Below are 72,089 nucleotides of genomic sequence, written 5' to 3'. Positions count from 1 at the left end.
CACTCTCTACTACTCACTCTACTACTTTCTACTACTCTCTACCACTCACTCTCTACTACTCTACTACTCACTCTCTACTACTCTCTACTACTCACTCGCTACTACTCCCTACTACTCACTCTCTACTACACTCTCTACTACTCTCTCTCTCTCTACTACTCTATACTACTACTCTCTACTATTCACTCTCTACTACTCACTCTCTACTACTCTCCACTACTCACTCTACTACTCTCTGCTGCTCTCTGGCACTCACTCTCTACTACTCTACTACTCTCTCTCTACTACTCACTCTCTTCTACTCTCTACTACTCACTCTCTACTACTCACTCTACTACTCTCTACTACTCACTCTCTACTACTCTCTCCCTACGACTCACTCTCTACTATTCACTCTCTACTACTCACTCTCTACTACTCGCTCTCTACTACTCACTCTCCACTACTCACTCTCTACTACTCACTCTCTACTAGTCACTCTACTACTCTCTACTACTCACTCTCTACTATTCTCTCTCTACTACTCACTCTCTACTATTCACTCTTTACTACTCACTCTCTACTACTACTCTCTACTACTCTCTCTCTACTACTCACTCTCTACTACTCACTCTCTACTACTCTCTACTACTCACTCTCTACTACTCTTTACTACTCACTCTCTACTACTCTCTCTACCACTCTCTACTACTCACTCTCTACTACTCTCTACTACTCACTCTGCTACTCACTCTCTACTACTCTCTACTACTCACTCTCTACTACTCTCTACTACTCACTCTCTACTACCCTCTACTACTTTCTACTACTCACTCTACTACTCACTCTCTACTACTCTCTACTACTCACTCTCTAATACTCACTCTCTACTACTCACTCTCTACTACTCACTCTACTACTCTCTACTACTCACTCTCTGATACTTTCTCTACTACTCTCTACTACAGAGCTGCTTTAGAGGGAGAGAACCAGGTCAGCAGAGCTGCTTTAGAGCCAGAGAACCAGGTCAGCAGAGCTGCTTTAGAGCCAGAGAACCAGGTTAGCAGAGCTGCTTTAGAGCCAGAGAACCAGGTCAGCAGAGCTACTCTAGAGCCAGAGAACCAAATCAGCAGAGCTGCTTTAGAGCCATAGAACCAGGTCAGCAGAGCTGCTTTAGAGCCAGAGAACCAGGTCAGTAGAGCTGTTCTAGAGCCTAAGAACCAGGTCAACAGAGCTGCTCTAGAGCCAGAGAACCAGGTCAGCAGAGCTGCTGCAGAGCGAGAGAAACCAGGTCAGTAGAACTGCTTTAGAGGGAGAGGACCAGGTCAGCAGAGCTTCTATAGAGCCAGAGAACCATGTCAGCAGAACTGCTTCAGAGCCATAGAACTGCGTCAACGGAGCAGCTTTAGAGCCAGAGAACCAGGTCTGCAGAGCTGTTGTAGAGCCAGAGAACTAGATCAGCAGAGCTGCTCTGTAGCATAAGAACTAGGTCAGCAGAGCTGCTCTAGAGCCAGAGAAACCAGGGCAGCAGAGCTGCTTTAGAGAGAGAGAAACAGGTCAGCAGAGCTGCTTTAGAGCCAGAGAACCAGGTCAGCAGAGCTGCTCTAGCTGACACTGACTGACTGACACTGACTGACTGACACTGACTGACTGACACTGACTGACACTGATTGACACTGACTGACACTGATTGACTGACACTGACTGACTGACACTGATTGACTGACACTGACTGACACTGACTGACACTGATTGACTGACACTGACAGACTGACTGACACTGACTGACTGACATTGACTGACACTGACTGACACTCACTGACTACTCTCTACTACTCTACTACTGACTCTCTACTACTCTCTACTACTCTCTCTCTACTACTCACTCTCTACTACTCACTCTCTACTACTCACTCTCTACTACTCTCTACTACTCACTCTCTACTACTCTACTACTCTCTACTACTCACTCTCTACTACTCACTCTCTACTACTCACTCTCAACTACTCACTCTCTACTACTCACTCGCTACTACTCTCTACTACTCACTCTCTACTACTCACGCTCTACTACTCTCTACTACTCACTCTCTACTACTCTCTACTATTCACTCTCTACTACTCACTCTCTACTACTCACTCTACTACTTTCTACTACTCTCTACCACTCACTCTCTACTACTCTACTACTCACTCTCTACTACTCTCTACTACCCACTTGCTACTACTCTCTACTACTCACTCTCTACTACACTCTCTACTACTCTCTCTCTCTCTACTACTCTCTACTACTACTCTCTACTATTCACTCTCTACTACTCACTGCTGCGCTCTAGCACTCACTCTCTACTACTCTACTACTCTCTCTCTACTACTCACTCTCTACTACTCTCTCTCTACTACCCTCTACTACTCACTCTCTACTACTCACTCTACTACTCTCTACTACTCACTCTCTACTACTCTCTCTCTACTACTCACTCTCTACTATTCACTCTCTACTACTCACTCTCTACTACTCGCTCTCTACTACTCACTCTCCACTACTCACTCTCTTCTACTCGCTCTCTACTACTCTCTACTACTCTCTCTGCTACTCACTCTCTACTACTCACTCTCTACTACTCTACTACTCTCTACTACTCGCTCTACTACTCACTCTCTACTATTCTCTACTACTCACTCTACTACTCTCTCCTACTCTCTACCACTCACTCTCTGCTACTCTACTACTCACTCTCTACTACTCTCTCTCTACTACTCACTCTCTACTACTCACTCTACTTCTCTCTACTACTCACTGTGTACTACTCTCTACTACTCACTCTGTACTACTCACTCTCTACTACTTACTCTCTACTACTCTCTACTGCTCACTCTCCACTACTGATTCTCTACAACTCGCTCTCAACTACTCTCTACTACTCACTCTACTACTCACTCTCTACTACTCTACTACTCTCTCTACTTCTCACTCTCTACTACTCTCTCTACTACTCACTCTCTACTAATAACTCTCTACTACACACTCACTACTACTTGCTCTCTGCTACTCGCTCTCTACTACTCTCTAGTATTCACTCTAATACTCACTCTCTACTACGCTCTACTACTCACTCTCTACTACTCTCTACTACTCACTCTCTACTACTCTCTCTACCACTCTCTACTACTCTCTACTACTCACTCTCTACTACTCTCTCTCTACTGCTCTCTACTACTCACTCTGCTACTCACTCTCTACTACTCTCTACTACTCACTCTCTACTACTCACTCTCCACTACTCTCTACTTCTCACTCTCTACTACCCTCTACTACTTTCTACTACTCACTCTACTACTCACTCTCTACTACTCTCTATTACTCACTCTCTAATACTCACTCTCTACTACTCACTCTCTACTACTCACTCTAGTAATCTCTACTACTCACTCTCTGATACTTTCTCTACTACTCTCTACTACTCACTCTCTACTCTCTATTACTCGCTCTCTACTCTCTACCTCTCTCTCTACTACTCTCTACCTCTCTACCTCTACCTCTCTACCTCTACACCTCTACCTATAGACCTCTACCTCTCTACCTCTCTGTACATGCACACATATGCAAATGTATATATGCATATATATGCATATGCATTTATATATATGTATGTGTATATATATATACATATATAAACATATAAATATAATCTGCATATCTATATAAATATAAATTCATGCAAACATATACATATACATATATGCATACATATGCATGGTATGTATATGAAAGTTTAAAAAACTCTAATACAAGCAAAGCTAAAAAGCCACCTAATTACAAACAGAATTGCTTTAACTTAAACGAGGGCGAGACCTATTGCATTTTCAATGCTTGTTTACTTTGATTCCATCAAGAAGGCATTCAGATGTGTCACACATTTTCCATAAATTCTGAATGGTAGCACTCTAGTTGCTCATTAGATCACTGTAGTAAAGTTGCTGCTCACCAGGGAAGTCTGCTGCTGGTATTGAAAGTGCATGTTTCAGTCTGCGTGTCAGAATTTTTTGATGAAATAGAAGAGGATTTGAGAAGTCACTCAAAATGTGCCATAATTTTTCTTTTTTCCTCACTAATCATAATTTCTATGGCAAAATGAACCTCCTCATTGTGTTCCTTTTAAATTAAAGTACTCACTCTCTACTACTCACTCGCTACTACTTTCTACTACTCACTCTCTACTACTCACTTTCTACTACTCTCTACTACTCTACTACTCTCTACTACTACTCTCTACTACTCACTCTCTACTACTCACTCTCTACTACTCTCTACTACTCTCTACCACTCACTCTCTACTACCCTACTACTCACTCTCTACTACTCTCTACTACTCTCTCTCTACTACTCTCTCTCTACTACTCCCTCTCTACTACTCACTCTACTACTCTCTACTACTCACTCTCTACTACTCACTCTCTACTACTCTACTACTCTCTACTACTCACTCTCAACTACTCACTCTACTACTCTCTACTACTCACTCTCAACTACTCTCTACTACTCACTCTACTACTCTCTACTACTCTCTCTGCTACTCACTCTCTACTACTCTCTACTACTCACTCTCTACTACTCACTCTCTACTACTCTACTACTCTCTACTACTCTCTCTACTACTCACTCTCTACTACTTACTCTCTACTACTCTCTCTCTACTACACACTCTCTACTACTTGCTCTCTACTACTCACTCTACTACTCACTCTACTACTCACTCTCTACTACTCCCTACTACTCACTTTACTACTCACTCTCTACTACTCTCTACTACTCACTCTCTACTACTCCACTACTCTCTACTAATCACTCTCTACTACTTACTCTGTACTACTCTCTACTACTCACACTCTACTACTCTCTACTACTCACTCTCTACTACTCACTCTCTACTACTCACTCTCTACTACTCTCTCTCTACTACTCTCTACTACTCACTCTCTACTACTCTCTACTACTCACTCTCTACTACTCTCTCTACTACTCTCTACTACTCACTCTACTACTTATTCTCTACTACTCATTCTCTACTACTCTCTCTCTGCAACTCAGTCTCCACTACTCACTCTCTACTACTCTACTACTCTACTACTCTCTACTACTCTCTCTCTACTATTCACTCTCTAATACTCACTCTCTACTACTCTCTACTACTCACTCTCTACTACTCTCTACTACTCCCTCTACTACTCCCTCTCTACTTCTCACTCTCTACTACTCTCTACTACTCACTCTCTACTACTCACTCTACTACTCTCTCCTACTCACTCTGTGCTACTCTCTCTACTACTCTCTACTACTCTCTCTCTACTACTCACTCTCTAATACTCACTCTCTACTACTCTCTACTACTCACTCTCTACTAATCTCGACTACTCTCTACTTCTCACTCTCTACTACTCTCTACTACTCACTCTCTACTACCCACTCTACTACTCTCTCCTACTCACTCTCTGCTGCTCTCTCTACTACTCTCTACTACTCACACATTTGCCATAAATTCAGAATGTTAGCACTCTATTTGCTCATTAGATCACTGTAGTAAAGCTACTGCTCACCAGGGAAGTCTGCTGCTGGTATTGAAAGTGCATGTTTCAGTCTGCATGTCAGAATTCTTTAATGAAATAGTAGAGGATTTGAGAAGTCACTCAAAGTGTGCCCTAATTTTTCTTTCTTCAGCACTAATCATACATTCTATGGCAAAATGAACCCTCTCATTTTGTTCCTTTTTAAATTAAATGTTTTAAATGTTACCACTTTATTCCAATCAAGATGGCTTCAGGAGTGCCATACCTTTATCATAAGTAAGACTGTTAGCGCTCTAGTTGTTCTTTTGAACACTCTGGGAAGCTGCAGTAGAACACAAAGGAATCAACTGACAGTCTCTGCCCTTGTTGGATAAGCATGTTTTACTGAGAATGTCAGACTTCATTCTCACATGACTGAGAAAGATAATGTGAATTTACAGAAAATATGCTCTCAGTTTAGCTTATAGATCACCTTCCAAACCTCTGTGGGAAAAGCATGTGAAAATAGTTTTCTCTCAAACATGATTCATGATATCCCAGCAGAAGGCTTTTTCACATGGTAAAATCACCTTAGAACATACCACAATTCCTAAAATGAGTATGGTACCATCATCAAATGATTTATAATGTAACTAAAGTCTTAAAACCTTCTATTAACTGCAATGCTTTTTAATGAGGTGCTATCATGTATATTGGTCCCAAGATGGCTGCCAACACTTCTTGGATGAAGTGCTGACAGCCAATCAGATCTCACAATGAGATGTGTGGTTAGGCTCCGCCCAGATATATATGTGATTTTACTTTTGATTTTCTCAGGAACTACTGAACGGATTTACACCATATATGCAAAAGGCACATGCCTGACCTGAGGACTACCTCTTTGCCAAATTTCAAGTAATTCTGTTCAGCCGTTCGGGCTGTACCTTCGACTAAAGGTCCTATGGGAAAATGCATGGGGAAAACGCGTTTTGTGACCCCCTTTTTTCTCAGCCCCCGCTTGACGAATCACCTCGAGACTTTCAGGGTAGGAGCTGAGCGGAGCGCCCCATTAGTTTTGAAAATTTCACGAAGATAAGTCAACCGGCGTCAAAGTTATTCTAAATAGAATTTTCAGATTTCCTATGGGAACTCGGTCCTAACAATAACTATCTACTGACGACCGCCAGTAGATAATATATGATATATTATCTACTGGCGGTCGCCAGTAGATAGTTATAGTTAGGACCGTGTTTCCATAGGAAGTCCGCAACATTCTATTTGGAATAACTTTGGCGCCGGTTGACGAATCCTCGCGAAATTTTCAAAATAGGTGGGGCGCTCCGCTCCGCTCCTACCCTGAAAGTCTCGGGGGGATTCGTCAAGCGGGGGCTGAGAAAAAAGGGGGGTCACAAAACGGGTTTTCCCCATGCAATTTTCCATATGACCTTTAGTCCAAGGTACAGCCCGAACGGCTGAACAGAATTACTTGAAATTTGGCAGAGAGGTAGTCCTCGGCTCAGGGATGTGCCTTTTGCATATATGGAGTCAATCTGTTCAGTAGTTCCTGAGAAAATTGCAGTTAAAAGCACATACATATCTATAGCCGCGCACCGTGCGTGCACCGTGCGCGCACCGTGCGAGCACCCTAACGTGCGCGAGCGTAATTCTGATTGGTTGTTACATGTCAGTCAACGTTCGAATCGGTCGAAATCAGGAAGTGTCGGCCGCCATTTTGTTTGTTTTCAGTGCGAGAGTGAAAAAGGAAGGTGGCGAACGTGAAAAGGGGGCAGGGTAGAGAGTTCCTGACCCCCTAGCCTTTGTCAGGGGGTCCCTGAAGGACCCCGAAGGCAGAAAAAAACATTTTAATTTTTTTTTTTTAAATCGCGGGGGTGCGTGCACCGTGCGCGCACCGTGAAAACCCCAAAAACAAAAACAAAAACTACAATTTTTTTTTTAATACGTAGTTTATTGGAAAATAAATATATAAAAAAAATAATAATACATACATAACTTAGCATTTAAAAAAACGTACAAATTCACTGAAAAAACCATAGGTTTCACACACGTTATAGTTAGGAATTAGCATTTAAAAAACCTTGCAAATTCACTTAAAAAACCATAGGTTTCACACATGTTATAGTTAGGTGGATATTTCACTCGCAAAAAACCAATGAACTTCCCCCGTTATAGTTAGTTCAGATAACTATAACTCGGGCGGCCGCCACTCTATCACAAGTATGATGTCATCAGTGATGTCATAAGTGATGCCACTGACCATGTCATGAGTGATGTAATATGTGACGTCATCAGCAGTGGATTGCGGTCGCGCGAGTTATAGTTATCTGAACTAACTATAAGGGGGGAATTTCATTGGTTTTTTGCGAGTGAAATATCCACCTAACTATAACATGTGTGAAACCTATGGTTTTTTAAGTGTATATATATATATATATAAATAAACCAAAAACATCTAAACAATTTACAAAATTCACAAACAATGTAATAATTAATTTTCAATGTAAAAGTAATTATTTAATAATACTTAAATACCTTGTCACCCTTCACCCCTAGAAACCTAGCAACCTAGAAATAAAATGTAATTAAAATAAATAAGTATAACACAATTTATATAATTAATCATCAATTACATAATTAATGAACAATTAATAATTCATTTTTAATGAATTATTACTTAAGTAACTTCCCACCCTATAACCCTACAAACCCAGCAGCCCACAACTAAAATACAACTGAAATATATAATTATTACACAATTTACATAATTATTAATCAATTAAATACATAATTATACATTAATAATTATTTAATATTTACTTAATAAACATTCCATCATATACTCTTACACACCTAGGGGCCGATTCACAGAACTAACTTAAGACAAAATCCTAAACGTACTACTTTTGGTATTCACATAAGGCATTTAGTAGTAGTAAAGTTAGGATCTTGTCTTAAGTTTGTCTGAAATCAAACTTAAGACAAAATCCTAACTTTACTACTACTAAATGCCTTCTGTGAATACCAAAAGTAGTACGTTTAGGATTTTGTTAGTTCTGTGAATCGGGCCCCTAGCAACTGCAACTTACATATAATGAAAATAAATAAGTATTGCATATTGTACATAATCAATTCAATAATTTATAATGCATTAATAATTAATTGTTAGTTAATTATTACTTAAATAACTTCCCACCCTGTACCTCTACAAATCCAGCAGCCCACACCTAAAATATAACTAAAATATCTGATTATTGCACAACTGACATAATTAATAATTAATAAAATAATTATTAATCAATTAAATAATTAATAATCAATTAAAAATAATTGTTAATGAATTATTACCTAATTAACTTCCCCCGCTATACCAATACAAACTTAGCAACCCGTACCTAAATTATAAATAAAATAAATCAGTAATACATAATGTACATAATTAATAACAATCTCATACATACTTAAAAACTATTAATTAATTACTTAATTAATTAGTTAATTAACTTCCCACCCTACCCACTGAAAAATCCAGCAAACCACTATGAAACTATAAGTTACTATTAGCAATTAAATTAAAATTCCTAAATCACTTACAATTACAAACTATATTTAAAAGAATTATTATCAATTATTCAAACAATAGTAACATAAAATTGAACAAAAACAAATTAAAATAATTTGAAACCAACATTTTTCATTATATTTTTGAAAATTATATTAACAACAACAATATTATTTACATGAAAAAAACAATATTCTAGACAACGATATTTCTGTATCACAATATTTTTGTATCACTCCTCTATTTTGCAACTCAGAAAACTGAAGATCCACTAAGTTGCAAAGCAACACAAAGTGATGTTCAAAGCAATTCAAAGTAGAACATGCTGCTTAGTATCCAGAGTAAAAGGGTTTTTTGCACTGTGAAGATGGCCTTTTCTCAGCATCCAACACCCTTTGTGCTGATTTGCGTTGCATTGGATCAAGGGGCATTACAGTGGCGAATCAGTGCAATCATCTCTAGGTTTTGACGCCCTATCTACTGAGATAGCCAGACCAGGCTTTGTGTCAGAAACTCAACCTTCTTGAAGCAGGTGTGAACAAGTGAAAATGTGTTACTTTCTCAAGAAGCGATGCCTTGCATGAGCAGGGCAGTTCACAGAACACATCCAAAGCATGAGATCCTTCTGGGTTTGTCTACGCATAGGAATTGGTGGTGGAAGGTTATGCTTTCACTAGAAACCCTATGCTAGACAGTGCACAGATGCCTCTGCATCATGATGCAAGGCTGTTCAGCACGGTGAGCAGCCTTGTTTGAGCATCAGCACAGGGCTCACAGCAGCAGCATGTCAATCTTAGTAAAATGTACAGACACAACTCTGTGCTGCGTTTTCAACCTCCCGCTGGGTAATCAATTGGGAAGTCTAGGCAGAAATCTTGCTCCAGAAGATCCCTCTCTCTTACCTTTTTCTTGGAGGGACCAGTGATCCTGCCACTCAGTGCCAAAGCAGACAACAGGCACCTTAGGGAAATGCAGTCACTAAGAACGGGTTTTACTAGCTACAATCTATTGGTATTCTATCTCACAGTAGGTATCCGGGGAGGCTCATACTTGGAGCTGTAGGAACTGGTTCCCCAGAGGGCCATTTCTCAGTGCCCCGCTATAGAAACTCTCAACAGCACTTCAGCTGCAGTCTCTTGCTCCCGCTCCTGTCACCAGTGATTGCATAAAATCTGCAGAAAGCATGTGCCTGTACATTCTCGATTGAGCCATTTTACAAGCAGCGTGTGCACGCGCCCAACATGAAGAACCTGCTCCCTGCTGAAGATGTCTAGTTTGAGTCAGGGAAGCAAGTGGGACCCTGGGCAGGCTGTGGGTCCTGGCGGCGGCTGTGGCTACAGAGAGACCAGTGGGTGTTTCCATGGCTCATCCAGATGTAGACACAGGCTCCTGAGTGCAGCCCGCTTGGACCATGTCAGTGCTCGTTTGACCAGTCGGCTGACATGATGACTCCCACACTTCTGTACCAGATGTAGTGAGCCACCGACCCTTCCTATACTTTGTAACACATTCACCGTCCTGGGCCGGGCGCGAACCAGGGGGTATAAATGAAGGGAGATATCAGTGCTTGTGGCTGACGGCACGGACCGAGCATAAGTGTAGTCATCCCGTTATCCCCTGTGCCCTCACTGGGCCTCTGTACCCCCACACACCCACCCACTACACTGGCAACGAGGGTGGGATGACTGCCACCGTGTGTGCAGCAGGGTGTACCATGTATCTGGTGCGTAGCATCCCGCTGCGTACTGCTGGTGACATCCGGACTGGCGGGTGGCCAGGTGCGCACCACGACGAGTGCTGAAGGTATGGAGTTCAGCGGGAGTGTGTTGGAGCGAGGTACAGCCTGGGAGCGCCGCAGACTGTGTGGTGGGAGTGGTGTGGCCAGCCTCTGCGCTCAGTTTGGAGGAGGGAGGCAATTAGAAAACAAAAGTGCGAAGAAAAGAGAAAGCAGACCCCAAGATCTAAGGCAGGAAAATGGACTGCAGGCCACGTGAGGGGGCAGAAGCAAAGTCAGGCCACAAGAGAGAGCAGGGACCCCAGGGACCTGGATGAGGTCTGCAGGGGAGCTGGAGACAGGCACAAACGGAGGCACCGCGGGAAGAGAGACATACCACAAGGAAAGAAAAGGGAAAATACCATAAAAGACAAAAGAGGAGAAATAACTAACATGAACAACACACTACAAGGGGGACTGCTGGCAACACCCACACCCAACAAATCAAGGTACAGGAAGAGGCAGGGGCAACACTGCGAGAAGCACAACTGCACCAGGCAAGATGTCACTGCAAGCAGAGGGAGGTGGTCAAGCGTCTGCAGAAAAAAGCCTGCGCACCACATTGAATGCGCTACCGCCATCCAGCCAGCTGGCGGATCCAGCTACAGCGGCGCCGAGATGGCGCAAGTGGATTGGTCTATTAGAAAACTATTTCATAGCAGTGAGAGAAATGAATAGTGCCATTAAGAGGTCCACCATGCTACACATGGGTGGGGATGAATTATATGAACTGTTTCTAGACCTGCCAGACACTGGCAATAGGAATGGTTGCGACAAACCGGTGAGAGCATTGGACAGTGACTTCAACCCGCAAGTCAATCCCGATTGGGAGCACTTTAAATTGCGCAAAGCAAAGAAAAGAGAAGTCTGTTGATATGTTCTTTGTGCGGCTGCGCAAGCTGGCCAGTTCATGCACAGGCATCGACAAGCAGCTAGGGATCAGGGCTCAGCTTATTCAGGGCTGCAAGTCGTCGGATCTGCAGAAACTGATTCTGCAACAGCCTGGAATATCCCTGGATGACATATTAGTCCTAGGAAGATCTCATGAACTGGCGGATGCATGTGCAGGAGAAATGGAGTCGGCACAGGTGAGAAGATTGACAGTTGGAGCGCAGGAACATGCGGCAGTGGTCAAGGAAGAAAGGGTGGACGTAATTCGGAAAGGGCCCGGCAGAGGAAGAGGAGGCGCGACGGGACGCACAGGAAGTCGAGGATGTGGAAACTGCAGTCTGGAGAGCCACCTGCTGCGAGGGTGTCCCATGCAAGGAAAAGCGTGTCTGAAGTGTGGAAAGTTTGGACATTTTGCTAAAGTGTGCATGAGTGCGACGAGAACGCTGGCCCAGGGCAACAAAGCAAAGAAATTTGGAGCTCCCAAGCATGTGGTCCATGCGGCGGATGTCATGGAGGAAGCGGAAAGCCAGTTCCAAAACATGAGAATAACAGAGGATGACGAAGAGGACGAAGTATTTGTCATATCTTACACAGGCAGGACAACCTCCCAGAAAAGACCGCTATCAATGTGCCAGATCAGAATAGTGGACAATAGAGTCATGGCGTTGATAGGCACTGGGGCCTCGGTGAACATTCTCGACGCCGAACAGTAAGAACTGCTCATGGCAAAACCACTGATTCAAAGCACAAGAGCTAAGATCTTCACCTATGGGGGAGACACCCCCATTCTGCTGCAGGGAATGATCGAAGTGGCCGTCACTCACGGAGACAGAAAGGCTACGACCCGGTTCCATGTGACTAAGGACAGCTCTGAGACCTTAATAGGTTGCCACTCCGCGGAGGACTTGGTGCTAGTAATGTTTGCATGACAAATACTTCAGTCTCATGCGGATAAGATCATGGCGGAGTTTCCCAGTCTCCTCGAAGGATTGGGGTGTCTAAAAGGGGTCACAGTAAAGCTGCACTTAGACAAAACTATCAAGCCCGTGGCACTGAGACACTGGAGAGCGCAATTTCACTTGCAGCCATTGGTGGAAGCGGAGTTGGAAAGGCTAGAAAAGGTAGGAGTGATTGAGAAGGTGTCGGACCCACCACGTGGGTTTCACCGCCCGGGATTGCTCCGAAACCATAACAACCGGGTGCCATAAGGTTGTGTGTGGACATGCGCCTGCCGAACACCGCCATCAAAAGAGAACGGCACATTACCCCTACAATAGACGACATAATGGCATATATAAACAGAGCACAGTGATTCTCCAATGTCGACCTTAACTCCGGATATCACTAGTTGCTGCTTGATGAGTCCAGCCGCTACATCACTACATTTTCCACCCATGTAGGATTGTGGAGGTTTAAGTGGCTCAGCTTCGTAGTGTCATCTGCGGCAGAGGTCTTTCAGGATGCGATTCGAGGAGCCCTGTCAGGTCTGATGGGGGTGATAAATGTGAGTGATGATGTGCTGATCTTCTCCAAGTTCCTCGAAGAGCACCATGAATGCTTGCGAGCTACACTCAAACATGGCTGGTTGATCAATTTCTAATGCTGCACAAAGAAAAGTGCAAGTTCTATGCCAAGGAAGTGGAGTTCTTTGGCTACCGGTTCTCGAAGAACGGATTTCAGTTGGACCCGGCAAAAGCGGAAGCGATCAGAGCGGCGACAACTCCCCAGAATCAATCTGAGATGAGAAACTTCCACGGGATGGTGAATTATTGTGGCCGTTTTATTCCCCACTTGGCCACAATTTCGGAGCCGCTGAGGGCGCTCACCAAGAAGGAAGTGAAGTGGCAATGGACGGGAGAAGCAGCAAAAGCGTTTCAGGACGTCAAAGGAGCACTGCTGCAGGGAGCGACAGTGGCTTACTTCAAACCAGGTCACCCCACTGAACTGGTGGTAGATGCTAGCCTGGTTGGCCTGGGTGCGGTACTCCTTCAGCAAGATGGCAGGGAAGAGTGGATGCCCATTGCATACGCCAGCGTGTCAGCACTTCAACATATATCTGTGTGGGCACAAATTCAAAGTCGTGACAGACCACAAACCATTGGTCTCACTATTCACCGGGACGGTTAGAAGTGGGCCCCCGTGGATCGAGAGGTGGGCGGTACAGATCCAACATTACAGTTTTGAAGTGATATATCGCCCTGGAGCTAACAATCCGGCTGACTATCTGTCGTGACACCCCCTGGCTGTCAACCCGAGCCAGCCAAACGAGGTGGACGAGGGGGCAGAGTCATTCGTTAGGCACATCACGGGGACGTCCTGTCCCCGAGCCCTGTCCCTAGAAGAAATCCGGGCAGTCACCAATGAAGATGAATGTTTAGTGGCGGTAAAGGAAACGTTGCGAAGTCACGCATTGGGTAATTTTTGGGATGGAGTGAGCAGGTGGACGGAAGAGGAAAGAGAAGCATGGATGGGAGTATGCAGGTGCCGAGATGTACTCAGTGAGAACAGCGAGGGAATGATACTCTGAGGAACGAAAATTGTAATGCCGGCAAAACTGTGGAGGAGGCCAATTGACCTGGCTCACCAAGGGCAGCAAGGGATCGGAAAAACCAAAGCCCGTCTGCGTACCAAAGTGTGGTTCCCGGGGATGGATCGTATGGTTGAGGAGAAAGTGCGAAGCTGTCCCAAATGTCAGATTACTGGAAGTGACGCACCAGCTCCCCAATAATCATGGAGCACCCGTCGACGAAACCCTGGGCCTCCATCAGTATAGACTGTTAGCCTTGATCATGCTGGACAGTTATTCTAAATTTCCTGTTGTGGAGGTAGTACGGTCGACTGCTTTAGAAAACGTCAAGCCGACCTTGGAGAAAACATTTGCACTGCTGGGGATGCCGGAAGAAAAACGAATGGACAATGGGCCACCCTTCCACGGGCAAGAGTATAAGGAGTACCTAGAGCACCACAATATCCATCACCGGAAAATAACTCCACAATGGCCCCAAGCTAACGTTGAGGTGGAGCAACTCATGAGGACGATTAACAAGGCCCTCAGAGTTGGAGTGGATCAACGAGAAGATCTCGAGCCATGTCTGTATCACTTTCTGAGAGCATACCGGCAAACACCCCATAGCATCACCGGCTGTGCCCCTAGTGATCTAATCATGAGGGGAGCATTAAGAGATGGTGTACCGGTGAGCGAAGAGTGGGAGCCAGGGACAATGAATGGAGCGGCAGCCCAAGCCAAGACAACACCCACCAACAATCAGGCCAGTAGAAAGAGAAGAGCTTGGACCGTCGAACTCCAGAGGGGAGACCAGGTGATTGTAAAGGACACAATTATAATCAACAAGGGGAGAGAAAGAAGGATCCGTCATCCACTCAGCTTCTTTACTTGAATTCTAAATATCAATGGGGGGAATGGATCACTTGACCTGAGTAACCAGGGTTTATGATATTCATATAGTGTACCGATAAAAAACCCTCATTCACGTACACAGGTTAAGAAAGCGGTTCAACCTCCTGGTGGAAGAAGCATGAAACTAACCCTATGATGATGCTGTCACGTAATCAATAGTAGAGCGGAGAATCAAGATATACCACTTTCTTAACCTGCGTACGTGAATGAGGGTTTTTTATCGGTACACTATATGAATATCATAAACCCTGGCTACTCAGGTCAAGTGATCCATTCCCCCCATTGATATTTAAGATTATAAAGGACAGAACCCAGGATGGAAATTCAGAACTCCCTTTGAATCGGAGCCCTGGGAAGTTGTAGAGTTGCAAGGAACAATGGTGACAGCGAAAAGAGGAGAGAGACGGCTAGCAAGAACTGTGTTGTGGTTTAAAAAGCTGGTGCTCCCCACCCAGGGCAGTCATGAGGACCGGAAGCAGGAACGACAAGAGAGCGGGCAGAGCGAATTAGCCGAGGGTGAACACACCTTCATGAGAACCCCTGCAGGAGAGAGTGAAACAGAAGTAGATGTAACCAGACAGGGGGAAGAGAACACCTTGCGGTCAGTGGCAAGTGCCTCCCAAAGAGGGGGCCCCTATCAGCTGAGAAACAACCCATGACCAAGCCAAAAGCTGAGAGACGTTCTGTGTTGAAGGATCCTGGACACTCCAAAGAAGAGAGACACTATCGGCTGTCCATGTTCATTATTTTGAATTTACTTTGTTGGTTTGTTGTTTTAGTTTGTTGTTTGAACCAAGATGGATATGGAGGGATATAGGGACCCACCTGGCCCTTCCTATACTTTGTAACACATTCACCTTTACTGGGCCGGGCGCGGACCTGGAGGTATTGCTGCAGATCAGCGCATATAAATTCTCCTTACTTCCACGGACAGAGTAAATCTACAGTCGTACGCACATACACTCATCATACGCTAGGGCCCATCACACTAACATTCATAACTATTACTCTATCCTCACTGTATATATGAGTGAAACCTATACCAATCTGCATCCAGTGCGAGGTCAATGTGACCATAGATATATGTCCTGAGTCATGATTTTAAACAAAGAAGATACACTCAGAACTCAATAAATGACAAAGAAATGACCACCCGACACTGATATTCAAACAAAGGTTATCTTTTATCTAAAATTAGTTCGAATGAAAGTCAATCATTAGCAAGATCATTATTCTCATAGTTACCTATTCTAGCTAAATGGGTCAGGACAGGTCTCTCAGTAAAGTCTCCCGAGCCGCCGTCCTCTCGATCAGCATCGATCCTCATGAGCATAGGTTCAGGAAGAAGTGGCCTTAGACCCTCTCTAGTCTAACATTATTTATAGCAAAACTAACGAAATAAAAGTAACAAATAAACTCTAAACGTCCGTTGAGCCGCTGAGCAGAGCGAGCAGGAAAGGATGTATACTCGCAACATTTAGAAAACCTCCGCTCACAAAAATCACAAAAATAAAAACACGGAAGAAGGAAACTCAAGTTAGGAAACGATACATTCATGAATGCTTTTCCTCGGAACCATAGCGAAGCCACCGCAAGTTATCAAAGTTCATTGTGGCTTTATTCTTCTCCAAGGGCAATTGGCAGCAAGCCTGGAGCTGCTGTCCTCACGGAAACTTTTAATTCAGCCAGAAGCCATGGTCAGGTGACTTTCAACCATATTCAGCAAGGCCTCTCGTCACATTTCAATCACTCGAGTGCAGGCTGTAAATAGCGGCCATCTTGGTTTAGGCCAAAACGGACCATCTTAATTAGAAGAAACACAAAACAACGTTACCACATCATAATGATTATACAGTGTTAATCCCCACTAATACCCTTATGTGTATATAATTACCTAGCCATCTGCGACACAAAGAAGCATTTAAACACGTTATTTTTAAAGCGTAAACACGAAACAAATAGCATTTTAGCAACACTTATTTAATTAAATTGCACACCAACTTAGTTCACATATTAATTAAGCAATATAAAAGCATTCCCACGTGTAATTCTTTCATTAGTAATGTTGATTAGTCATGACTTTTAACAAAATTAGTAATTAATGATTATAAATCAGTAATTTTAATCATAACATATAAACAAAACTGGAGCTTAAATCTCAATAAATTTTCAATAGAAAACTCTGCTCCAGCAATCCCCCCTTTGGTGATATATTATCACCACAAAAACCAACCCAAAAAAAAAATTTAGTCCCAATTTTTAGGAGAAATTGAAATGTCTTTTCCCAACTCTACACACCAGACTCTCTCTCATCATCCCTTTTTGACTCTAAGTAAACACTCTCCCTCAATTCTTCTAATTCTATTTCTTGTGGGTCTCTTTTTGACCTCTTTTGTTTCTTTTCAGTATTTCCTCTAATTATTCTCTTTTTTCCTCCCCTGTTTTTACAACACAAACACCCCAATCTTAGTATCAATAAAGCAACAATTACACATGTCAATAAAACTCTTAACAGCAACTATCTTATTAGCTATTTTAGTCCAGATACTTTCAGCTTCCAGTGCTACCAATTCTTCATGCGAATCAGTAATATTTTTGATATAGACCTTTAGATCTTTGCTTTCGTCAGGAATGTAAGTGCAACAATGTTAAACTTTCAGCATTCCACAGACTCCACCCTCCTTGGCCAATAGAATATCAAGGGCAAGTCGATTTTGCATAGACATGGCACGTACGACAATCATCTCCGTATTTACCAAAAGAAACCCTCCAGCGGTACTTGTCGATAAGCGATCCACCACTGTTGACAGTTTCCGAATTCCATATGCATTTAAAGAAATTCCCACTGCTGGAATTAAAGCTTCAAAAATATCACCTACAATTTCTGACCAAGTTTCTCTCTTAAAACGTGTTAGTAGATTAATGTGTTCTACATCTTCTATCCTATCTATATGAAAAATCTTTGGAAAGACCAGGCCAACATAACACGTGCCATACCAATGGTCAGGCAACCTGTAATAAGCCTTGTTCCCACAAATATAATACACTCCCGGGAAAACTGGATCTTCTCCTCCCTTGAAACCCCATCCTGTTGCAATGAAGTATGTATCATGACACTCACTAGTCCCAACAAAATACCTATCATATTGGGATTTCTTTCTGGTAATGCATAGTTTACCCTTCTGTGGTGCATCTAAAGCCTAAGTTGGACTGGCCCCATTCCTCAACTCCTTTCCCATCTCAATATCCCATATTGTCTTACTCACTTCATATTTCCCTGCCTTTTCATGCATGCTCATTCTCCTTTCCTCTACCATATTTAGGAAAGCCTTTTCTTCTTCTTTCAAACTGCAAGTTAAATTGTTTCTAAAAATGTAATCTAATGTTAATTCTTCTGTCTCAATAAAAATCTCACCAAAAATGTTAGCTTCTTTAGCTGGATTCAGCTTTTTATTCATAGGCAATTGCCCAAAAATGTTATCTTTGTTAGACATTTCATAATCTATTTTCCCTAACAAATAAAAAACACTACTTAGCACACTACATGAAATCCCATACGTAGCTGGTAAATGATGATAAGTAACACCTTCTGAAACGGATGCAGGCAATTGCATACAAACGTAGCAATCCCTAACTTCCATTGTCTTTACGTATTCGTACCACAACTTTGAAAAAACATTGCTAGAAAAATCATTAATTGACCTATCTTTATGTATGTAAATATTACTAATTCTAGTTGGAACTACTTTCTGTGAACTCCTCTCTATATTAGTCACATTTTCAGTATGTATTCCAAAAGTGTCTATTGTAACTCTAAAAGTAACTAGTAAAGCTAGTACACCCCATAATAGCATTAATAATCCAGTACAGCAGCAGCACATTCTACACCATCTTTTCAAGAAGGCACATCTACTTTGATTATTCTCTGTGTTAGCCATTTTACTACTTTGGCAGTGTCTTTTGACTTAGCCTCTTCTACTCCCCTACTGAAATTTAGATCTCTAGATTATTTCAAACAGCTAATTTAGACTTTCTTCTTTTCACTTTTCTCCAAGTGACTCCTTTAGTTCACTCAATTTGGATTTTCATCACTTTTCACTTCTTCTTCAGCAACATCAAATTGTATCAGATCTTCAACAACATCCTGAGCATCCGACTCTTCTCCAATGTCAGTCAGGATAACTTTCAGGATTCCAACAGTTTTCTCCTCAACCACTTCTTGTACGGTCCCCTCTGGATTTCCTTGACTTTCTGCCTCTTCACCTTCAGACAGTGCCACGTACGTCCATTCCGGTGACCTATACTTCTGGTTAGGTTTTCTGATTCTCTTGATCTCTTCCGGTTCTTTTGTGACCTTTTGTTTATCACTCTTTGCTTGCTTCTGACTAGACACCTCGTTCACCTGTTCAGCTTTCGATGAATTTGCTCGTGTCAGTCTGTACCTCAGCCTCTTTATTCTGTTAGGCCAAAGATCTCCTCTTACAACCCTCTTTGGTCTCACTTCTTTATTATTTCTTTCTCCGATCCAAGTTCTCTTTCTCAAAAACTCGACCCTCTGATTTCTCATTCTCACTCTCATCTGATTCTGTCTCATTTGCCTCTTGTCCATGAACAATTTTCTTTTGCTCCACAGTCTTTTCCACCACCGATTGAGATTTCCCTATTTCTGTCCCTCCTCGGGTCTCCGACACGCAATCTTCTTGCTGTCTACTTGTCCCTTCACCTAGCTTATCAGGAATGTTCCCTACACCTCCTCGGGGGTCTTCCGCAATCTGTCCCTCTCTAACTTCTTCTGACCCTGCTTCTTCAGGTGTAATCTCAAGTGGATTTTCAACCTCCTCATCTGATTCAGGTGTAGTCACTGTGGAATTGCTCTTCTCTCTTCTTTCCTCTCCACTGCTTGTTGGAACTTCAGGCACTCTTACAGAATCCGATCTCTCCTCTGAGACTCTCAATGTTTCTCTTGAAGCCTCTCTTGGAAAGAAAAAAGAATCACCTGACTCTCTTTCTCCTTCCCCCCTTTAACCCCTTCGGTGCTCATGACGGAATGGTTCCGTCATGACCCACGGTTGAGCTGTGCTCATGACGGAACCATTCCGTCATGACCACGCCCGCGCAAGATTCCGCCAGCACAGCGGCGGAATCTGCGCAGCATCGAAGGGGTTAAGGATTCTTTTTTCTTCTCACTGGTTCAGTTTCTGCATCATCACTGGAATCTGACTCTTCAAAATACTCTTTACCAGTCCCATCCTTTGGATTTGGAACTCTCAGAGTATGACTTGCATGAACCCAGTTTTTCACACCAGCACACTTCACTGCAGTTGTCGTAGTCAGAATAACTTGTCTTGGCCTTCCCCACCTTGGAACCAAGCAATTTCTTCTTCTGTGTACTTTAATCCTCACCCAGTCCCCTGGACTCAGATCATGGGCTTGCTTCTTTTCAAGTGTAGTAGCGTCTTCTCCAACCTGGTGAAACACAGAATGAACTGCGTCAGCCAGGCCTTTACAGTAATCCAAAATCATGTCATCAGTTATTGTCATCAACTTGTTGACAGGCACGAATGCATGTCTCATCGCACATCCCATCAATATTTAATGTGGACTCAACCCTGTTGTTCTATTTGGAGTAGACCTAATAGTCATTAGCACTAGAGGCAAGACATCAGGCCATTTCATTCCAGTGGCTAAACACATCTTACCAATTCGTTTTTTTTTTTTTTTTAAAAACCTTTATTTGTGCATATGAAACGAACAAATACGGGCCTACAACCGTCAGGCCGGCCACAGTACGGTTAAGCACTGGTACAAACATTACATCCCCTGCGCATCCACGGTCAAGATTAGCAACGAGTCATGAGGTATACACTGGAGAGATCCTTGACACCAGGGGAAGGAGAAGTGAAGGTTAAGTTTAAGGTTTTCAAAATAATTTTATCAGGGAAAAAATCAGTAAAGAATAAGAACCAAGGAGATTCGAGTCCGCAAGATAGCTTCACCACACGGGAGAGCAGCAGCATCATTAAAACGATCATGGAAGGAAAATCTCAGGCAGTGAGGCGATGCAGTTATATAACAGGATAGTCACATGAGTAAATATGCACCCCTCCAGAGCCGCCCTCACTCAATCCACCCCACACCCGGACCCCGAATCGAAACAAGTATAGCGCAGAAACATAAAAGAAAAAGGCCCATAGAACTAAGTAGAAACAGTGAATTACCCCCCCACCCTACACCAATGCGGAGGCTACGGCCTGCCCCCCCCCCAGCATAGTGCCTGTCGCCCAATGAACCCGAAATATAGACAAGAGAGAAAGTAGGAATAGAGTAAAGAAAATAAGAGAACAGAGAGGTAAGTGGGGAGGAGCCTACGTTACCCCAGAGCGCCCGAAACCATCGGCCAACTATGGCCTCCACACACTGAGAACCCACTACGCCAAAAGCGGTCGTGTGAAGATAACGTGTCACAACGATTTAAATGAAGACGGGCAAACCGCGACGAGTGCGCACAACATATGCAAACAGTTCCAGTCCCAGTCCAGCCCATCCGTGAAACCATGGCGATATAAGTCAGTTCAGCCCTGGCCCGATCGCGGGCTTAAGATTACACCAGCCCCTACATGAAGGCCCCGCACCCCGTGCAGACAAAGACAATATGGCCGCTTGGGAGAAGATGGTGAAATAGAGTCACAAAATGGCCGCCGACCATCTATTGAGGTCCCCTTGTGCACCACATAAAGTCCAGACCTGGCATGTAAAGTACAGGAGTTCCACAGAAAAGAAGCAGTAGGCCACCATGACCGGTTCCTCGAGGACGTCAGGTGTCGCTCTGCAGGATACTCTTGCGGGCACGGTGAGGCAGGCAACAACGAAACAGGCAGCAATGAACGGGGAGACAAAGTATCCGCAATTGAGCTGTGGAGCGATTGATCCTGGGTGCCGGTAAAGCCAGATGCAGGCACCAGTGTAGCACGATCATAAACAGCCATTGCGTCCCCGCAAGAGGACAAAAGCACTGGCAGACCCACGCCTTGTTGATGACAAACGGGGTGCTCACGACCCGCAGCCCACCGTATGGAGTCAAACCGCTCACTCAGCGCTTGCAAGCCAAGACACATTTGTAGACGAAAGTCCCGCAGGGCAGCCAGAACGGAGCCGCATGTCAGCGGAGGCTGCGCCCCCACATCGGTAGCAATCCGGGACGGCACTGTGGAGCTGGTGTCTGGTAGAGGGAGGGCGAAGCGGGCAGCGGGCGAGACCGGAGTAGCATCCCCCAGCCGCGAGCAGGCAATCAACGCCATGTTTTCCCGCAGAACGGTACAGTGGCCAGGGGGGGGTCGTAGCAAGGAGGCAATTCCCCTCAGGTCTGCGCCGCAACAGGGAAAAGCCAACAGTCGCTGCCCTTCCCTCGGGTTCTCTTTGCAGCCGACTAGGCAATAGAAGAAGGGGGTCTGCAGCCTCCCACAGCGCGGTCCACAGAACGGGGCAGGAGACCCGCCGCACCGGGGCTTACCCTATAGCTCCAGCCCATCAGGTGCGGGGTGCAGGAGGTGTCCGGGCGTCCCTCCCCCGGCTCATCCGGCAACAGTCCGTGGTGTGAGGTGGGACCGGGACCTCGGGGCTCAGGTTTACGCTAGCGGGTCCGGTAACTGCGGAGCGTCGAGGGGGCCGGCCAAGGCCACAATAGAGCAGGGGTCCAGTGCGGAGAACAAAAGCACCAAGAACTCCGGCGTCCGGGCGGGCTAAGACTCCGGGAAAGCGGCGGCGCGGTCAGCGCGTCGTCGCACACGTTGCACCTCGAAAATCGGCGAGGATAGGAATCAGGATGATAGTCCGAGGCCAAGGGCCGACGGAGCCGGGCGCTCAAGCGTCTGCTCCGGTCACCATCTTGGCTCCTCCCCACCAATTCGGTTTTTAATTGTGCCATTCATCTGTTCAACGACACCAGAAGCCTCTGGTCTGTATGCACAATGTAGCTTCTGCTGTATGCTCAATGCTTCACAAATTAAACCCATGAGCTCATTGTAGAAGTGTCCACCTCTGTCTGACTCAATTGTCACTGGGAACCCGTACCTAGGAATCAACTCTCTTAACAGTAACTTTGCCACTGTTATTTCATCATTTCTCCTAGTCGGATAGGCCTCCACCCATCTTGAGAACAAACAGACTACCACTAGAACATACCTCAATCTGGGGCATTTCAATGAAATCTATTCGCATCCTGGAAAAAGGACCTCCTTCTCTGCCTATTGTTCCTAGGCTCACCACTGTCTTTTTTCCAGTATTGAACTGCTGACAAATCAAACATCTCTGACAGATGCTCTCTGCAATTAGCCTGAATTTTGCATTGTACCAGGTTTGTTTGAAGGACCTAATCATCGCATCCCTCCCCAGATGTCCCTGGCCATGATACATTCTTGCCATTGTCGACAACATGCTATTTGGCATGACTGGTCTTCCATCTCTATAGATCCAAACATGATCTGTCTCTCTTGGGGCACAACCTGCCTTAATCCAATCTCTCATTTCCTCATCTCCTGCCTCATCCTGCAACTGTTTCACTTCATCCCACGTTTCTAGGACATTAGTAAACATCACAGAACAAAAAGACATCTCCCTTTCTCGTCCCCTGTTAATCGAATGATTGTTCTTTGCACAATACTGTGCTATGTCATTAGCAAAACGATTACCAAGAGTAACAAAATCATCTCCTTGTCCATGAGCAGCACACTTCACAACTGCTAATTCTTTAGGCAGCTGTATCGCCTCAAGCAACTTTCCAATCACCTCAGCATTCTTTATTGGAGTCCCACTCGACGTCAAGGAACCTCTCTGTAGCCAAAGTTGGCCAAAATCATGAACGACTCCAAATCCATACTGACTATCAGTCATCACAGTCACTCTCAGATTTTTCCCAATCTTGCAAGCTTTCGTCAATGCCACCAATTCAGCCACTTGAGCAGATCTTACTCCTTTCAAAGGCGAAGCTTCCATAACTTCTGAAACCTTACACACTGCATATGCTGCACTCAGCACACCATCATCAGTCCTTAGACATGATCCATCCACAAACAGCACATGATCACTCTCAGGCAGTGGCAAATCTCTTATGTCTGGTCTAGGTTTTGTGCAGTAGTCAAGCACATCCAAACAATCATGATGAACATCATCTCCCACATTCACATTGTCAGCATCTGGTAACAGAGTTGCTGGATTCACATTCACACATCTCTCAAGAGTCACATTTGATGCTCCCAGAATGATTTTCTCATATTTAGTCAGCCGACTATGTGACATGTACTGAGTTCTGCTTCTTGTCAAAAGAATCGCCACATCATGAGGTACGAATACCCTTACAGGATATCTCATTGTTATACCCTCACTCTGTTCCAAGCTTCTGCATGTAGCAGCTACTGCTTTCAGGCAACCTGGCAAACCCACATCTACGGGGTCAAGTGTTGATGAGAAGTACGCAATTGGCCTTCTCAGTTGTCCATGCTTCTGAATTAACACTGAAAGTGCACATCCATTTCTTTCACTGCAATACAACTCAAACTCTTTCTCATAGTCTGGCATTCCCAAAGCAGGGGCTTCACACATTCTGCTCTTCAACTCTTCAAATGCTGCCATTTGTTCTCCATCCAATTCCAATGGGTCTCTCACCTCACTTTTAGTCAATTTAATCAGTGGCTTTGCTATCAGGGAGAAATTACTTATCCACTGACGACAATAACCCACCATCCCCAGAAACATCCTCACTTCTCTCTGGGTCATCGGGGCTCTCATTCCTCTGATAATTTTGATCCTGTCATCGGTCACCTTTCTCAGACCCTTTTCAATATTGTGTCCAAGATAATGCACCTCTTTCTTGCAAAATTGCAATTTGGCTGGAGATACCTTTAACCCTCCATCTGCCAAATGATTCAGTAAAGCTATGGTATCTACTTCACAAGCTTCACGTGTCTTCGATGCCACAAGTAGGTCATCAATGTACTGCACTAGTACTGAGCTTTCAGGCATGATCAAACTCTCCAATGATTTCTTCAGTAACTGATTGAATATCGAAGGACTCTCTGTATACCCCTGTGGGATACGACACCATGCTAAAATACGCTGTCCAAAACGAAATGCAAAAATCGGCTGGCTGTCATGATGCAATGGAATTGAAAAGAAAGCATGACACAAATCAATTACTGTGTACCACTCAGCATCATGAGGAATCTGATACAAAATCACTGACGGATTTGGCACAATGGGACAACATGCCACCACAATTTTGTTAACCTTTCTCAAATCTTGTACAATCCTGAACTTTCCATTAGGTTTCTTTAACCCCATTATCGGTGAATTACACGGGCTACTCAGTAACTCTCTCAAAACACCCTGTTGAATCATCTTGTCAATTATAGGGGTTATTCCCTCAATTATCTCTGGTGTCAATCTGTACTGAGGAATATTAGGATAAACAATCCCCTCTTTTACTGAAATCTTCACTGGATCTACAGTATTCATCAATCCCACATCTTCTCCAGTAAAATCCCAAACCGCTGTTTTTACTGTGTGTCTCAACTCCTGAGGCAAGTCATCTGGATTAAACACAGCATATGTACCAACAATCTCACTCTCTCTATTATCTAGAGTCATCCTGTACAAAACATCCTCATCTGGTGTCTCAAAAGCTATTCCATCCGGAGTACAAAAAATTGTGCAATTCATCTTACACAATAAGTCCCTACCTAACAAGTTCACTGGACTAGTGTCACAGACTACAAATCTGTGCATGTCTGAAAATTTCCCTATTCTTACCCTTACTGGTTCGGTAAAACGAGTCTTAATCTGTGTATTTGCTACACCAACCACTTGGATTGCTTCGTCCGAGAGAGGAAGATTTCTTATATCTGCTGACCTGACAGTTGATCTCGTCGCTCCTGTGTCTACCAAAAAAGTAACACTCTCCCCATTTATTTTCCCATCTACAAATGGTCCTGCCTGGTCTATTTCTAGAGTTGCACCAAGTATGCACTCTTCCTCCTCTCTTCGGCACCGTCAATAGTCCCCTTCAGACTAACTCCCCTCATTTTTTAACCAGTACTGCTGTACCGTGTTTGAACGTCTCGGTTTGTTTATCTGCTCATCATTGTAGAATCCCGAGTCCTGGTTATACTTTTGGGACCCTGCGGCAAGGGCGGTTTTGGCTCTTGACTCTGCTGTCTGACAACCTTCCGCTGTTGCTGCTGATGATTACACCCCTCGTTCTGCACCTGTTGATTCAAGGATTTATTCTCATTACTCACTAATGGTGGATTGGTACACTCGGATCTCCAATGCCCCAATTGTCCACAGTTGTGACAAGGGAACTTTTTCTTTGCCTCCTCTAAATTCCCTTTTCCCTTTCCTGCATATCTGGGCCTATTTCCTGGATTATTCGCCTGTTCCACCAACTGTGCTTCTTGTCTTTCTGCAACTTTCACCTGTGCCCACATTGCTTTCTCTTTCAGCTTTCTCTGTTTTGCCTCAATCTCATCACTGAAGTACTTTGCATGTCTCAAGATTTCATCAATCTTTTTACTCTGCCAATCAACTGTATGCTCACGAATTCTTTCACTGATTTCAGGTCTCAAGCCATATACAAATCTGTATACAAAATGACTCAAATCCTTATCACCCAGGTGTTCATCTCCACTGAACTGTTTAAAAGCCAGTATCAGCCTTTCATAAAAAGCATGAACTGATTCTTTCGCTTCCTGATGTGTTCGATCTATCTTAACCCAGTCTGTCTCTTTCGGGGGTACTTTATTTTTCAGGAACACTATAACCTGGTCATACTTCTTCATCACCTCTGGATCTGGTGCTCCTGTTTTCGGATCTCTTGGATACTCCTTTGCAGGCCAATCTACAACTATTTTACACTCTGCCCACAAGTCTGCCGGAACAATTATATCAAACAGACTATTCAGGTCAATCCACAGAACTTTTGACAATTTCACAAACCTGTCTACCTGCCTATACTACTCGACGGGCTTTTCTCTCAGTCGAGGGAAATCATTCGTAAATGACAAAATATCCTGTCTAGTCCATGGGACATGTACATATCCTTCTCCAGGAATCTCTCTCATAGGATAAGCATCCACTGTTTTTTCTTTTTCTCTCATGGGAAAAGCTGAGTAAGTCCTGTCCACTGAATCTTCCCTTTTCTTGTACCCCCTATCCTTCCACTTTTCCACATCACCCCATTTTCGCAATAAGGCAATCATTTCCTTAATCTGTCCTGTTCTGCCAGCACCATTTAGATTCTCAATATCCTTATCGGTGAAATCCACCCTGTAAGGCTTCTGCAAAGCTTTCACCTTATCTATGTCAACTCCTAGTTCACTCGCTATTGCTTTTAACCTGTCATGTGTACTCTTAGCCCTCCAAGTGATACTCTTGCACATGAATAACAACTCTCCATCATGATGATTTTTCAGTATTTCTGTAGGAATTGTTCCTGCAATAAGCTCCTCCAATTCTATGCGCAACCTGGCTACATCAATTGCCTGTGAATCTTTATCCTTCTTTTGAAGAACTTTCAACCAATCATTCAAATCCTCAGCTGTTATTTCTGTAGACTTTTTCACTGCACCCACTTGTTCTGCCATCCTCTGTGGTTCCAAAATCGTTCCTCCCAAACAACCAGTATTCAATCCTGAACTAGGCTGCACATCTGATCCCCCACTACATATGTCATATCTCGACTGTCTCAAATTATTTCCTCCCGTCCTCATTCCTGATTCCTCCAAAGAGCAAGTACCAACCAAACCATTTCCAACATAGGGAACTGTCAAACCATTTTCACCCATTCTTTGCTTATCAAAAATAGGCACAACCGGACCTATGGTTACAGGCACTGTAACAGCTTCCAGATTTTTCGTCAGCTCTCTAATTTTCTCAGTCAGCTCAGATGTGGTTCTGGCTAATTCTCTTGTTTTCTCGTCACTGATTCGATTCTCTCTCTCCCGCTCTCTCTCTCTTTCCCTTTCCGTGAAAGAGCTACCACTTTTCAGATCAGGTGTCATAACCTCAGTTTTCACAATTCGCAAAGTATCTCTTATTGGAGTAGCAACTGGCGTGCTCTCTTCTGGTTCTGGTCTATATGGAGGTGGTCTCTTGTAAATCATGTCATCTAAGACCTCATCCTCATAATTATTAGCCCCATACCTTCTTACTTCTGCATCAGGCACCCTTTCTGTACCCTTCCTCTCTTCCTTCTCGTCAACTGTCCTCATAGGATATAATCCCTCTGACATACTAGCATCTCGCCATCTCCTCATTCGATCATGATGAGTTTCACGATCATATTTTCTCCCGAACATATACCTATAATTGCCTCCACTCCTCTGCTTTTCTCGCTCATGCACCTCATCTTCCCATTCCACCAAAGCCTCGAATTGTGTCGGCCTTGGTCTAGGCTCTAGACACATCATTTTTTCCCGTAAATTTCTCAACACGGCCAGATTAAATGAACCATGTTCCGGGAACGCTAAAACACCGTCATCCTTGGTGTACTTAGCCCAGTTATCTAACCATATACAGGTATGATATCCATATTTCGCAACCATGAAGGATGCAGGAGTTCTCGTCGGAGGTAGCAATTCACCTTCTCTAGTTATTATGTTTTTATCCTTGTCGAACCACCTTTTAATTTTACTGAACAAGGATTTCTTCTTCTTTTCCTCAGTTTGGTAATACATTTTAACGTTTACCACTATTTTCCAATCCCTTCCGCAACTGTACGATCTTTTACCCAATAACAGCGCAACACACACCAACGCACCAATCCTGGAGCGTCTACGCCACCCTGTACTCCTTCCAATCCCTGCGCGGCTCACACCAACACACCAATCACAGCGCGAGCACTGTTCTGATCCACTATCCAATCACAGCGCGGTCTGTCTCTGACTCTCTGACGTCAGTAGTCGCTGCAGACGCTTCTGCTCTGTCTCCTGTCACTCGTCTACCCCTCCTTTACAAAGCCTTTTCAGTAGACTTCGTTTCAGATTCTACAAAATCTATTAGTTACAACATATAAACATCTCCATTGTCTGCTTCGCTAACCACAGAATAGTAAAGGAAATCTTACTCACAAGAATCCCGCTTCTCTCTAGAACAGCGCTTACCTCTGCTCCACTACGGAATTATTACTTTTGTTGACACAGTAGCACATCCCTCTTCTCTGCCCTTCTAACATGCATCCATTACTGTTTCCTCTAGGACTGCTCCAAAGAGTCTTACAATCAATTAAATGCTCATACATTCACGCACTTTTACATCAGAAAAATGTAGCACAACCACACAGAATCCTGCCTTTCCCGAGAACAGCGAACAGTCTGTCCCACTACAGAATTATAACACACGTTAACCAAGCAGCGCTTACCTCTGCCCAGTCCTTCAGACAAGCTCAGAGAATACCTATTACTTCTCCAGCGATAAGCTTTAACGGCAAACCTTACGGATCCCTGGGACTTAAGACCAGAGTTTCACAGATAACCTTCGCTACCATACGCACTCCTTTTATACCGAAAATATATCTCTAATAGTAACACACGACGATGTCACTGATTCCGAACCCAGACAATGTGACGCGCAACTTCAATTGTCACACGTTTTTCCCCGCATACGTACAGGGCCAACAATCCCGTTTTTTCCGAGAGCAGCACTCACTTCCCTCTGCCCTACTACGGAACCGTCACCAACTCCCCACGTTCCAGAAGCCGTACACACTACATAAAACTCAATACGCGACCTCAACATATAGTATTAGTACATATACCAACATCAATCAATAAATCAATGAATCAAAAAGCCTATGTACAAGCAATCTATCAGATCAAGACAATAATCTCTAACCATCATACTGCTACCAGGAAACTGCTGCAGATCAGCGCATATAAATTCTCCTTACTTCCACGGACAGAGTAAATCTACAGTCGTACGCACATACACTCATCATACGCTAGGGCCCATCACACTAACATTCATAACTATTACTCTATCCTCACTGTATATATGAGTGAAACCTATACCAATCTGCATCCAGTGCGAGGTCAATGTGACCATAGAGATATGTCCTGAGTCATGATTTTAAACACAGAAGATACACTCAGAACTCAATAAATGACAAAGAAATGACCACCCGACACTGATATTCAAACAAAGGTTATCTTTTATCTAAAATTAGTTCGAATGAAAGTCAATCATTAGCAAGATCATTATTCTCATAGTTACCTATTCTAGCTAAATGGGTCAGGACAGGTCTCTCAGTAAAGTCTCCCGAGCCGCCGTCCTCTCGATCAGCATCGATCCTCACGAGCATAGGTTCAGGAAGAAGTGGCCTTGGACCCTCTCTAGTCTAACATTATTTATAGCAAAACTAACGAAATAAAAGTAACAAATAAACTCTAAACGTCCGTTGAGCCGCTGTGCAGAGCGAGCAGGAAAGGATGTATACTCGCAACATTTAGAAAACCTCCGCTCACAAAAATCACAAAAGTAAAAACACGGAAGAAGGAAACTCAAGTTAGGAAACGATACATTCATGAATGCTTTTCCTCGGAACCATAGCGAAGCCACCGCAAGTTATCAAAGTTCATTGTGGCTTTATTCTTCTCCAAGGGCAATTGGCAGCAAGCCTGGAGCTGCTGTCCTCACGGAAACTTTTAATTCAGCCAGAAGCCATGGTCAGGTGACTTTCAACCATATTCAGCAAGGCCTCTCGTCACATTTCAATCACTCGAGTGCAGGCTGTAAATAGCGGCCATCTTGGTTTAGGCCAAAACGGACCATCTTAATTAGAAGAAACACAAAACAACGTTACCACATCATAATGATTATACAGTGTTAATCCCCACTAATACCCTTATGTGTATATAATTACCTAGCCATCTGCGACACAAAGAAGCATTTAAACACGTTTTTTTAAAGCGTAAACACGAAACAAATAGCATTTTAGCAACACTTATTTAATTAAATTGCACACCAACTTAGTTCACATATTAATTAAGCAACATAAAAGCATTCCCACGTGTAATTCTTTCATTAGTAATGTTGATTAGTCATGACTTTTAACAAAATTAGTAATTAATGATTATAAATCAGTAATTTTAATCATAACATATAAACAAAACTGGAGCTTAAATCTCAATAAATTTTCAATAGAAAACTCTGCTCCAGCAGTATAAATAAAGGGTGACGTCAGCCCTCGTGGCTGACGGCACGGACCGAGCATAAGTGTAGTCGTCCCGTTATTCCCTGTGCCCTCACTAGGCCTCTGTACCCCCATACCCCCACCCACTACACCGCCTACTGATCCAACCAGATCTGATACTTGCAAGCACAGATGGCCACTTTCACAAACAAGGTGCCTTGCTTCAATAGTCTCTGAAACCCAGGCGTGCCTTTTGGCCTCAGTATATTTTTTTGAGCCTCAGGGATGATGCGGCAGCTGACAATGATGCCTTTTGTATCAGTTTGTATTGTGCTGCTGACGTTGCCGCGGACTCTCACCCTGCAGTCAGCCTGAGGCAGACCACAGCCCCACTGATGCTTATGAAAGAACACATGGGAGCAGAGCCAGGGAGACAGTGCAGTACTGCGCATGTCTGTTGCTTCCCTTTATCCGGAAGTCAGAAGCCCCAATGGGAGGGCATCATAATCTTACATTGGGTATTATTCACAGACACGTGCACCTAGCGGCAGCTGCTGCAGGGTCTGAATAAGGGAAACCTCTTAGTGTCCGTCCAGTGGGAGCAAGAGGACTATTTGATCAAGTCTGCTGCGCCAGGACCCTTGCTTACGTCACAGGAGCGACTCCTGTACAGAGACATGGGTCTGGACTAAGAGGAAAGGGAAGGACGCAGCGGTCCCAGTCGGAGGCTTTGCTTGTCCAGAGTTATAATCTTATCAAGTGCTGTAGCAGGCCATGGAATTGTGCAATGATGGATGATCAGACTAGATATCACTGCTGGGTAAATTATGTGACAAAGGAAGAGGAATTATGCGGTAGGAAAAGAGAAATTATGAGATGAAAGGAAAACAGTGGTGCCCGTTCTATGGCATTTCCATCTGGTGTGACATTTTAACACTTTTCAATACAGAAGGGATTCAAAGGCCTTGGAAAGGCAGGTTTCTTATTAAAGAAAAATATACATTCAGTAGCTTCTATACAAAATTATGGGGTGTTCTCTCTCATGGTGCACAGTAATGTCATTTATTAACCCCACCCTTCCTATTTCCCAAATTGAAACACATTGCGTAAACATGGAGATGTGTGCACTCCCCACGCTGGTTGGAATAAAAGCTGGGCATCTTTTATGGGCACGCCCCAGTTTGTCTTTAGATCTACCCTCTGCTCCATGTGGGAGGCCTCGGAGAGCGCCTCTTCCCACTAAGATCCAGACCTACAGAGAAGAGTACATTATACCCATGTCTCCCCTGCAGGCAGATCAACAAAGATGAAACATGTTTAGGATTCTTTTAAACACCGAAAGCTTTCATGGAAAAGCTGCTGCTTTGAGGGCAGTGTCTGAAGTCCCTGCATCACTTGTGAAACCTGAATGTGTTTGAAAAGCAAAACAAAGCATTTTCCTGACGGAGAAGGAATCATTCTTTCCACTTTGTTTCAGGAGCATTCAGTGGCGCGCGCATCATTTCGTTTTGTAGAATTTTTACACGGTAAATATTTCACATGAGTATATTTAATGCTCTAGACTGCAGGGAATCTACAACTGCAGCACACTTCTATGAGCAAACCTGAGTCTATTCCAGACATAGATGTGTAACTCTAGGAGTAGCTACTCTGGACACAGATGTATAACTCTAGGAGTATTAGGTGCTCCAGACACAGAAGTGAAACTCTGAGAATCTTCTCCAGGCATAGAAGTCTTACTGTAGGAGAATCTTCTCCAGGCATAGAAGTCTTAATGTAGGAGAATCTGCTCCAGGCATACAAGTATGACTCTAGGAGTATCTACTCCAGGCATAGAAGTAAAACTCTAGGAGTATCCACTTCAGATACAGAAGTATAACCCTAGGAGTATCTACACCAGACATAGAAGTATAAATCTAGAAGTATCTACTCCAGGCATAGAAGTATAATTCTCCTAGAGTATATACTCCAGACACAGAAGTATAACTCGAGGAGTATCTACTTCAGACACAGAAGTATAACTCTAGGAGACTCTACTCCAGACAAGGAAGTATAACTCTAGGAGTATCTACTCCAGACACAGAGGTATAACTCTACGAGTATCTACTCCCGACACAGAAGTATAACTCGAGAAGTATCTACTCCAGGCATAGAAGTATTATTCTAGGAGTATCTACTCTAGACAGAGACGATTAACTCTAGGAGAATCTACTCCAGACACAGATGTATAACTCTAGGAGTATCTCCTCCAGATAAAGAAGTATACCTCTAGGAGTATCTACTTCAGATACAGAGGTATAACTCTAGGAGTATCTACTCCAGACACAGAAGTATACATCTAGAAGTATCTACTCCAGGCATAGAAGTATAATTCTAGGAGTATCTACTCCAAACATAGAAGATTAGCTCTAGGAGAATCTACTTCAGAAACAGATGTATAACTCTAGGAGAATCTACTCCTGACACAGAAGTATAACTCTGAGGAGTATCTACTCCAGACACAGAAGTAGAACTCTAGGAGACTCTACTCCAGGTATAAAAGTATAGCTCTGGGAGTATCTACTTCAGACACAGAGGTATAACTCTAGGAGTATCTACTCCAGACACAGAAGTATAACTCTAGACGTATCTACTCCAGGCATAGAAGTATAATTCTAGGAGTATCTACTCCAGACAGAGAAGATTAACTATAGGAGAATCTACTCCAGACACATTTGTATAACTCGAGGAGTCTCTACTCCAGACATAGAAGATTACATCTAGAAGAATCTACTCCAGACACAGATGTATAACTCTAGTAGTATCTACTCCAGACACAGCTGGAAATATCTACTCCAGACACAGAAGTATAAATCTAGGATTATCTACTCCAGGCATAGAAGTATAATTCTAGGAGTATCTACTCCGGACACAGAAGTAGAACTCTAGGAGAATCTACTCCAGACACAGATACGGTAACCCAGCATGTGCTTTGACCTTGCATATCTCGCTGCAATTCTTCCAGAATTTTTGCTTGAAATTGAATATGACCTTTGCTCGTAATTGAATTGAATTTTAATCTTTCCCGTTTTGGGCTGTGTTTATTTTTATCTTATTTTGTTATTCCCTGTTTTTAATCCTCACATACTTGCACCATAAAAAACGTAACTCGCTCACCGCGATTTTCGCGGGTCCCTTGCCCGTTTGTCTGGACACCCAGAGACATCTTGGGGGTAGATAGGGCCGATAGCGGGCGCCATCTTGGGTTGTGCTCTAGCTGCTAGGACGTCGCGTCAGACCTCTACTTAAGGCAATGACGTTTGCGCGCAGCGTTGGCGCTCAGCGGGCGCGCTGTACGCGCGCCGGAGTCGCGCCAGAGTCCAGCCCGTCTGCGCCCGTCCGCGCCAAGGACATGCCGGAGGACGGATTTGACGCTAAATCATCTTCTCTCGGTCAAGCTAATCACGTATGCTATTCCTACACATATAAAGATTTAGCTGCCCTTAGACCCCCACGCTTACGTTGTCATCACTCTTTCTCTCCCGATGCGTTTCCGAACTCTCCGGGGTGTGATTGCTATTCGCCACTGCGCTCCCTGCCGCTCATGACTGGCCCCTTCGCTAATTCCATTACTATGTTTGAAGCACCTCCTACAACCATAAATGAGAGTGGGTTCCTCATTAATGTTAGATCATTAGTGAAAAACAACATAGCTTTCAGTGAGTTTGTGTCGGTTGGAAAACCCTCTTGGGTGTTTTTAACGGAAACTTGGGCTTCTGATTCCTCCGGTCCGGATCTTATAGATGCCATTCCCGAAGGCTATGCTCTTGCAAGATTGGACCGTGTGGGGCGTAGAGGAGGTGGGCTGGGGATTTTACATCAAATCTCCCATTCTTGTCGTACAACCCCTTTAACTGCTCCTTCAGATTCCTTTCAGGCCCTACACTTTATTATCACTTCTGCTCTTTTCGCTCCTTTTGCGGGCATTTTGATTTACAGGGTTTTATGACATAATTTCGACAGACAGAAAATCGACCTACAAATATATCGCAACAAAAATATCGATGTCAAGAATATCGACATCCTATCTACAACATGGTAAGTACAAAAATATCGAAAATTAAATATCGATGTCAAAAATATCGTTATTAAAAATATCGTTTTTTTTACTTTAAAAATATATGTAAAATAAACCAAATTATACTTAGAAATTAAATAAACTTAATTAAATATATTGTATAATATTTAAAATGTATAATTAATATATATAATTTAATAAAACTTTAATTAAACATATACATATAATATATAATATGTATACTTACTTAATAATTAATTTTACTAATAATTTCTGTAACGTATAAATTATTAAATGTTTTTAAAAATTACCAATACATCTATACACATAAAATAATAACATTAATAAATATTTAATAATTATATATAGCAAATAATAATCAATATTTTTAATGTGAATGATTTTTATTATTAATGATACATTACAATAGCCAAAATAAGACAAAACATATGAAATATCAGACACAATAAAACTACTAGTCCAACTCCAACAAAAATAACAGAAAGTAAAATGTTGGATACCGTAGGGGTAAAAATTACTATTCCAACTCCAAAGAGTGCAACAGTAGGGAAAGCGTTGGATAGCGTAGGGTTAAAATTACTATTCCAACTCCAGAGAGTGCAATAGTAAGGAAAGCGTTGGATAGCGTAAAGGTAAAAATTACTATTCCAACTCCAGAGAGTGCAACAGTAGGAAAAGCGCTGGATAGCGTAGGGGTAAAAATTACTATTCCAACTCCAAAGAGTGCAACAGTAGGGAAAGCGTTGGATAGCGTAGGGTTAAAATTACTATTCCAACTCCAGAGAGTGCAATAGTAGGGAAAGCGTTGGATAGCGTAAAGGTAAAAATTACTATTCCAACTCCAGAGAGTGCAACAGTAGGAAAAGCACAGGATAGCGTAGGGGTAAAAATTACTATTCCAACTCCAGAGAGTGCAACAGTAGGGAAAGCGTTGGATAGCGTAGGGGTACAAATTACTATTCCAACTCCAGTAAGTGAAACAGTAGGGAAAGCGTTGGATAGCGTAGGGGTACAAATTACTATTCCCACTCCAGTAAGTGAAACAGTAGGTAAAGCGCTGGATAGCGTAGGGGTAAAAATTACTATTCCAACTCCAAAGAGTGCAACAGTAGGGAAAGCGTTGGATAGCGTAGGGGTAAAAATTACTATTCAAACTACAAAGAGTGCAACAGTAGGGAAAGCGTTGGATAGCGTAGGGGTAAAAATTACTATTCCAACTCCAGAGAGTGCAACAGTAGGGAAAGCGTTGGATAGCGTAGGGGTACAAATTACTATTCCCACTCCAGTAAGTGAAACAGTAGGGAAAGCGCTGGATAGCGTAGGGGTAAAAATTACTATTCCAACTCCAAAGAGTGCAACAGTAGGGAAAGCGTTGGATAGCGTAGGGGTAAAAATTACTATTCCAACTCCAGAGAGTGCAATAGTAGGTAAAGCGTTGGATAGCGTAAGGGTAAAAATGACTATTCCCACTCCAGAGAGTGCAACAGTAGGGAAAGTGTTGGATAGCGTAGGGAAAAGAATTACTATTCCAACTCCAGAGAGTGCAACAGTAGGAAAAGCGCTGGATAGCGTAGGGGTAAAAATTACTATTCCAACTCCAGAGAGTGCAACAGTAGGGAAAGCGTTGGATAGCGTAGGGGTACAAATTACTATTCCCACTCCAGTAAGTGAAACAGTAGGTAAAGCGCTGGATAGCGTAGGGGTAAAAATTACTATTCCAACTCCAAAGAGTGCAACAGTAGGGAAAGCGTTGGATAGCGTAGGGGTAAAAATTACTATTCCAACTCCAAAGAGTGCAACAGTAGGGAAAGTGTTGGATAGCGTAGGGGTAAAAATTACTATTCCAACTCCAGAGAGTGCAACAGTAGGGAAAGCGTTGGATAGCGTAGGGGTACAAATTACTATTCCCACTCCAGTAAGTGAAACAGTAGGGAAAGCGCTGGATAGCGTAGGGGTAAAAATTACTATTCCAACTCCAAAGAGTGCAACAGTAGGGAAAGCGTTGGATAGCGTAGGGGTAAAAATTACTATTCCAACTCCAGAGAGTACAATAGTAGGGAAAGCGTTGGATAGCGTAAGGGTAAAAATTACTATTCCCACTCGAGAGAGTGCAACAGTAGGGAAAGTGTTGGATAGCGTAGGGAAAAGAATTACTATTCCAACTCCAGAGAGTGCAATAGTAGGGAAAACGTTGGATAGCGTAGGAGTAAATATTACTATTCCCACTCCAGTGAGTCCAACAGTAGGGAAAGCGTTGGATAGCGTAGGGGTAAAAATTACTATTCCCACTCCAGAGAGTGCAACAGTAGTGAAAACGCTGGATAGCGTAGGGGTACAAATTACTATTCCCACTCCAGTAAGTGAAACAGTCGGAAAAGCGCTGGATAGCGTAGGGGTAAAAATTACTATTCCCACTCCAGTAAGTGAAACAGTAGGGAAAGCGCTGGATAGCGTAGGGGTAAAAATTACTATTCCAACTCCAGAGAATGCAACAGTAGGAAAAGCGCTGGATAGCGTAGGGGTAAAAATTACTATTCCAACTCCAGAGAGTGCAACAGTAGGGAAAGCGTTGGATAGCGTAGGGGTACAAATTACTATTCCCACTCCAGTAAGGGAAATTGTAGGGAAAGGGCTGGATAGCGTAGGGTTAAAAATTGCTATTCCAACTCCAGATAGTAAAACAGTTGTGAAAGCACTGGATAGCATAGGGATTCTATAAACATAATAACCAATTAAATAATTAGTTATAAAAAAATAGCATATTAATAATTAATTTACAAACTATGTATTATTAAAAACCAATTATTTAAAATAAATATTTATATAAATAACTTTAAATTACATCCCACACTATTCCCCCTTTAACACACAACACACTACACATACAAAATACACAATACATTTAAATATCAGTTTATCTATTATTTAGAATTAATAATACATTCTTTATAATTAATATACTTATTATTTACAAATTTATACATATTAACTACCAAATTAGAATTATTCACAAATTAATTATTAATTAACAATACATTAATTAGCAATAACAACAAATAACATGGAATAATAAATTATTACTATTTTCTATATTTAACGTACTAATAACAATTAAATACCAATTAATAATTATTAACAATTAATTATTATTAATTACAAATAAATAAAAATTATCATTAATTATTTGAATTTAATTACATCCCACCCTATTCCCCTATAAACCCACAACCCACTACACATAAAAATTCACATAATTAATTTAATCATCAATTAATCACTTAATAAAATTAAATCACCAATTAATTAGTAATTAACAATTAATTAATTAACAATACCAATAAAGAAATATTAATATTAAACTAATTATAACGTATATAATTAACCAATTAATAAAATTAATTTACAATTAATAATTAATTAACAATTAATTAATCAATTAATATATTTAATTAACAATTAGTAATTAATTAACAATTAATTAATCATAAATACCAATTAAACAACACATATTAATTAATTAATTATAATTAAATTACTTCCCACCCTATTCCCCTATAAACCCACAACCCGCTCTGATACTAAAACGCTAAATTATATTTTACATAATTATTAATCTCTAAACATTTATTTTTAAATGTATTAAAATCCATTACAATAGTCTTTAACATACAAATAAAATACATATTAAAATACATTACACTAATAAAATATCGATATTCTTGACATCGAAATTTTTGATTACGATATTACTTACATTTATATTAATGACTTCGATATTATTAACTTCGATAATACTTACCTTGGGGTCGATATTCTGTCCATCGATATTCTTGACTTCGATATTCTTTACCTACGATATTTACAACTCGATATACTTGTAGTTCGAAATTTAAAACTCGATATTTAGACTGCTCACCGATTTACAGACCGCCTGGACCCAGAACTGACTTTAGTCAGAATTTACTCAATATTTTAGAACCTTACTTTGGTTGTGAGCATCTGACGATTCTGGGGGACTTGAATTTTCATTTGGATAACCCTGATTCCAGGGATTCCCTCTCCCTCTTGGATTCTATGTCTGCTTGTGGCCTTACTCAACTGGTCAAATTTCCCACTCATCGGCCTATTCCTCTGGTCTGGTCCGACCATCTGGCCGTTCCTTTGGAGCTTCAGGGTCTCCCTGCTATCTCTAGGCCTTATAGTCATAGTAGAAGAGAACCTAAGCGGAATTATAAACTGATTTCTAATGAGACTCTGGCTCCTTTGATTCCTAATAGCAAGATCACTAATGTCGGAGATGTCAGCCTGGCGGCTTGTGAATTTGACTCCTCCATGTGTAGGGCGGTGGATATTTTGGCCCCTGTCTCTTTACGTTACTCGGCTAGGAAGAGTCCATCGGCCCCTTGGTTTACTGACGCTCTGAGACGTCTAAGGCAGGGCTGTAGGAAACAGGAGAGGCTGTGGAGGGCGAGTTGGGACAATAAAGAAAGGGAGAAACGTAAACTTTCTCTTAAAAGGTACAAGGCGGAGGTAATCAAACAAAAGCAGAACTACTTCACCAAGTTAACTACCGCTCTTTCATCCCCCAGAGATCTTTTCCGAATTGTCGATTCTCTGTGTACCTTGCGAACGCCCGATCCAACTGTCAGTTCTCAAGATCTCTGCGATAGGATCGCTCAGTTCTTCCACTCCAAAATAGCTGGCATCTATTCTGCCCTGGAATTGCAAAAGGCTTCTTTGCCCCCCCCTTCCACTCCTGTTACACCCGGCTCTGGAACCAAAAATCGGACCTTTAAGGCGATTCTGTCGAGCTTCCCTCCGCTTGCCCTAGGCCAACTGAACATGCTGCTTGCTCACTTTGCCACTGGATTCAAGCAAGCCTGGCTGAAGACGGCTGAAATGCCAGAAACCGGTCCTAGGAAGCTTGTTTCCGGTCCAGGGAAGGCATGGCTTGGCAGTTCGGGCTGGACTGTTCCCATGAGGCACAGGGTCAGACTGATTTGCATATGGCCATGTCTGAACTGGGGTGGTAGAGTGGGCAAAGAACGGTGATGGATCAAACCCAGATCTGTTGACTGGGTGTGAGTGTTTGATTGGTTCTGATGCTCCGTCCATCACCACCCCCTTTTGTACCGCTGAGTAAAACCAGGTCGGGTTCACCTTTGGACCCATGCCCTCTCAAAGTCTTTAAGGAATGCAGGGAAACCTTATTGCCCCACCTTCTGGACATTATGAACAGGGCAATACAGGAGGGAGTGTATCCGGCCGTGTGGAAGAGGGCAGTGGTTAAGCCTCTCTTAAAAAAGCCTACCCTAGATCCTGAAATCCTAAAGAATTTCCGACCCATTTCATTGCTCCCGGCACCAGCTAAAATGCTTGAGACCCACCTAAATGAACATCTTATGGCTTTTCTGGATTCCTTTGGGATTCTCGATCAGGCCCAGCATGGTTTTCGGAGGTTCCATAGTACGGAGTCTGCCCTTACAGTTGTGCTAAATAACATTCGCAAGGAGGTGGATCAGGGCCATACTACTCTTTTGGTCCTATTAAACTTGACAGCAGCCTTCGACACCCTATCCCCAGTGACTTTGACATCTCGTCTGAGGGAGATGGGGGTGGAGGGCTCGGCCTTGAGTCTTCTGGCCTCTTTTTTGGATCAAAGGGAACAGAGGGTTAAACTAGGCGAATTCCTATCTCCATCCCTGCCTGTCCAATGTGGAGTCCCACAGGGTTCGGCTCTTAGTTCGACCCTTTTTAATATCTATGTGGCCCCACTTGCCAAGCTAATAAGATCTTATGGGATGGAGGTGGTCTCCTACGCAGACGATACCCAGATCATGGTGTCCCTCTCACACCCTGGCAATTCCTCTGCTTTCAGCTTCAGAAACTGCATGGAGGCAGTTTCTAAATGGATGATTCTTAATTCTTTGAAGCTGAATGGTGATAAAACGGAGGTTCTGGTCTTTGGTGGTAAGAGTGACTTATGGTCTTCTGAGTGGTGGCCCCCCTCCTTGGGATTGTGTCTGACACCCACTGACTCAGCTCGTAATTTGGGAGTTCTGATTGATCCCTCTCTTTCCATGAACCAACAGATAAATAGAACGGTTTCTACTTGTTGGGGCATTATCAAAATCTTAAGAAAAATAAAACACTATCTTGCTCCCCCTGCGCGTAAACAAATCGTGGTTGCCCTTGTGATCTCACGACTCGACTATTGTAATGCTCTTTACTCGGGTTTAGACAAGGGTTTGGTGCAACGGTTACAAATTGTTCAGAACGCGGCTGCCAAATTTGTGACTGACGCCCCGAGGCTTTCCTCGGCTACTGTTTTAAGGAAGAGCCTGCATTGGCTCCCTATTTCTGCCAGGATCACTTTTAAGATCCTCAGCCTTACGTACGGGGCGATATCAGGCCAGGGAGCTGGAGGGGTCAAGGACCTCTTAGTACCGTATGTCCCCTCTAGAAATCTCCGTTCTTTAGGAAAGAACTTGCTATCTGTGCCTCGTTTTAGGAGAGCCAGGTGGGGAGGAAGGTCCTTCTCTTATTTAGCTCCTAAGCTTTGGAATGCTCTCCCCATGGAAATTAGAGTTCAACCTTCTGTCCCCCTGTTCAGGAAAGCATTAAAGACTTGGCTTTTTGTTAAGGCATATCCATGAGCTGGGTTTCTGTGTGTTTGATCGTATTGTAAGGCGCCTTGATGCCTCTGGGCTTAGTTTGTGTGATATAAATCGTTGTTCATTCATTCATTCATTCAGATGTATAACTCTACTCCAGGCATAGAAGTAGAACTCTAGGAGATTCTACTCCAGACACTAATCTATAACTCTAGGAGTATCTACTCCAGACATAGAAGTATAACTCTAGGAGTCGATTCCAGACTTTAGAAATCTAAGATTTTTTGAATCAGACAAGTGATTAACAGATTTTAGCGCATTGTGGTTATGATATACAATGTCAAAGACATTGATAGATTTTTCACAAAATGCCCTTGTAGATTTAGACTGGTCTCACAAGAGTGTGCATGTGAGTGTTTGGACATGCATGAGTGTGTGCATACCTTTGTGTGGATGCTTATCTGTGTGTACATTCATGGTTGCCTGCGTGGCTGGATGTGTGTATATGAATGTGTGTATTTGTGTATGTGTGTGTGAGTGTGTGCATGCATGAGTGCATACATGATTGTGTATGTGTATGCAGGAGTGCTACATATGAGCACATGCCTGTTTGTGTTTGTGTGCAGCCTCTTAGTGTTTCTTTGCATGAATGGCTGTGTGTGTGTGTGTTTGTGTAAGTGTGTGTGTGCATATGTGTACTTTAGTGTGTATGCATACCTTTATGAATGTGTCTGTGTGTGTGTGTGGTGCAATCTTTGGGAGCAGATGAGCACTACATTTTTAAATATAGATTGTGATTTTAAGCTATTTAGAATTTTCAATTTAATTGCGAATACTAATTTATAGTGTCTTAGCGGGCTGTCAAGGTTGTGGTGGGATTGGGTGGGAAGTTAATGAAATAATAATTCATTATTAAATAATTGATAATTTTTAAGTAAGTATGTGATTGATATTAATTATGTACATTATGTAATACTGATTTATTTAATTACATTATAGGTGCGAGTTGCTATTTTTGTAGTGGTATAGGGTGAGAAATTGTAATACAATACTTATTACCAATTATTTTTTAGTTTATTATTAATGACTAAATTGATTATTAATTATGTAAATTATATAATAATCAGATATTTTAGTTATTTTTTAGGTGCTGGCTGCTGGGTTTGTAGGGGTATAGGGCAGGGAAGTTCATTAGGAAATAATTATTTAACAGTAAATTATTAATGTCTTATTAATTATTGAATTGATTATTAATTATGTACATTATGTAATACTGATTTATTTTAGTTATATTTTGGGAGACAATTCATGATCGGGGAAAGGTGAGTGGTATGAAGAGGCTCTTTTCACTGGGCTCGACTATGGCAAGGAGACGCTCCTGCTTGTTGATGAATGATGCGTTCCTTGAAGAGATGAGTCTTCAGGGGCATATTATTAACCACGGCGTTAAAATTATCGCCGCTTTAGTGGCAGAAAACTGCCGCTAAATCGGCGATAATGGGCTTGATAATATGCCCTGGAGAATTCCAATAGAAGCCCATGTTCTGGTGAAACCAGAACATGGGCTTCTATTGGAATTCTCCAGGGCATATTATCAAGCCCATTTTTGCCGCTTTAGCAGCAGTTTTCTGCTGCTAAAACGGCGATAATTTTAACTCCGTTTCTTGATAATATGCCCCTCAGTTCTTTCCAGACCTGCAGGACTGATCGGGAGGGTCACTGTTAAAGATCTGCAAGTGCTACAATCTTTTACATGACATAGCACTTGGAGCACCACATTGTTGGGAATATAATGCAGCTAAATGTGAAAGTAGAAATCTTGGAGGAAATAAAGGAAGCAGATCCACCTTCTAGGATTGTAATCTTATGCTATGTTAAAAGAATTTGTAAAGCGCGCGTACACCAAACGGTTTCATGGCGCTAGAGTCAAGGGGGAGGCTGCAACAGAGGGAAAATTGACTAATCATACGCCTGGGAGAACAGCCAGGTGTTAAGCTGTTTCCTAAACTATGCATAAGAAGTTACAGACCTCACCTCCGCAGGGAGAGAGTTCCACAATTGTGGGGCCAAGACCACAAATCTTAGTCTTCCATGTTTCTTTCATTTGAAAGAAGGGGTGGACAGCAGATTTAGATGGGAAGACCGTAAGTCCTGAGAAGGAATGTAACGCTGGATCCTAGAAGAAATAAATGCTGGACTATTACCAGAAAGAGCTTTGAAATGGTACATCCCAGCTTGACGGTGCAGCGTTTTTCCACGGGAAGCCAGTGTAGGCTTTTTATGAAAGATCTGATATGATTCCATTTGGGCTGGTGAAAGTCCAGCCTAGCCCCTTGGTTCTGCACCAACTGTAGGCGACGTAATTGCTAGGCTGGGATGCCGACATACAATCAGTTGGCGTACTCCATGCGGGAGATAACCAGAGCCAGGATAACTAGGGTCAGGGCTTCAGTGGTGAGGAATCTACTGATCTTATTAATTCTACGTAATTGAAAGAAGCAGGAGGAGACCACAGAGCCAATTTGCGTCTTCATGGACAAATCATTGCTGATCACTATGCCCAGACTTTTGGTACAGCATGCTGGAAGTGGGGGGATTCCCAAGAGTGGAGGCCAGAAATTGGAATTCCACGGGTTGGCTGGCCCACCCTTAAGGATCAGCTCGGTTTTATCAGGGTTCAGCTTAAGTTGGTTGTGATTCATCCATTTGCTTATAAAGTTCATGGTGGATTGGAAGTTGGACACAGAAGATGCCGATTGATTGGAGCGGGGAGAGGGAAGAGCCCTGGGGAACCCAGCAAGTCAACTTCATTTTCTTGGAGGAGAAGTTAGGGAGGCGAACCGCTTGAGACCGGTTGCTGAGAAAGGAAGAGAGCCACTTCAGTGCCAGACCCTGGATCCCAGCATTGCTGACACGGTCAATTAGAAGATTGTGATCGACTGTGTCGAATGCCGCTGACAGATCAAGAAGTACCAGGGCCTGGGCGATGTTCTTGTCTGCCCCCCCCCCCCTCTAAGCTTGTCCATGACTGTGAGAATGACCGACTCCGTTGAATATGCAGGTCTAAAGCCTGCTTGATGAGCGTCGAGGAACTGGGAGCATTCAATGAAGGAGCTAAGGCAGCTCGCCACATGAGCCTCTAGAATTTTGCCTAGTAGGGCAACAGGGAAATGGGACAATTGTTGCTGAGAACCAGGGGGTCAGAGCCAGGTTTCTTTAAGATAGGGATGATTTCCGCATCTTTAAATATGTTTGGGACTATACCCAGCTTGCGAGAGTTGTTCAGAAGCGAGAGAGGGGGGTCCGGGCAAGTGAGAAAGGCTTCCTGTAATATGTACGGCGGGTAGCAGTCAGTAGGGGAACCAGAATCAACCTTCTTGAGCAGGGAAAAGAAGGCATCCCTTGAGATAAAAGGAATTTGATTAAGTAAAAGAGGGTTTTTACATATAGGCAGACAGAATGTGGGAGAGATACAGGTAGGAATGCTAGATTTACCAGTGGCAATTTTCTCCATGAAATAAGAATTGAGAGAGTCGCATAATGATTGCGAAGGGGCAGGTTTCAACGTAACCCTGTCAGGTTTGGAGAGCTCATCTATGATTGAGAAAATATCCATGGCCTTATTTGATTTGCCAAGTTTAGAATTTTCTTAGAGAAGTAATCTGCCTTCGTTTGTAAAATAGCCTTTTTGTACTCTTTAAGCTGTGTTAAAATTATGTCCTTCTTGTCTGGGGAGTAGTGACGTCTCCAGCTACATTCTGCTTGATGCAGAGCAAGTTTCTTTGATTTTAGGATTCACTAACACACTTACGGATGAGGTGCTGTGTGAGTCCCTGGAGAAAGGGCCATGGGAGGGTTGGGAGAAATTGCAGATGAGAAGTGATGGTTTGGCCAGACTTATGACGACCAAAAGATCGTGGAAAAGACCAACAGAAAGGACCTCAGGAGAAGGCAGCTGTCTGGAAAAATGTCAATATGTTTGGCTATTAGTCAATTATGAACGTGTGTTGTGTATAGCTGTGAGATTTAGGGGCATATTCTCAAGGAGCTATTGCCGAGTTATTGGCACTTTATCGCAGCCAAACTTGCGATAAATTTACTGCCCCATTCACAAGCCAGTGCTACCAGCCCATATCACCAGTTTTCCGGCGATAGAAACCTCAAAAAACATTGACATGATGACCCCGGCAACTATCGCTAATGAGATGCAGAGTAGGCGATGCAAAAAGCCGCAACAACACCACGCCACATTCTCAACGACCAGCCAGATCGGCGATAAGATTACAAAACAAGCAATAAGGCGCTTTAGCAGCAGGAAACTAACACCTGCTCTGACCTGGTGTAAAGTCAGACAACAACCGGCAGCAGCCAAGGGAGCACAGCTCATAGCCAAACAAGAAGAACAACAGATGCCCCCGAGCAACAGAACGTGCAGCCTGTAGCCCCAATAGGGCAACAACATCCACCGCCACCATCCCCCGGACCACACCACCCGCCCCCCCTACCTTGGACAAAGATAATGCACATCAACATAATGAAACCATGAACCAAACAAATCCCCTGAAGTCGCACATTCACAACACCTAAAATACAGGTGCGGCCAGACAAATGGAAATCATACATCCAAATCATATAATACAAATAAAAACTTTTATGCAGAACAAACAAAAAACAACAATCACGTAGAGTCACGGCGGGTCTTCTCTGGGCATTCTGTAAGTCACAGCCTGCAAGATAGAAAGACAGATAAGAAGGTGTGCCATGCGCCCATTAAAGTACAGAGAGAGAGAGCGAAAGAGTGAAGAGGAGAGGAGGAGAGAGAAAGAGGCAGAGAGAGGGGGGAGAGAGGGAGAGAGAAAGAGAGGTAGGTAGAGGTGGGGAGAGGGGGAGGGGCAGAGAGAAAGAGAGGTAGCTAGAGGTGGGGAGAGAGGGAGAGAGAAAGAGTGGTAGATAGAGGGGGGAGAGTGAGAGAGAGAGAAAGAGAGGTAGATAGGGGGAGAGAGGAGAGAGTAAGAGAGGTAGATAGAGGGGGAGAGAGAAAGAGAGGTAGATAGAGGGGGGAGAGGAGGAGAGAAAAAGAGAGGGAGAGAAAGAGAGGAAGGGAGAGTTCCGACACTGCAGACCCAGGCCTCACTGCTCACCTGCAGCCACCGGTGGGTCTCCAACCACGTGCCGGTACACACTGCAGTCCCTCATCTGAAACAGTTGCCAGAGACATGAATGGCAGAGTCCATACAAAAGCATACGCCATCCACGCTTGCCAACCCCTGCGCACACAGGCTGCTGCATCCCAGACCCTCACCCCGCCCAGCAATGATTGCCTGCCCCTATGCAACCTGGCCTCCATGCTCACCTTCCGATACCTGCATGATTCCAAGAGGGGCCACCACGTGTCGCTGGGAGCACCAAGCCTGGAGCCAGCGACCATGGCACCCTCCACATCATGCAGCCCAGCACTGCGGGCCACCAGGTCACACACTTGATTCTGGGTCTTGATTTTGCCATGGCAGAGAACATATCAGTGCACTCAGCCTCATCGCAGGCTGCACACCTGCTCAGCACTAGAGGTGCCATTAACTCTGAACTGCGAGGCGATGCCATGTGGCAGTAGGCCTGCACTGCCCGCTGGCTCAGGCCTACACTGCGGTCCAGCAGGGCTCACACTAATGCCACCATCCTGGACGGCGCATCATCGCAAGCTGCACACCCCCTCAGCGCTTGCGGTTCCCCTACCTCAGTGCACCGAAATACACCGTCCTGTGGCGGTGTGCCTGTGCCTGCCGCAGTGCATCCGGTGCCCCCAAGTCTGTGCACTGCAAGCCATGGGCCCTTTATGATTGAGTACCGTGGTGCGGATGTCATCATGTCACCCCGGCACTGTGCAATGTGCTGTGGCATGGCCCTAGGCCCACAGGCAGAAAGGATACCCACACGAAGCAACCCAGTGACAGAGTGGAAATGACGTCCAGCACGTGCGCCAGGCGATTTTTATTGGCAGGGTCACATTTCCTGTGACGCAGGTGCTGAATAGGTGTGGTGTGGGTGTGAACCAGCCGTGAGGGAGTGGCTGTGGCATGCTGACAACTAGACCTGTGGGCAGCAGATCCCTACAGGGAAGACCTGGGACATGTATCGTTGTTGTTCCACCCCATGAGCGTGAGCAGAGTGGGCTGGCCTGGCACATGCCAGTCCAGCATAAGGGTGTGAACAATGACCCCGGGGTTCTGGGCGTGCTTACATTCTGGGCTGGACAAGGAAGTGACTGCTGCGTGTGTCTCCATTCTAGTGTTGGCGCCACCCGGAACGCAATCACCCTGTGACCCAAGTCCCACAACATGAGCAACATGGATGTAAGGGGGAAATCATTGACCCTACATTCATCCATACCTCCAGACTTGCAAGATCATAGACATGACACAACGGTGTGACAATGTATGTTTAATGCGCATTCAATGGAGTGTCGTAGCTGGAGCAGTACAGGGCCATGCAAGCCCCACACCACATTGACAGCCCGTGGAGGGCCAGCCGGAGTCCTACAGGGAATGGCATGTACATCAGAAGAGGGGGAGTCCAGTCCGCAGTCTGATAACTGTGTCATTGGTGACCAAACAGGATCCGGCAGTCCATGTCGAGGTCCAAGGTGAGTGTCGCTGAGTGCATCGGGGTACAGTGGAAGGTGATGATGCCGAGGGCAGAACCAAGCAGAAACAGGACATATGGCGGAGATGGATGCTACCGCTTCCTTCTGACCACAAGTGCAGATTCATCTGCATCTTCGTCCTCTGCTGTTCCCGGTGCCTCACCTGTGGATGGTGGTGGTCTGTTTCCAGCACTGTGTGGCACTGACACATCAGGGTCCGGGGATGTGGAAGGAGTGGTAGCTGCAGCATGCATCAGTGCCAGGCCTTGTGGCAGCAATGCCATGAGGAGGGTCTTTATGGCATTGAGGGACCCAGCTACCTCTCGCTTGTGTACAGCCATGGCAGCCAATCTTTCCACCCGCGTCCGCTCCATGTTCTCCATGAGCCTCCACATGAGTCCCAACTCCCGTGCGAGCTCGCTGGAGCCACTCTGAATAGACAGTCGTTCTTGTCACAGAGTCAGGACTCTGGCGATATCTGCCATGGTTCATTGGAGGGCATGGAGAGGACTGTGGGTGTCCGTTAGGGACTGTGAGTGGTCCCTGATGGGACTTAGACACGCACGTATGGCGTCTAGTTTGTCTGCCATGCAGTCGAACCCCACCGGCACCTGTTCAGCCAGCTTCTCCTGGCACACCAACACATGGCGTTGGAAGGCCATCTGTTTGTCGTGGGGGTGCTGGGAGGCAGCCGTGGTGGGTGCTGCCTGCTGCCTGCTGTGTGTTCTGTTCTGGGGAGGGTTCTCCTCGTAGCAGCTGGGTTGCCCTGCTCCTGGAAGTGGGCTGCGGAGGCTGTCCACGACCTGTTGGAGGGCATCGGAGTCAAAGGTGTCGTGGTCCTCTTCATCATTAGAGAAGAGAGGTTGGGACTGCTCTGCAGGAGGTGTTGAACTTCCCTTTGCAATGTGAAGGGGAGATGCAGTTTAACATTGTGTTCACTTGCATGTTGTCACTTTGTACATGTTTACATTCAGACTGCATGACAGTGTACATTGTGACTGTTTGTGGGGAGCTGCCTAAATGGTGCGGGACAGTGGACATTCCGACAACATCACGGATGTGTGTTTGTAATTGTACATTGTCAACTCACATTTCCCTGCCATGCCACATGTGATTGGCCAGTTCCTGCACACAAGCGACATCAGTTGTGTCCCCTGTTCTATGGTGGACGTGCTGCGGATTGTGCCACATGGTTGTAGATGTTGATGTGCTCTGCAGGTGATGTGTGTGTGTGCCGCATTTTGGGGGAGTCACCCCTGCAGCACTGATTTGGCTGCCCCTTATCACTTACATGCAGTGTGCCTCAGACTTCTGTGCTTATACAGTGCTGAGATGTTGCATACTTGGGTGCATTGGTCTCTTGGTGGAAGTTGGGGGTCTGGGGCGCAGTTTGTCTGAAGATGTGCTATGCTTACTTGTGTATGTGTGCCATTGTGCCCATCTCCCCCGTGCCCCCAGTCCCTGGTCGTTACTCACCCTGGTGTAGTTGTGTCCGGTCATGTTGAGCAGTGTCCGGGCCCCCGACTCCTGCCACGTCTCCCCACTGATGACTATGGACACCATTTCCTTTATCTCGTCCAGCTCCTCCTGTGGCGCTGGACTCCCACCTCCAGTGTGCATTGCTGCCTTCTGGTAGTTTGCGAGTTTCTGCTTGGTTTTGCGCTTGACATCATTCCAGCGCCTCTTGACCTCTTCCATTGTCCTCTTCAACACTCCGACTGCATTCACCTTGTCCACGATGGTCTTCCATATTCCAGTTTTTGGTTTCCAGTGACACAGTGGAGGTGACGAACAGTAGTTGATGGTGTTCTATCACCTCTGTATCATTATTCTGTTTTCCTGCGGACTGAGCCTTTTCTTCCTACTCTTCCTGTCCTTGCCCTTCACTGACCCCGAGGTCCCAGGCTGGTCCTCCGGGGGGCTTGTGGGGTTCTGGTTGTCCTCTGCACTTGCTCCGGCTGTCTCCATTGTGCTTCGCTGTTGTTTGGCTTTTGTATGTGGTTTTTGTTCCAAATTTTGTAGTGCATTTTCCCGCATGATGCGTGGGGATTGCAGGCCTGTGGCTGGTTTTCGAAGATTTCTGTATCACGATTTGCGTCATCGCCGCTTTATTCGTGTTGGTGTTTCGCAATTGTGCGATGTTGCGTTGATTTTAACGTGTTCATTTGTCGCGTTGTGATGGGTCTATCGCATAGTACCGCCGTGTTGGGAATAACACGTTGACAAGGTGTTATTTTCCCACGATAGACTGCGATATGAGGAGTTGCGTTAAGCTACTTTTGCGGTAGTTATCACACGTTCTTGAGAATATCCCCCTCAGTGTGGCAAGATGAAGGGTTCTTTTGTGAAAACTGCTTGATTACGCAACGTTTCCATATTACTCTATATACATAAATCTAATGAGATTTGTTCAGAAAAAATGCAGGCAGAAGTCTACATCTCTTCATGAGTGGTTACTTTCTTCTGTTCAGAAACATTCCTAGCAGTGCACTTGAAAAGATACACCAACTACTTGCATCATGCATTCTTGGAGACATCCTATTCCTGTTCATGATTACATGTATAGGTTTACAATACACCTACATAAATACAACAGATTTAGGAGTAGACAGACTGAAATGCCTCAATGGTAGATTAAGCCAGTGGTGACCTGTTTCACACACCACTAACGAAAGAAGTAGAAACAGAACAGGTTCAGAAACATTCATGCAAGCACCCGCATTTTTGGAAGATGCAGAGACACCAACCTCGGATGATTAACAAAGTAGCACGTTTGAGGATTAATTCAACATGAGAAGCAGAGAGAGGTGAGCGATGGGCAGAGGCTCCTATCAAACACAACAGCACATCCTGCATTATCTGAGATGCCTGAAATAGGTGAATGTTGTACAACTTCCATAACTCAAAGTAAATCTGAAAACACGTCAGTGGCAGAAGCAATATGAAACAGATATACTCGTTAAAAGGCAGAGCAAAATTTGGACTTGGAACAGGTGTTTTCATTTTTGCATGATGCCTGAATTTGGTGGAATAGAAAGCAAGCTCATCTTGTCACAATAGGAAATCTGGTTACTGGTTGAAGGGGGTGATGCCCCACTCATGCAACAACTACAATTCTTGTCAGGGGTCAGGGTGAACTGTTGGGTCATAGTCTTGTGCAGGTGCCCGAGCAGAGTATCTGGTGGGGTTCTAGAATGATAGAGTGGACGGTTGGCAGAGGGAGAAAGAGATGGTGGCTGTGCTGCTCCTGCTGGCTCAAATAAAATAAGTTTCTTCTGCTTACCTGTGGAGCTTCATCCTTTCATTGGCGATGAGCTGCTGACAGCAGGAGTCCCACGCGAGTCCTGCACACAGTTCCTGTATCCTGTTTCGAGCCCGTTCGTTGACCAAACGAACGACGAACAAACTTTTGTTCCGCTCGCACAGCCCCCAGCCAAGGTGAAGTCTCGCCACACTCTCACCTTGTGAACGCTTTTGCTGAGCGCAGCACCAGACCTTTGCTCCGATCCCTAGCACTACCGGTGTTGTTGCCTTTTTGCCGCGAGACTCTGCCGCGACCTGCCGTTGCGGGGGTGACCACCTCAGAGTGCCTGACTTTGCCTGACCTGTTCCACACGCACGGCATGCACGGCGGTAGCCATTTCGGAACCAGGCATTCTCCGCTTCAGCTCTGCTAGTGACACACACACTTCGATTTCAAACGTGTGTCACTCGAAAAGCAATCGGTGATGCACACACCAGTTTAAACACACATCGGGGATACACACACTTCAAAACGGGTGTCACTTCTTTGGGAAAGGATATAAAAAACTATATATATGAAAAGAAAACGTACGCTCTAGTTTTTCTTCTATGAAAGCGGACACGTTCTAGTTCTTCCCTGCATGAGAATTTTGGCATTTGCAATTTCTGGAGAAGTTATAAGGAAAGCAATAGCGACCTTAACACAAACTATCTGTTTTTAAGTTTGCCAAATCTACTCTGCCAAACCACTCCAGTCAAATTTTATTTCCTGTGTATTTTGGATCTTTGTTCTTCACTTAATTCAAATATGCAACCATCTATAATACCACCTGCCTAGTTTATACCCAATCCAGTGTCCACAGAAACGGATTGGGAAAGATGGAAGGAAGGGTTCGAGGCATACCCTGATGCTGGAGGGTGATTCTTTTACACATAAAAAGAAGTATGCAATTTTAAGACACTGTTTGGGCTCAGAAGGTCGCAGCATTCTCAAACTCATTGCTAATGTGGTTGTCTTATTAACTGAAGGTGTGTGTGATGGTGTGGAGGATGAATATGCCACAGCCATCAAGTCCTTAGACATAAGATTTAAAGCGTGCAATAATGTTACGTTTGAGAGACATACATTTCACAAAAGGGCACAATTACCCGGCGAATCAGCAGCTACCTTTGTTGGCGCACTACGAATTTTGGCTGTTTCTTGCGAGTATAGAACATTTGAAGAAGAAATGATAAGAGATCAATTGGTGGTGAAAACTGGCAGCAAAAAGGTTTAAGATGTTTTGCTATCCAAGCCTGATCTTACTTTTCAAAAAGCTTTGAAAATAGCAACAAGGATAGAAAGCACTACAGCGTATTTAAAACAAATTAAAATTTCTGATCCAAAAATTCATTCTGATGGAGTTTTAGCTGTCAAGAGTAAGTACAAAAGACCAAAAGATAAAATGCATCAAGAAAAGAACAATGGGAATGAGAGATTATTTTCAAAACCTACATATAAACATTAGGAGTGTTACCGTTGTGGCAGTTCATCTCATCTCGGTAATGCCAAGGTTTGCCCTGCTATGGACATAACATGCGCAAAGTGTTTCAAAAAAAGGCATTTCACAAGAGTTTGCAGATCCACTGGAAAAAGACCATTTAATGCAGGACCTTCAAGAAATGTCTTGAATGTGGAACATTGTAAAGAAAGAGAGTCATCGTCAAGTGAAGAAGAACAGATCTGCACCATTGGGGAGTTACACGCCGTGAGCACATGTAGTGCCACCTCCCAAGGAATTAAGTACCCTTTTTTGCATTGTGAACATCAATGGTGTGGATGTTAAAGTATTAGCAGTCTCTGGTTCTCCTGTTACATTAATAAGTGAAAAGGCCTGGGAGGATTCATTCAAAACTCAAGGGTTTTCTTTGAGACTTTCCGCTATAAAGCCTATTGGTTTTGGGGGAAAAGCCATTGATGTTGTAGGTGAATTGGATGCTAATCTATGCTTCAAGGACAGTAAATCCCAAGGAATAATTTATGTTGCCGAAGAGGATACAAGTGTGTTGGGGTGGCAGGATCAAAGGAATCTAGGAATTATACTGGAACCCAATAACCCCTTCAAGTCATATTAAAAAGAGAATGTATCTGTATCCAAACAATCAAAGCAGAATCATGGGAGACCAAGTATCCAAAAGTTTGCAAAAGGAATTTAGGTCTGTTCAAGGTATTTAAGCACAAAATAAGGTTGGTCGATGGGGCAGAGCCTGTTGTACATAAGGTTTGCAGGGTACCCTTGGTTTTACGCGACAAATTGAAGAAAGAATTGGATATGTTATGTGCTAGCAATATAATTGGACCCATCGAATCTTCAGATTGGGTTTCCTCGATTGTTCTAGCCAAGAAAACCAAAGGTACTCTTCGTATGTGTTTTGATTTATTCGATTTAAACCATCACATATGGGTAGACCAACACCCTTTACCCAATATTGTTGAAATGACTCTCAAGAGTGGAAAGTGGTTCAGTTTACTGGACATGACTTCTGCCTATCACCAAATAGATTTGCACCCTGATTCTAGGCATTACACAGCCTTTATCACCCCAGATGGTTTGTTCCAGTTCAAACGCATGAATTTTGGACTTGCTTCTGCTTCCGCAGTGTTTCAAAGAATTGTGGAGAGCATGTTCAAGGGTATGTCTGGGGTGATGTCTTTTCAGGATGACGTTTTGGTTTTTGGCACCAGTTAGGATCAACACAATGAAAGGTTGCACTCTGTATTCTCAATTGTAGATAGTAAAGGAGTCACTCTGAGCCTCGACAAATGCTAATTGAATAGGCCCACCGTAGAGTATTTGGGTTAGAAATTTGCTGAGGAGGTGGAGCCCAAAACCAGTTTAGTCCAAGCGATACAGAATTTCAGCACTCCTGAGGACAAGGATCAACTGAGGTCCTTCATGGGACTCATTGAATTGTATGCTAGATTTGTGCCTAATTGCACTGCAAAAACATACCACATGAGGGGTCTCCTTAAGAAAAACTCTGTGTTCAAGTGTAATAATGAATGTAAGGAAGAATGTAATCTAATTTAAAGAGAGATTGCACATGCCATTCCCTTAAAACCTTTTGATACCAAAGATCATACTATTATCATGACTGATGCCAGTCAGAGAGGTTTGGGTGCTGTGGTAAAGCAGCACAGAGAGGGAAGAGATGAAGTAATAGCTTTTGTGTCTAGAGGATTGCAGAGGCCACATACTCTGTTATAGAAAGCAAAGCGTTAGCTTGCTGGCGGGGCATTATCCATTTCAAACATTACTCGTGGGTTCTAATTTCACAGTAAGGTTGGATCATAAGCCTTTAGTTCATCTTTTCACCACGGTAGCAAGGTGACCCCCAGGACTGAAAAGTGGCAATGTAGACTATTGGAGCACAACTTTGTGGTTGAATACGTTCCTGGCAAGAAACATCTGTTAGCAGATTGTCTTTCTAGATTACCCAGTTGTGATGAAACAGGTTGTGTGGACAATGAGAAGAACACTGATACTGAGGTGATCTGTCATACTGTGTGTAATTCCAATGGTGTTTCAACAGAACAAGAGCAGAGGAGTGCTTATGAGATGGATGAGGAAATCAAGGGTAAATGTAGGTTGGTCAGGAAGTTACTCAAGGGACAACTCTCTCAGTAAATTCAAGCATGTTTTTGATGAGTTGTCCATTGTCAATGGATTATTGTATCAAACTTCTTTGCTTGTGGGTCCTGAGGCCATGCGTAATAAAGTTCTTGCATTAGCTCACAAGGGTCACATTGGCATGTGTGCCATGAAAAGGAGAATCAGGGAGAACCTCTGGTGGCCTGGTTTTGACCGCGAGGTAGAATACTTTGTGAGGGATTGCATGCCGTAACCGTACCCAGTCCTGTAGAAGCACTTGAGGTGCCCTCCAAAGCTTGGTCCAAGCTTGCCATCAACATCATAGATCCCATGTCTTTATAAGCAAATGGTGTTTCTGAGTATGTTATTGTCCTTGTGGACTTCTACAGTCGTTGGCCTGAAGTCAAGTTTGTGAAGTCACCCACAGCTGTTCCGTGAGTTCCAGGAATCTGTTTGCAAGGGAAGGAATTCCCGATGAGATACTTTTTGACAATGGTTGTCAGTTTACTTTTACACAATTTAAAGAGTTTATGGAATTTATGGGCATAAAACACTCTAGAACTTCGCTTTATCACCCTAGGAGCAATGGCCTTGTGGAGAGGTTTAATGGGGTGATCAAAGACAATGTACAACTGTCAAAAGCCAGTGGTTTGAATTCTAAGAAAGAGTTGAAGAATTTACTGTGGGCAGTGCACACTACTGCCAACGCTGATACTGCAGTTTCTCCTTTCATTTTGTTGAGAGGACGTGTTCCCTCTTCCAAAATGTTAAGGAGGTAGATGGGAGAGTTTAAACTGTCTGAGAAAAAAATAAAGGAGATAGTTAGTAAGAGAGTTGAAGCTCAGGACAAATATATCCAACCAAAGAGTTAAGAGTATGTATTAGTGACCGAGTGAGAGTAAAATGATCTAGGATTCTTCCCAAGGGAGAATCTAAATTCTCTGAACTCAAGACTGTAGTGAGAACCAATAAAGGTGCTGTAAAAATGGATGATGGCAGATGGTGGAACAAGAGTAATATCTCGGTTCCTAAGTCTTGCCATACCAATGTGTCTGGGGAAGATTGGGCTTAGGGGTCTCTGGAAGCTTGAGGGTCTCATGGCCGTGCACCTTCTTCCAGAATTTCTAAGTTGCCTTCAAAATTCCAAGAGTACATCATTCATTAATTTACGCTCCATTTTGCCATGCTGAAGATTTGTTATCTATTGACTGTACATTTCGTTTTAACTTTATGATTTAATTGTTTTTGTAGTTCTATTTGCAATTTCCAACTTTTGTTAACCATGCATATGTTTTGCAAATGTTAACCTGAACAGTTTTGTTTATATTTTTGTCATTGTATGGAAGGAAGATGTGTTGGGTCATAGTCTTGTGCAGGTGCTCGAGCAGAGTGTCTTGTGGGGTTCTAGAATGGTAGAGTGGACGGTTGGCAGAGGGAGAAAGAGATGGTGGCTGCACCGCTCCTGCTGGCTCAAATAAAATAAGTTTCTTCTCCTTACCTGTGGAGCTTCATCATTTCATGAACCACAAGCAAACCCCAAATTAACCTGTGCTTAACCCTCTGGTAGCTTGGCACAAAACCAGTCAGGCTTAACTTGAAGAAAATAACTAAAGTATTTATGCAGCTCTTCAAACCGTAGTAAAGTGAAAACACAACACACAAAAAATCTCCCACCAATTTAGAAACATAGAGTAAAATGTAATACATTATTTGAGACCAAAACCACAAAAATCCAATTAGGAGAACCAGAAATATGCAATTATAAAGATTTAAGTGAAAACAGGGCTTAGAAGTATAAAGCGCCAACTGTGGTTACCTGGTCATGCTGTAACCGGACAAAGTTATAAGTTCAGGCTGAGCGTAATGGAGTACGGTCCCATAAAGGGACCCAGTTAGGCCAGCTGAACAAAGTACCTTAAATCTGGGTTGCGGAGCACTGAGAGGTCTTACACAGAAGATGCGTCGCTCAGCGGCAGATTCGATGGGCTGTGGGGTTACATTGCGAGGTCCTGTATTGAAATGCGTTGCACAGGGCAGTTCCGATGAACTACAGGGCTTCGATGTGAGGTGCTGCTTTGGGTTGCATTGTGCAGTGACAGTTCTTTGGAGGTGAGGGTCACTGTTTCGGTTCTGCAGGGACCACAGATGGGTCGGCAGAGCACCTTCAGCCCCACTACCATGGGTCCAGGAATAGGATGGCACCACTTGGGGGGCAAAAGTCACAGAAGACAGAATCCAGCTGCTGCTGGTTGGATCCTTTTTGTTGGATCCTTTTCTGTCCCAGAGGCTCTGATCAGGAGGCCAGCCAACTAGCCCTTGGAGTCACTCTGGTTCAAGGTGTAGGTCCAGTCATTCTCACTTGTCGTGAGTTCCCTTTAAGGCCCACTCACTTAGTTCTCCCTAATTTTTGTCCTAGCTGCAAGTTCTAGGCTGCTTTGCATTGCACATGTTACACAAAGCACATTTATTTTTGTGCCACAATATTCTTTTAGCAAAACATTGCCCATGTTTTTGTTATTGGTTCTTCTCTCTGGAACTCTGTCTGAACATCTTGTACAAGGTCAAACAACACTTTGACCTGTCTTTCTGTACTCAGTTAGCAACATGGCTTGGCATTTAGACACAACATAATTCACATCTGCTGTTTTAAAAACAGACACCTCATATCATATACACGAGACAAGCCATTTGAAAACAGAGGAAAATTCTTGCAGAGGCGAGGTCATGAGACAAGCATGCCAGCCTTGCGCAACCTGAGATGCAGAATACCTAACAATAATCCCAGGTATGGGGTCCAGCTCTAATACCAGCGATCGATGATTTGGCTTTCCTATTTTCAGTTTCTATTTTTGGTAAATTCTGGTGGGTTTTTTTTTCAGTGCTTTCAAGTTCAAACAACAGAAATAGTTTTTTCCGGTGTTTTTTGGTACGTTTTGCTTTTATCATTGCTTGTTCTCTGCACTGATAGTGCTTGGTATATAGACAGTGTATGTACAGTGTATATGATGCCCAAATACATTTTTACAAATCAAACTTATTGTAGTCCACCATACAATACTTCTTCAGTGAGTCTTTGTTAATGCACGCTCACTCTTTTCTTCCCATATAAACTTGTATCTGTGAAACATTGACACTTGAGACAGGCAACGCCAAAGCAGGCAGTGGACAATTTGCTAATTCCGGCCACTAACATAGCTTTCCATGCCAATGCTAATGCAACTGAAGATTGCAATTCTCTGAGACAGGTTCTGCAACAAATGCTTTGAACTGGGCGCATATGCCCTCAGAGTTATTGAAGTGGTTAAAATGGAGCAGCACTTTTGCCTATACTCACTACATGTGCAAAGTGATATATCAAAGAGTATGATATATCACTGTGCACATGTAGTGTGGATAGGCTAAGGCAGATATTCCTTTAAACATGGTAGGGCTTATCATTGTATATAGTTTACTTGCGATGCTACTCACTTTGCTAGCATGCATATGCAGCACAGTAGTTTTATAATAGAGCGTGATAGTTTCAATAAATATTGTAAACTGTTCTTGTGTCTATGTTTTGTTTTTAATGAACATGCACGAGTGAGAAAATGAAAAGGTTACAATCTGACGTGGACGTGGTGGGACTGCTGTGTAATCGGCGCCGCCGCTAGCTGAAGCGAAAGACATTGATGTAAATACTGTATGTTTTTTAACAAAAACGAAATTAAGGCACTGATTAGCGTGATATTGGTGATAAATTCAGTCACAACGACTTTTTACCGAACTGCTCGTTGCTATTTGCACATTGTACTTGCTGCTAGTGCATATAGGCACAGAAACTTACCTTTAAATTGCACATTTGCACATTGTATTACGCGCTACCTGGTCCTCGCCAACACGCCTCGGTCCGACTCGGCAAGTGCCGTTGATCGGAAGGCGATTCTAGGCGGACATATTGGGAGTCTTAGTGGGTAGCTGACTAGCTTTTCCGCCGACAGCCACATAAAACCCGATGCAGGAGCGCACGCGCAGCAGACGTGGTGGGACTGCTGTGTAATCGGCAGCACCGCTAGCTGAAGCGAAAGACATTGATGTAAATACTGTATGTTTTTTAACAAAAACGAAATTAAGGCACTGATTAGGGTGATATTGGTGATAAATTCAGTCACAACGACTTTTTACCGAACTGCTCATTGCTATTTGCACATTGTTCTTGCTGCTAGTGCATATAGGCACAGAAACTTACCTTAGTGGGTAGCGGACTAGCTTTTCCGCCGACAGCCACATAAAACCCGATGCAGAAGCGCACGCGCAGCGGACGCGCGCAGCGGGCGCGCCAAAGGCAAGCCCGTCTGCGCCAGTCCACGCCTGGCCCGCGCCTAGCGCCATGACCCCTGTGTCTCGACCATTAGCACCAAACACTGTGACTTATACACATGAGGAGCTATGGAAGCTGAACACTACGAGCACAACAAACTGTGGGTTACGCTGTGACTTTCTAGAGAAGCCACATAGGTGCAAATTATGTGGGCTCCAACTGAGCTACTTGAAAGTAAAGGCACAAATGATACAGCTAAAACCCCCTAATATTAGAGAGTCCAAAGCAGTGCTAATCAATGCACGCTCACTGATAAAACATAACATTGAAATTGCAGAAATGATTGAAACACACAAACTAGATTTAGCGTTTATAGCGGAAACTTGGGCAGAAAAAACGTCAGACCCAGAACTAATATTAGCACTCCCTACAGGCTACGTCATTACAAGGGCTGACCGAAGACACAAGAGGGGAGGACGATTAGCTATTATCTCCAGAGAAGAAATCAGAGTAGTAGGATGCGCAATGGGCAGTACACCGGACTGTGAAACATTAACATTCCAAATATCGATAATAATAATAATAAGGGAATTTTATAAAGCGCTTGGTTACGCTCACAGCGTGTCCCCGCGCTAAAACAGAGAGACTCCCATCAGACTCAGCCCTTGAGACTGTGCAAGCTAGCGTGTATATAAGTATGTTTTTAGCTTCCTCCTGAAGCCAAGTTCAGATGACTCAAGACGAAGGTCCAGAGGTAAAGCATTCCAGCTCTTGGCCGCCAGGTAGCGAAAAGATCTGCCTCCCATACGAGCTCGCCTTATCTTCGGGACCTTTAAAAGGGCTCCGTGGGACGAGCGAAGGGAGCGTGTTGGTACATACCTGGTGATCAGGTCCTGGAGCGGTATTGGCGCTTTCCTAGTGAGAATACGGTGGCAGGTACAAAGGGCCTTAAACTCAACCCTGCTCCTCACTGGCAACCAGTGAAGAGCCCGAAGGGCAGTATTAGAGGACTCTCTTTTGGGAAATTTTAAAATGAGGCGGGCAGCTGCGTTCTGTAATACCTGAAGGCGATTTAAGGCCTTGTTGGTTGCTCCCAGGTACAGCAGATTGCCATAATCTAGGCGTGACGTAACGAGGGCGTGCACCAACGTTCTGCGGGCTGACGTGGGGAGGAGATCCAAAACCTTACGTAGACTTTTCAGGACGCTGAAACATACGCCCGCCACACGTCCTATCTGAGGTCCAAAAGACAGGTCAGCATCCATCCAGACTCCAAGGTTCCGGACTTCTTGGCAAGGTGTTGGAGCCTCACCCAGACATGGAGGCCACCACACCGACGACCAGACAGACGGGTTCCCCCCCACTATGAGCACCTCGGTCTTGTTGCCATTTAATTTAAGGCAGTTGGCGGACATCCAGGCTGCAAGATCTTGCATGCAGACTCTGAAACTGTCCGCCGCAAGACCGGGAGCTCGCGAGAGGGAGACAACCAGCTGCGTGTCGTCGGCGTAGGACACGATGTGCAGACCATGACCCGCCGCAATAAGGGCCACTGGGGAGACGTACAGATTAAATAGGGTGGGGCTCAGGGACGACCCCTGGGGTACGCCCTGGTCCAATCCAATATCCCTGGAATAGCATTCACCCTGACGGACCTGAAAGCTTCTCCCGGTCAGGAAGGACTGAATCCATGCGAGGGCAGCTCCAGTTATTCCGCCATTATTCAGACACCGTAGCAAGGTGGAATGAGCTACGGTGTCGAAAGATGCACTCAGGTCCAATAGGATGAGTGCCATAGTATGACCCTCATCCACCCCCTGGCGCAGGGTCTCCACAGCCATCAAAAGCGCTGATTCCGTTGAGTGGCGGGGACGGAAACCAAACTGGGTATCGTGAAGTAGTGTGGCCTCATCCACGAAATCCATCAGTTGTATGTTTACCGTCTTTTCGGCCACTTTAGCCAGATAGGGCAGAAGGGAGATCGGCCGGAGGTTCTCTAATTTCTCAAAGCTGATGTTAGGTTTCTTTCTGAGAGGTAGAACCACCGCCTGTTTCCAGGCTTTGGGCACGGTCTTGGTGCTAAAAGACACATCCAATAGGTGTCTTATATATGGTTCTAGCACCGATAAACTATCCACTAGTCGTTTCGGCGTGGTGGGATCCCGCGGGGAGCCCGATTTGATGGATAAGCAGATTTTTAGTAGGTCCTCCGGGGGCGGGGTGACAAAGTTGGTCAATGTGTGTTTGTCACTCCATTCCCTCGGGCTTTCCGCAAAATCAATTCCAGCAATGGGATGACTGGGAAATGCCAAGTAGATTTCTGCAATCTTTTCGGAAAAGAATTCCGCAATCCTATCACAGGATTCTACCGAGCAGTCATCTGGAACCATGGCCGGTTTCCCACTCGAGAGGGTTTTATAAAGCAAAAAGAGCTCCCTCATCGAGTTGCCAGCTTGGCTAACTCTAGTGGTGTAGTATGCTGTTTTAGACTTCCTAATTAGTCCGTGGTAAATACGCCTCTCCATTAGGTAAGCCTCCCTAGTTTCCTTAAACAACAATGATACACTTAAAGGACTCCTTATATATCGTCCACCGAAAGCACGGACCCCTCTAATTAACAACATCAGCCCCTTTTTGGAGTCCAGTATAAACTACCCAGATTTCACAGTACTAGTAGACTTCAATTATCATCTTGAAAAAGAAAAGGATCAAAATATTGTCACATTCACTGAGACCATGGCAAGTTTCTCCCTAGAACAGAAAGTTAGACAAGCAACACATGTCGCAGGACACACACTGGATGGGATTTTTACTTCCAATTCAGGGATAAGAATCTCGGAAATCATCCCGGTCCCGTGGTCCGATCACAAAGCAATATTATTCACGGTACAGAATAATGGGCATAAAACACCATTAAGTAACAACAACACCCCAGTCATATACCAGGATTGGGATAAAATAAACATACCTGAACTACATGCCCAATTAACTGCCTCAAAGCCAACTCTAAATTCAGATGCCAACTCTGGGGTTAAAAAAATTTCCACTTGGATAAAGACAGCATTAGATATGACAGCCCCTAAAAAGAACTTCATACCAAAAAGAACTAAACCTTCTGATCCTTGGTTCTCAGAAAAGCTAAGAATGAAAAAGAAAGAATGTAGAAGAGCTGAAAGAAAGTGGAGAGCTAATTGCGACCAGACAACAAAAATCGAATATTCATATATTTTGTCAGAATATAAGAAAATGATCGTCGAGGAAAAGAGTAAATATTTTACACAGAAAATCCAGAAAGCTAAAAACACCAGTAGAGAACTATTTGATACAGTAGAAAAACTGGCAAATCTCCCAATGAATGCTCGGAAAAAGTTCAGCCCAGATTTCTGTAATACCATAGGTCAATTGTTTGTAAACAAAGTCGAGACTGTATACAGAACATTCCCGGACAATTATACCCCTCCACATGAAGGACCCAGACCAGGATTAAAGGCATCTGACAAGTTTTTCACCTTCTCTGGACCGACGATGGAACAGGTAACCCAAGTGGTCAATACTACCAAATCAGGGGCACCGTCTGACCCTTGTCCACCCAAGGTGTTCCATTTTTTCCCAGAACTGCTCAGCGAACAACTCAAAACATTATTCTCAGATATAAAACAATCTGGTATTTTTCCTATGGCATGGAAGTCAGCCTCAGTCCGACCACTACTGAAAAAAGCCAACCTTGATCCTAATGAACCTAGTAGCTATAGGCCCATCTCCAGGATTCCGTTTCCCTCTAAGGTGCTGGAGAAGCTACTTAATACGCAGATCACATCATATATCACCGCGGGAAACTTCTTGGACCACTCACAATATGGTTTCCGAGAAGGCCACGGGACAGAGACTGCACTAATAATGGCAGTAGAGGAGCTCAGAAGTACATTAGATGCAGGAAAGAAGGCCGCCTTGATCCTGTTGGATCTCTCGGCGGCCTTCGACACTGTTAATCATAAGATCCTGATTGGTAGACTAGCTGAGATCGGACTTCAAGATACTGCCATCACCTTACTGTCATCTTATCTAGCAGATAGATCATTTGTAATAGAAGCAGATGGATCAGCATCCAAATCCTTCGCGCTGCCATGGAAGGTGCCACAGGGTTCATCTTTGAGCCCCACGCTGTTTAACACATATGTGGCCCCTCTGGCAGCAATTATCAGGCAATATGGCTTCTCGGTGATATCATACGCCGACGACACCCAGGTGGTTGTATCAATCTCAAATAACATCGAGGATACAGCAGACCGATTCAATGCCTGTATGTCCCAGATAAACACCTGGATGCAGGAAAACTGTCTTAAACTAAACGGTGAAAAAACCGAGGTATTACTATTAGGGACAAACACCACTTTCTGGTCCCCAAGATGGTGGCCAGATGACATGGGGGAATGCCCTGTCCCAGTCCCAAAGGTCAGAAATCTGGGAGTTATCTTCGATGAAAGACTGACATTTAAATGCCAGATCAATAAACTTGCCTCCACTTTTTGGGGCATCCTGAAAATGATTAAGAAAATAAGTCCTTTTATCCCTAAAGATTCATTGAAGACCTTGGTCACAGCACTGGCCCTCTCGAGACTGGATTACGGCAATGCGCTATATGTAGGGCTACAATCTCAATTCCTTCTGAAACTTCAGCGAATGCAGAACGCAGCAGCAAGACTAATTTTAGATATACCCAAATACGAACCAGTCTCCCATAGGCTGAGGGACCTCCACTGGCTTCCGGTCGAAAAAAGAATAAAATTCAAGTCACAATGCCTAGCATATAAGGCCCCGCAGGGCAGAGGACCGTTGTACATAAGAACACATCTTCAAAGATATACATCAACCAGAAATGTAAGGTCAAATCACCAGCAATTATTGTCAATCCCCAGGTTCAAGCAGGCCCGTTGGGGGGGTAGAAGCTTCCTGCTGGGAACAGCAAAAACATGGAATAGTCTACCAACCCATATAAAAAACAGCACATCACTTATGTTATTCAGAAAGCTATTGAAAACCTGGTTATTTGTCAACTGAAACGCCATAGCCCACTATTCCTACCTACTCCAGCGCCAAGACGTCCCCGGGCATACGTTGCGCTTTACAAATCTACAAATCAAATCAAATCAAATCAAATCAAATCAAATCTGTTTCCATAGTTCCCTGAGGGGACTAGAGTGTTATGTTCTTGGGTGCTAACTTACTTGTCACTCTGGGAAGGTTAGGAAAGCAGGTGAAGCACTATGAGCTAGTTTGGATTGGGGTTCTTAGGTACTGATGTGACATAGTGACTCAGTTCCTACATACTGACGTTCTGTAATCCCAAGCATAGTTCTGATTAGACAGAATCCCCATAACACACTTAGGCAGCAAGGCAGCAGGACATCAGAGTTGCAAAGCAGCATAGCATTCCTTCTGAGCCTTTCACAGGTTCAGAGGTGTAATGAACATTTCGGTCTGAGGGCCCAGTATTTATATCTGGGGATCTCTTTGAAGTAAGATCATTTTCTAGAGGTTTCCACCACTAAAGGTGCTTATCATTTCCTGCCATCCTGCCCTCGCCCCAGCATGTCTGAGGTCACAAAAGACTAGTGTTCACACCCTTTGTGAGTGTGCTTAGGCAGAGGCACTGTGATGTGCATGCGTGGTAGGTGACAGCTCTGCCCTCTGTCAAGTCAGAGATGGTCCATCCTGGCAACACCTATTCTCCCCTTATTTCAATGTCTGGGAGCAATGCACAAAGACTGACTTACAGCTACACCTAGTCATGTGATGCAGTATGCAGGCTGCAGGCACCAAATGGTTAGGGCAAGAAAATGCCAACTTTCTAAAAGCTGCATTATCAGAATTGTGACTTTAAATCTGACTTTATTATTAACAAGGGTTTTAAATTCCAGTGCTTTAGACACTAAACTCAATATTCCGTTCTGCTCCAAATAGAAAGTTACTGCTGATTAAATGTAATAAGGGTACCCAGTGTTATCTTTTGGGAGAGGTAGGCCTCACAGTAGTGAAAAGCGAACTTAAGAGTTGTTCAATACCAGGACATATGAAACTTAAGAGTACTTACCCATGATTTTGAATACACTGCATCCAGCCATCAGGGCTGTGTAGGCCCTAATGTAGGGCTGAATTATGTTTATTAAAAAGTGAGGTTTGTGCCTGGTAAGTAGAAATGGTTTTATAAACATTCACAAAGGGGAAGGGGTCCCTTAGGGACCCCTTCCCATTTGCGAATGGGTTACCACCTACTTGAAGTAGGTGGTAAAATGTGAAATTTTTGTGAATGCAATTGTGGTCACAAAACATTCATACAAACCGAAGCGATTCGGTATTAAGAAGGGAAGCCCTAAACATGCCCCTTACTAATACCGAATCGTAAACCCATTTTGTGATTCGGTAACAGGTTACCGAATCACAAAATTAGGTTTGCTACATCAGAAAAGCAATTTTTGCATTTGCAAAAGGGCAGATTTGGAAACACAAAAAGGCTTGATAGATCTGGCCCCAAGTGGCCAGTTGACTGATGCCCATCTTCCCGTATTCTGAAAATAAGCTGGCCCTGCAAGCGAGGTTAGATGTTCACCTTTTGACTTGAAGAAGATCTGTGCACCAGCAGAGAAGAAAGGATTGGACCAGAGGCAGGGCATGTGCCTGTCTCTCCTGAATGAGTAGGAAACATACCACAGGTCTAAGGATAATACCTGTGTCTTGGACCTGAATCAGAAGATGCTAGGTTAATACCCTATCTTCAATCTCAGACATTGAAAGTGAAGCTCTCCATCACCATTCTGCACCTTTCAGGTATATATTTATTTATTTATAAAGTTTTATATAGCATGAACATGATCCCAAAGGATATCAGAGCGCATTACAATTGGAGGGAAGGAAAGGTAATAAATGCAGTATCGGCATCAAATAAGAATACCAAACAGAACAGTTACAAACAAAAGAGGTCAACAGATAATAAGACAGAACTGGTACATATCGAGCTAGGAAGGGAGCAGATGATAAGTTAAAGAAGAGTAGCACCAACGCCAGCATTAAAGGTGTAAGTCCAATCCCTTAGAGCAGAGGATCCAAACTCATTTAAGGTAAGAACTTGTTCATCAGGAATCTTTTCATTCATTCATGAATCTTTATTTCGGCAATATTTCAGCCATAAAAGAGCACATAAAATAATATATACAATAAAAATACAGTTATGAAGCAATAACTACAATTTCATAATCAAGTGTAAACCAGGGCTGCTAGCCACTATTAAAAATACAGTAATGAAGCAATGACTGCAAATTCATAATCGAGTGTAAACCAGGGCTGCTAGCCACTATTTGAAATTATAAAACTCCTTTTGATCCAGATAGCATACAGATACTTCGAGAGTGCAAACACAATATGACCTGCAGTATCAGTTTTAAAAATCCGTAATGCATCTGAACATTTCCTGAATCCTAAATTTCTACAGATAGGTACAATCCAATTCTTCCTTGCTCTACTATAGAGAGGACAGAAAAATAGAATATGGCATTCATCCTCATTATTCATACCACAGCCTGGACAATGGGAGGCCCTGGATAAGGACCATTTACTGGTAAGGCACGCTATAGGAAGTGAGCCAAACCTCCATTGTATGTAAAGCTTCCTGGCCATAACAGGGAAAATTACATCCAGATAATCTTCGAATAAGTATACAGATTTAATCTCTAAGAATGATTTTACCATGGTACCATTCTGTGAATCATACAGCCATACATTAGAGCATCGAGATCTATAGTGCTCTGTAAATAGGTTCCCAGAGATCTCACTGCAGGCTGTTACTGGATTCAGCCACATGTCCGCAAGGCCCATTTTCAAGAATTCGTCTTTAATGTAAGAGAGCCATGGAATGTGCACTGCCTTGGCTAAACTCAGTATTTCTTGTAATTCAGTTCTGTACTGCAGGAGCTCGGGGGTCAGCCATATCCTCCTCCAAAACCTGAGGGGTTTGATGGCTAGTTCCTCCTGGATGGAAAATATACCCAAATCGAGCCTCAGCGGTAAAGGAGGTGTACTTTGGGGAAGCGAGAGCAACTGCCTCAGAAAATTGTTCTCTACTTTAGTCAATCCAGGTCTGACGGCGTGCCCCCATAGTTCCCCACCGTACAATGCTGCCGCTCTAGCCCTCGATTTATAAATTTCAAGACCAGGGCTAATGGGTTTGTAAGTGGAGGCATTTGTCATTTTTAGTATTCCCCCAGCTATTGGGTCAATTTGAGTTGTGATTTGGCAAGATGGGGGCCCCAGGAAAGATTTTCACTTAGTGTAACACCTAAGTATTGAAATGTATGAACTCTCTCCAGTGCAACCGAGTCTAGGGTCGGGGGTGGTCTAGTGTGTGAAGAAGGGTTAAAAATCATGTATTTAGTCTTGTCTACATTTATCTGTAGACCATGTTCACAGCAGAAGTTGTTAAAACCTTCCAATATGCGTTGGATCCCCATGGGTGACTTAGATAAAAGCAGGGTGTCGTCAGCAAACATTATAGCCGCGACTATCTTGCCTGCCAACCTGGGTGCATCGTTGTTGGGCACTGCATCCAGGTAAGATATCAACCCATTTACATATAAGCAGAACAAGGTAGGGGCCAGGACACACCCTTGCCTGACTCCCTTGCTCACCGTGAACCTAGCGGACAATACACCTCCTCTTGCACACCTGACCTGAGCAAAGTTCTGGGTGTGCAACCTCACCAGTATCCCCAATAGGGAATTGGGAACACCCAGATCTCGTAGGACAGCCCAAAGTTTACCCCTAGGGACAGTGTCAAACGCAGAGCGTAAATCAACGAACACCATGTAGAGGCTGCCACCCTCTATTACCACAGTCTTCCAGTACAGCATTATTAAACGGAAAATCTGGTCCATGGTGGATGTTTTACTTCTAAAGCCAGCCTGGTAAGGCAAAAGGATTTCATTCTCATTGGTCCACTCCTGCAAACGATCTAAAATAAGTTGTGCAAATATTTTTTGGGGGACATCAATGAGACTGATGGGCCTGTAGTTAACGGGGAGCAGGGGAGAACCCTTTTTATATATTGGTATAATTTCCGCTCCCAACCACGAGCCCGGAACCTCTGCACCGTACAAAATGGAGTTGTAAAGTGCGCATAAGTACGGCGCCCATATCTTAGGCTGTTCTTTGAACATATCCCCAGGTAGCTTGTCAATACCTGGTGCTTTGCCCATTGCCAATTTTCCGAGGGCAATGGAAACATCCTCTACGGAGAATTCCAGGTCCTCAGCATCCCCAGAAGGAGGTGCATAAAAGGGCAAGAGATCAAAATCAGAAGTTGCTGCATATAGGGATTTAAAGTGGGATTCCCACACCCCCGCATCTAAATTGACTTCAGTTGCGTTACGGGGTTCCGCACACCCTGAATTCACAATAGCCCAAAATCTTCGCGCTTCCTTATTGGCAAGTGCAGAGGCTAAGTTCTCCCATCTCTCCCAGTCCCAATCTATTTTTGCCTGTTTTAATACTTCTTTGTGGGCAAGCCTGAGGGAACGGATCATTAGCCTATCACTGCCAGTTTTAATGGCATTAATCAAATCGGATTTAGATCTCCTACATGTGGCGTTATACCAAGACGAGGGGGTGGTCCTGGGTTTCCTGGTGGGAATGGTAGGATTGAGAATACCTGCAAGGGTGTCAACCAGATCCTGATGAACAGTAAGCAGGTTCGCGGAAGTATCCAGGGACAGCCCTTGGGCCCAGATGTCACTTGCCATTTTGAGCAGGGGAAGGATGGATGTGTATAAACTTGAAAGTGTATCCCTCCTCTCACGCAGAATCGCCCACTTTACCCGCCTCCTGTTGTTAGTAAGAACCAGGCCTGGGTCAGCGGTCGGTTCCATATGGGCTTTCGAAAGTTTAGGCAGTTCCATTTTCAACAACAATGCGTTGTGATCGCTGTCCGTTCTATTCAAAACCTCCAGATCCACAATCCTTGACCACATCCTGGTCTGAACCATGACGTAGTCTAAATGGGATTCCTGATCTTTTTTATTGTCAGTACACTTGGAGGGAATATCTGAGGGCATCCGACCATTAACCGCCCTAATTGAATTCTGAAGGGTTAGGGTCATGGTCTGCATGGCCAGTGGGGTCCAAGCCTTAGCATAAATGGACCTACATTGAGGGATTCCCCAGACCTCGTCTTCATCCAACAATGCCCCCTCATTCAGCCCTTGCAGAGGCTCGTAATGGCAATTAAAATCTCCTGCAATCACATCGTGAATGTCTCGATTTAGAGATTCAAGAAAAACTGATAATTCCCCAATAGTGTTGGATTCCTTTGCCAAAGCAGTAGGTCGGGAATATACATTCACTAATGCCAGTTTATATAAATTGGGCCATATCATAAGGACGCATAGAATGTCATCTGAGTTTGTCTGAATCAATTCCACCCTACAACCCAGATGTACACTGACCCACGTTGACAGACCACCAGAAGGGCGGCCCTTACCTCCCCATCGGGCTGAGATATTAAAGGCCACAAACCCCACTCTATGAACCTCCTCCCTAGCCCAAGTCTCCTGCAATAGGATCACATCAGCGGTGTCAACAAAAGAGCCCCATGCTGGGCAGGCTAGCTTATTTTTCAGACCCGCCACATTCCATGATATTAGATTCATGCGCTGTGGGTGACATGGAGGGTATGGCGAGGGATCCAATTGAAAAAGAGAGCCACTCTGCTGGTGTGATTCAGTTGGCCAAATAGCGATTGGTGGGGAACGGAGACAGTGTAGAATACTCTAGGGGGACACTAATGCTAATCCCCGCAGGGGTAGAGGGGCTCCCCTGATTGCAGGATGGCAGGATCCTTTCCCTAGTTGGCTCGATAGGCTCTGAGCCTATAATGCTACCCCCCAATGCACCCTGTGCTACATGATTATACCTAGCCAGTCAGTCAACCTGATCAAGACAACTAAACCTATTTGAGCATGGGGGATAGGACCATTTTAAGTCATAGGGAGCTTGCCTTGGTTTCCCACCACCTCCCCTAAGCGAATGCGGGATATAGGTCCAACCATTTTCTTCTGGCCTCAGTTGTCCATTAGGATAGAAGTAGGAGAGGGGACGCACCCCAATTTTTGTGTCTGAACGGGAAGTTTCCCATTTACAGATATAATCTGCTGTCCTAGCGTCCCGGAAATTGACTATGACGCAATCGCCAGTTATGTTTTTAGGGGTGCACCCCACCCAACCCACCCTTCTAACCATAATGATCTCGCATCTAGCATACGGAGGCAAGGGCCTATGAATGCTAAGCCAGTGTATTGCCTTATTTTTCAGGTTGGAAAAATCTTCAGTACTAGGGTCTTTAATTTCAGGAACCCCTGTAAGAACAACCAGGTAGGGACTTGCTTCCGGGGGCAGATCTAATCTCGGGGGAGACCTGGAAGCATCTCCCTGAATTCGCTTCCGCTCCATCCTCCCATTATCACTGTTTTTAACCAGAGGGGCCTCTCCTGTGGTATTACTATCTATATGATGGTCGTTGGGGGGCCTAACTTCGTGTTGTACTTGTGGGAGAATATGGGTAGTAACTGGGGCTGCCTGAGGTACAACAGGTGGGATAATGGGTGGCCGAGTGTCTGAACATACAGCAAAAGGGTCTGGCACTACCCCTCCAGCCCTAGCAGTACAACCACATTTACAGGAACATGGAGGGAGTGCTTTGTTATTAACACCATCTGTTAAACCCCTTATTTGTTGTTCAAGCTTAGTGAGAAGAGTCACCATGCCATCCAGCCTTGATTCCAGAGGTCCCAAGAGGGTACGCAGCAGTAAATCTAATTGTTGCGGTGGTATTGCATCCCCAGCTGACTGTAACAGGGAGGTAGAAGGAGCGTGTGCCTGAACAGGGGGATCCCCAAGGGACTTAGAAGGAATAAAGTCTGGAGGTAAGGTACAATTTCCCTGACCTTCTCTAACCGCTGTATCTGCCACTGGGACTACGATGGTACGTTGTTTTGCTAGTTTAGCTCCCCCTGGCTTGGTACTAACTACCCTAGAGGCTTTGGGCTTGGTTTTCGAAATCAACCCTTCATTAATGACCCTTTTTTACGCAGGATAGGTCCATGTCTAGTCACTGGGGGGGATAAAATTCTCGAATTGGTCGCGAGATCATTACCACTCGAGGGATCACTGTCGGAG

Source organism: Triturus cristatus, chromosome 6 (assembly GCF_964204655.1).
Source record: "Triturus cristatus chromosome 6, aTriCri1.1, whole genome shotgun sequence".
NCBI lineage: Eukaryota > Metazoa > Chordata > Amphibia > Caudata > Salamandridae > Triturus > Triturus cristatus.
This window is presented reverse-complemented; position numbering follows the sequence as displayed.